Source organism: Mytilus edulis, chromosome 11 (genome assembly GCF_963676685.1).
Source record: "Mytilus edulis chromosome 11, xbMytEdul2.2, whole genome shotgun sequence".
Classification (NCBI taxonomy): domain Eukaryota; kingdom Metazoa; phylum Mollusca; class Bivalvia; order Mytilida; family Mytilidae; genus Mytilus; species Mytilus edulis.
Window position 1 is genome coordinate 11,520,385 of NC_092354.1, and position 60,948 is coordinate 11,581,332.

At 32.3% G+C, this 60,948-nt stretch overlaps 2 protein-coding genes across 2 annotated transcripts; one reads left to right on the top strand and one right to left on the bottom strand.

Moving 5' to 3' along the window:
* Positions 1-15,416: 15,416 nt before the first annotated feature.
* LOC139493980 (nucleolar protein 58-like) lies at positions 15,417-17,566 on the bottom strand. Its single transcript, XM_071282149.1, has 2 exons — positions 17,495-17,566; positions 15,417-15,809 (listed from the first exon to the last, which is right to left on the bottom strand). Exons 1-2 carry the CDS (start codon positions 17,564-17,566, stop codon positions 15,417-15,419), a joined length of 465 nt encoding a protein of 154 aa, XP_071138250.1.
* A 6,055-nt stretch (positions 17,567-23,621) lies between these two features.
* LOC139494754 (uncharacterized) lies at positions 23,622-60,200 on the top strand. The gene is made up of 4 exons (XM_071282954.1): positions 23,622-23,930; positions 45,119-45,226; positions 54,397-54,448; positions 59,749-60,200. Exons 1-4 carry the CDS (start codon positions 23,873-23,875, stop codon positions 59,867-59,869), a joined length of 339 nt encoding a protein of 112 aa, XP_071139055.1. The 5' UTR covers positions 23,622-23,872; the 3' UTR covers positions 59,870-60,200.
* Positions 60,201-60,948: the final 748 nt, after the last annotated feature.

Sequence of the window (60,948 nt, forward strand, 5' to 3'; positions counted from 1 at the left end):
CTGATTCAAATAAGATATGTTCAAACGCATCTCTGTCCCTCTACAGACCAAGTGTAGCTGTCGTTTTGTGCTATACTGTATATAGCTGTCACGTTGTTATTAAGGACGTTTGTTCTGAAAAATATGTCACTTTTTTTCTCTCCGAAGAAATTTATGCAAAAAAATCCTCCAGCAAGCTCTATAAATTAAATATACTTCTGACAAAATATTTGTAAATTGTCATTTCTAGCACTAAATTATTAAACTCCAGTCGTGAAGGTGTCACCAGCTAAGGTGTCGGTGCTTCGATACTCACATGATATGTATATACAAATCGGTTTGATGAAGTTTTAAATCATTATGAGACTACGGTGCAAACTCTCTCAGGCACAGTTGACCTGAGAGGAATTTAATCTATTATTTTCAGTCTGTTTTGATCACAAGCTTACCACTTGTTTTCGGGTTATACATACTGTGGATTCATTTTTATTTGTTCGATACCAGTTTTTGCGGGTTTCGTGGGTACAGGTAAACCACGAAATCATATGTTCAACGAATTACAAATATCATATAGGCTATGTATACAGAGATTGCTAATCCAATAAATCAAATATCTACGAAAATGCAAGTTTTCCTCAATCCGCGACAATTGATACCCACGAAAAAAAATATGAATCCACAGTACTTGTCTTTCATTTTGTTTTATTTGGAATGTTCATGATATAATTACGGGAAAATATTTGAGTAATTTGGTATCAATTTTAAAGTCTAAAGATATGGAATAACTGAAGAAACCTTGCTGAATTTAAAAAAAATAATATATGAAAAAAAAGAAATGATATTATTAGGCGTCTGACGTATCAAATTATAAGCCTTTTACCTTGGATAACTATTAGCATGTCGAAATGTACTATTGTATTGTTTATTTGTGTACTTCTCTGTCCTGAATGTTCTTGCATTTATTTGTACTGTAATCATGTCATGTCATGTAATGTTGTCGTTTTAGTGTTATATTTAACAGCGCGAGGTTTGACTAGCCACACAACCAGGTTCATTCCACCAATTTTTTCTTTTTCTTAATATGTCAAGTACCAAGTCAGGAAAATGGCAGTTGTTATCGTTAAGTTCGTTTCTGTGTGTATTGCATTGTCTTTTGTTTTTTGTTGCACTTCAGTGTTTCTGTTGTTTCGTTGTTTTCCTCTTGTAGTTGATGTGTTTCTCTTGGTTTTAGTTAGTAAATCGGATTTGTTTACTCTCAATCGATTTATGACTTTCGAACATCGATACACTACTGTTGTCTTTATTAAGGATGGCAAATTTGCACTGTTGTTCAGATTAGAAGTTTCTGTTTTTGCATAATCAAACTTCCATGCACCAGTGTGCACTAATATACTTTAAAGGTATGTTGAATTTTTCAGCACAAACTATGATAAGGTATAGTTGTTAAATGAATAGACTACCAGTATATTTCAGCTTAAGACATAATAGCCCTAAATGCTTGAAATTGAAGAATTTAACAAAGCAATGGGACTATGAATAAGTGGTTTCATTCCAGAAAAGCTTCGGACACATACAGGTTAAAGAGTAAAATTAGAACAAAAACACCGAATTCCGAAGAAAATTCAAATCGAAAAGTCCCTAGTCAAATGGCAAAATTAAAAAAATCGCATCAAACGAATGGATAACAACTGTCATATTTCTGACTTTGTTCAAGCGTTTTCTTATGTAGAAAATGGTGGATAAAACCTGTTTTATAGCTAGCTATACCACTTACTTGCATTCAATTTTCATTAACACACAGTGTGACTAAAGGATGTTTGCTCCTCTATTTTTTTGAATTTTTGGCAGATTTTCGGAATCCTCTGGTTTTATCCATGTATTGACGTTAAAAAAAAATGCCCACTAACCCCTACCTTTTTTTTCATATTTTTATTACAAATAATTTTAAAAGCCATATTTCAAATTCTTACAAAATCCTTGTTTTTTTTCATAATTTTTATATTTTTAAAAGAAAAAGGTGCCAATGTTAAATGTAAGAAAAATCTAGAGAGTTTTGTTTCCCGTCAAATTTTAAATGGCTTATATCTTGAAAACAAGCACACGGACCTTTCATTTTTTTTTCTCCTTTTTTAGTTGCTTTATTTATATACTATCAATTTATAAACAGCTTTTAAAAAACTTGTTATTTTCAAACAGAGTAGCAAACCTCCTAAGTATGTGTTTTCATAACTCTCCACTAACTTGGGATAGTGTTGTAACATCACATCATTAGAACAAACTGTAAATATCAGTTGCAATTGGCTTAAGGTGATACCAAACACCTTCACTAAAATTAATTTGGCTCGTTTAATTTTCATAAATTTTTTACAAAGTATTTACTTTGACCCTTTGACAAAATTGTAAAAAAATTCAAAAAATTTGAACCACCCGTTTTATCCGAAAAATTACACTGGATATATAGCAGTTTGACAAACACTTATTTTGATCATTGAGAAGCTTAATATTCCCTCAAAACACAACGTAATTAAAACGTTTAGCTGATTTTACAGAGTTATCTCCCTGTAGTGTTAGGTACCACCTTAACTCAAAATATTGGTACGAGGGACGAAACCACTAACCTTATTGTAACATATAAGAAATTAACAATTATAAGTCAAAGTATACAACATGACTTGCGTTTTCTGAAACTGTGCTGGTTAGACACAGAGTATAGTGTTGCAATATCAAACACTAATACAGAGATAGAAGAAACCATGATGGTAAAGAGACGACTATTTTAGATAATATGATATAACACGTATTTTACTAATGATATATTCGGTAATGCTCTTTTATAGCAAAATGATTATTATGTATCATGCGATGTATAATCAAAATATTAAAAAGAAGATGTGATGGGATTCCCAATGAAACAACTCTTTACAAGAGACCAAAAGACATAGAAGTTCACAACTATATGTCATCGTATGGTCTTCAACAATAAGCACTGACTATACCTTGTAGCACATAAATATCAGCTATAAAAGGCTCCGAAATGACAAATATTAAACAATTCAAACGGCCTGATTTATATAAAAGAACGAACTATAAAAAATCTGTTGAAAAATGCTAAACTCATCAAATGGATACAAATAGAAATACATCTAAGAAAAACACAGAGTAGACGTGGCCTGGTAGTTGTACATCCCATAAACAAAAAGACACTAAGTACAGATCTGAGAGTACTCATAATTACTGACAACTTGTTCAAGGCAACTAACAACTATTCTAATATGACGTGCTTCTTTCGCTTTGTGAATAAACCCATGCTCTAAATCCAATAACATGTTTTTGGACATGCGTATATTGACTTCTGCAGAATAATGAATTTTATCAAATTGGCATGCATTTAATATATTTCATTTACTTTAAAAACATACCCAAACTCAAAATGATGCACATGTTGTTACTAATTTATTTATCATTACTGTAATGTGTTGCAATTTGAAATTGACATATTTGACCTAGATACGACATCCGTTCATGCTGGCTGTTCAAAACTCCTCCCTCTAAAAAATCACGTTGCCAGTCGTTTGCTTGTCAACAAACAAAAAAGGGAGGTTCCTAGAAGAGCGTTCTCTGCACTTATACACGTCGGACATACAAATTACCCTAATTGTCCTTATCAGAATCGAAATAATTTATGCAAGCTATACTTTATGTAGTTTTAACATGGGTAGGCATTATTTTCGTGTTTAATTAGCCCTCACTATCGCTCGGGCAAAGTAATCACGAATATAATGCCTACCCATGTTAAAACTACAATTAAGTATAGCTTGCATCAATTATTTCTAGAATAGAAAAAATAATGTATTTCGAAAAGACTTAATTTTCAGTACACATCCAGCAAAGTAATTTACATATTGGTTCAAATGGAGTTACAAACTGTACAGAATTTATATATTTGGTGTGGTTTATTTCGATACAAGATAATGGCAATTAGGCGGGAAACTGAATTTAATTTTACTAGAAATCTTCACATCCCCTTTCATGCATGAATATTTGTGGTAGGGGGTGTTATAGCCTCGTTATTCTTAAGTTTAATCTCCAATAGTACACTAACAAAAGATAATTGAAATTAGTACAGAATAAGACTTAGTACTTAAAAATGTTGGTTCCAATGAAAAACAAAATTTTAATGCCAGAAAAAAGACAAATCGACAGACTACGATCCATAATGTCGGCTACTCTTTGAGAAGTACATGCATTATAATATCGCATTCCAACATATCTTTATCAAAGCTCAATTTTTCTACAGCATATGTGATGCTGATTCAAATAAGATATGTTCAAACGCATCTCTGTCCCTCTACAGACCAAGTGTAGCTGTCGTTTTGTGCTATACTGTATATAGCTGTCACGTTGTTATTAAGGACGTTTGTTCTGAAAAATATGTCACTTTTTTTCTCTCCGAAGAAATTTATGCAAAAAAATCCTCCAGCAAGCTCTATAAATTAAATATACTTCTGACAAAATATTTGTAAATTGTCATTTCTAGCACTAAATTATTAAACTCCAGTCGTGAAGGTGTCACCAGCTAAGGTGTCGGTGCTTCGATACTCACATGATATGTATATACAAATCGGTTTGATGAAGTTTTAAATCATTATGAGACTACGGTGCAAACTCTCTCAGGCACAGTTGACCTGAGAGGAATTTAATCTATTATTTTCAGTCTGTTTTGATCACAAGCTTACCACTTGTTTTCGGGTTATACATACTGTGGATTCATTTTTATTTGTTCGATACCAGTTTTTGCGGGTTTCGTGGGTACAGGTAAACCACGAAATCATATGTTCAACGAATTACAAATATCATATAGGCTATGTATACAGAGATTGCTAATCCAATAAATCAAATATCTACGAAAATGCAAGTTTTCCTCAATCCGCGACAATTGATACCCACGAAAAAAAATATGAATCCACAGTACTTGTCTTTCATTTTGTTTTATTTGGAATGTTCATGATATAATTACGGGAAAATATTTGAGTAATTTGGTATCAATTTTAAAGTCTAAAGATATGGAATAACTGAAGAAACCTTGCTGAATTTAAAAAAAATAATATATGAAAAAAAAGAAATGATATTATTAGGCGTCTGACGTATCAAATTATAAGCCTTTTACCTTGGATAACTATTAGCATGTCGAAATGTACTATTGTATTGTTTATTTGTGTACTTCTCTGTCCTGAATGTTCTTGCATTTATTTGTACTGTAATCATGTCATGTCATGTAATGTTGTCGTTTTAGTGTTATATTTAACAGCGCGAGGTTTGACTAGCCACACAACCAGGTTCATTCCACCAATTTTTTCTTTTTCTTAATATGTCAAGTACCAAGTCAGGAAAATGGCAGTTGTTATCGTTAAGTTCGTTTCTGTGTGTATTGCATTGTCTTTTGTTTTTTGTTGCACTTCAGTGTTTCTGTTGTTTCGTTGTTTTCCTCTTGTAGTTGATGTGTTTCTCTTGGTTTTAGTTAGTAAATCGGATTTGTTTACTCTCAATCGATTTATGACTTTCGAACATCGATACACTACTGTTGTCTTTATTAAGGATGAATTTGCACTGTTGTTCAGATTAGAAGTTTCTGTTTTTGCATAATCAAACTTCCATGCACCAGTGTGCACTAATATACTTTAAAGGTATGTTGAATTTTTCAGCACAAACTATGATAAGGTATAGTTGTTAAATGAATAGACTACCAGTATATTTCAGCTTAAGACATAATAGCCCTAAATGCTTGAAATTGAAGAATTTAACAAAGCAATGGGACTATGAATAAGTGGTTTCATTCCAGAAAAGCTTCGGACACATACAGGTTAAAGAGTAAAATTAGAACAAAAACACCGAATTCCGAAGAAAATTCAAATCGAAAAGTCCCTAGTCAAATGGCAAAATTAAAAAAATCGCATCAAACGAATGGATAACAACTGTCATATTTCTGACTTTGTTCAAGCGTTTTCTTATGTAGAAAATGGTGGATAAAACCTGTTTTATAGCTAGCTATACCACTTACTTGCATTCAATTTTCATTAACACACAGTGTGACTAAACAGTCTAACATTGATTCTTATGACTTACCGAGTACATTGTAACTGATCGTTAAACTATAAATATACAAACATAAGTATATAATGTATAGGGTAAACATTTTTCATTGGTCGATTAAGAACTGACCATTATATATGAATAAGAAAAATTCAAACATCTGGTGCTATACTTTTGGAGGTTGTGCGATTTTAAGATATTGTCCCACAAACATCATATACACGAAAAGTTTCTTAGATAATTGACAATTTCATGACCACTTTGATACCACGATTTGATTGAAGAAGAAAGTGCTCGAGTCACACACAAAATCATTTAAAGCTATCTGGTACCAACAATTATAAAGATAATGTTATAGTTATGAAGATAAAATAAAGATGATGTGATATGAATGCATGCAATGAGTAACCCTAACATGAAACCAAATGACTTACAGGTTACCAACTTTTAAAGTAGGTCACCATACGGCCTTCAAGCAAACCCATACCGCATAGTAAGTCATAAAATGTAACAAAAAGACAAATGTTAAATGATTCCAGCGATATAACTCACGACTCGATTACTGTACATTTAAAAGAATAAATGAGAAAAAGATGTCATATACAGCAACCACTGACCAAGGTTAGTTTTAACTAAGTTTATTTAAAGTGTAAAACTCGACCTACTTACTCACAAATTAAACAAAATCCTAATGGACTTCATGTTAAGTTTGTGAGTAAACGGTATTGTTTCTACATCAAGAAACTCCAGAAAACTAACTTTTGATAGTTAAAAATCCTAAAAATACATTGAACATTATATCCAGATCATATATGAAATGAAGTATATTTATCCATGAACAGTTTCAATGTACAGGTAACAGCCATGACGTGTACTAATAAAATTAGATACTTAACATATCAATTTAAAAAAAAAGTAAAAACACAAAAAAAAACTGAATCCCAAGGAAACAAAAACGGAAAGTCCCCAATCAAATGACAAAATAAAAAAAAATCACATCAAACAAATGGATAACAACTGTCATAGTCCTGACTTGGTTCAGGCGTTTTCGTATGCAGAAAATGGTGGATTAAATTTTCATCGACACACATTGCGATTAAACATTCTAATATTGATTCTAATGAATTACCGAGTACATTGTAATTGAACGTTAGCTTGCAACATACAAATATATTTAAAAACAAGAGGCTCTCAAGAGCCTGAATCGCTCACCTTAATTCTTTTGGTTAAATCTCTCATCAATGATTATTTTGGCTTTTCAATTTATCTAAATGTTTTTTGGATCGTCCTATTTTCTTCAAAAGCCAAGAAAAATAATCATTTTCTCCTATGTTCTATTTTAGCCATAGGAGCTATATTTCTTGACATACAAGGAAATAAAATATAAAATTTATACTAGATACTCTGAAACTCATTTAGCGTAAGTTTGGCTGAAATTGATACAGCAGTTTCAAAGGAGAAGATTTTTTAAAGTAAGTCAATATGATGAACAAATTGTGAAAAAAGTCTTTAAAGGGCAATAACTCCTTAAGGGGTCAATTGACAATTTTGGTTAAATTGACTTAATTGAAGATATTACTTTGCTGAACATTATTGCTGTTTACAGTTTATTTCTATCTATAATTATATTCAAGATAATAAACAAAAACAGCAAAATTTCCTTAAAATTATCAATTCAGGGGCAGCAACCCAACAACAGGTTGTCTGATTCATCTGAAAATTTCAGGGCAGATAGATCTTGACCTCATAAACAATATTACCCAATGTCAGATTTGCTCTAAATGCTTTGGTTTTTGAGTTATAAGCCAAAAACTGCATTTGACCCCTATGTTCTATTTTTAGCAATGGCGATCATGTTTGTTGATAGATCATAACTTCGGATACAATTTACAAACAAGATACCCTAAGGAACATTCAGTTAAAGTTTGGAAGTATTTGGCTCAGTAGTTTCAGAGGAGAAGATTTTTGTAAAAGATTACTAAGATTTACGAAAAATGGTTAAAAATTGACTATAAAGGGCAATAACTCCTAAAGGGGTCAACTGACCATTTCCGTCATGTTGACTTATTTGTAAATCTTACTTTGCTGAACATTATTCCTGTTTACAGTTTATCTCTATCTATAATAATATTTAAGATAATAACCAAAAACAGCAAAATTTCCTTAAAATTACCAATTCAGGGGCAGCAACCCAACAACGGGTTGTCTGATTCATCTGAAAATTTCAGGGCAGATAGATCTTGACCTGATAAACAATATTACCCCCATGTCAGATTTGCTCTAAATGCTCTGGTTTTTGAGTTATAAGCCAAAAACTGCATTTGACCCCTATGTTCTATTTTTAGCAATGGCGACCATGTTTGTTGATAGATCAAAACTTCGGATACAATTTATAAATTAGATACCCTAAGGAACATTCAGTTAAAGTTTGAAAGTATTTGGCCCAATAGTTTCAGAGGAGAAGATTCTTGAAATAGTTTACGACGACGACAGACGACGACAGACGACGGACGACGACGGACGCCAAGTGATGGCATAAGCTCACTTGTCCCTTCGGGACAGGTGAGCTAAAAATACATACACGTGTTGAAAGTATATAAAAGGTTAAATGTTTTTCATTGGTCGAGTTAGAACATATAACCAAACAATGGTATTTGAAGAAGGTCAATTCAAACATTTTGTGCTATATTTTTTGCGGTTGCTTGTATTTAAGATATAATTGTCATTCGAGGTTCGCTTTTGGTGCAGTAAAGCTTCACACCCTCTCACCCGACTTAATGTATTTATCTTGTGTTATTACTTTATTACTGTGAATAATAACGTGTGTAAGAACAGAATCTTTCATTTGATACATAATATGTATTTCAATGTACATAATGAAATTTTTTTTTATATTGGTTTTTGTGTTTGTTACCGGTAGTGGCCTAGGTAGACAGTAACATATGAACTTTAAATTGCATTTGTCTTTAATAAAATTAAAGCTTTGCTGCACTGACAGTAACAGTAAATATCATACGTAGGTGTTGATAGATACAGGAAGCTGTGGTATGAGTGCCAATGAGACAACTCTTCAAGTCACAAAAAAATAAACCATTATAGGTCAAGGTACGGTCTTTATCACGGAGCCTTGGATCGCACCGAAAAGCAAGCTATACCCCCCCCCCCCCCCCCAAAAAAAAATAAATAAAAATTAGCATTTAAACGGGAAAACCAACGGTCTAATATATATATATATATAAACGAAAACGAGAAACACTCATTAACCACATCAACAAACGAAAAGTACTCAACATCAGATTCCTGACTTAGGACAGGCGCAAACAATTGAAGCGGGATTAAACGTTTTAATGGTACCAGACCTTCTCTCTTTTCAAAAACAATAGTGTAACATCACAACATAGAAAGACAAAATATAAATGGAATGGCTTAACTCAATCAAAAAACGTTGTAACAGAAATGAATTTGAGTTTATTTTCCACTTGTTCGCTTGAAGTCATGAATTAGAACATAATGACAAATTAATTCAACTTGTCTTCAGAGATGAAGGAAAGCCAGACTTACTGAAATATTTTTTAAACTTGTATCTGAAAATATTCAATGTGAAAAATTCAAATTAAAATACTATTCAATATATAATTATTGAATTTAATTTCCAATCAACAAGTTTTCAACAGGTTCAAAATCTATTATTAGAGGACAAAGGTACTTATTTTAAAATGCAATGTCATGAATATTGGTTAGTGTTTTCCTATAATATTATGCTGTATACATTGTTTTCTTATTTATGTTAGCTCTCATTTCCAGATATTTCTGGATTGGATTACAGAAAAGAAAAATGGACAAAAAATACGCAACAGAGACTAATTGGGCATTTAACTACACATATAATGGGTAAATAATTTAACAAATAGAGAACAGTTGCATTAGAAATTAAAGAATACTGAAATGAAGATCGCCTCATCCAAACTGAAATCGTTATCAAAGGTACCAGGGTTATAATTTAATACGTCAGACGCGCGTTTCGTCTACATAAGACGCATCAGTAACGCTTAGATAAAAACAATTCAGATTAAAAGACACTTTCTGAATGTATAGCGTCAAATTTTTAATATCAAAATATTTTGAAACTAACAATGATTTATTAGATTTTTAAAGCCAGACGTTGGCTTTTTATACCACAAGCTAATCTTTGCATGCTTATTATCTATTGTAACAAAATACATATTTGACAACATAATGTTGTATGTTGCATTATGTGCAACTCCCCTAGGACAGGAACCTGTTATTCAGTGGTTGTCGGCCCTAGGACAGGAACCTGTTATTCAGTGGTTGTCGGCCCTAGGACAGTAACCTGTAATTCAGTGGTTGTCGGCCCTAGGACAGGAACCTGTTATTAAGTGGTTGTCGGCCCTAGGACAGGAACCTGTTATTCAGTGGTTGTCAGCCCTAGGACAAGAACCTGTTATTCAGTGGTTGTCGGCCCTAGGACAGTAACCTGTTATTCAGTGGTTGTCATGGTTCATTATTGTTTCTCGATTCTCATTTTTATATAAATTAGACCGTTGGTTTTCCTGTTAGAATTGTTATACCCTTGTAATTTTTGGGATCTTTTATTTTTTACAAATTGCGACTTGGATTGAGTGTTGTCTTATTGGCAGTCATTTCACATCTTCTTGTAGGAACATATACTAGAAAATACGGGAAAATTTATTAAAGTTACACACATTTTCCTCGGGTTCAGTATAAACGGGCTATTTACTCTGAGAGGACCTGCTTTATTAATTAGTTGTAATTGGCCGTGCACTAGCTTTAAGTAACATCCTTTATTTAGTTCCCTTGTGTATATTGCTTTTGTTTTTAGCTCTGAGTGTGCCTTGCATCGATCTTTTGAGTTGAGTCAATCGCAACTGATTTTACCGGTTAATTCAATGTTGCAATAAACCACTACTGTCCCAGTTGGTAAAGGGCCCAAGACATCTGACTTGGACTTCTTTTAAACTGAGTTTTATTTTACGTATTGCTGTGTGTTTTTTTTTTTGATATTGGCTAGAAGTATATAGTGCCGGGAGGAGATTCGCAAAACAGTTTTGCGCCTGTCCCAATTCAGAAGCCTGTGGCCTTTTTTAGTCTTGTATGACTTTTGATTTTAGCTCATTTATATGTTTTGGAGTTTAGTATTGCCCCCATCATCACTGAACTAGTACACCTTTTGTTTAGGCGCTAGCTGAAGTACGCCTTCGGGTATCGGATTTTATTCGCTGTGTTAAAGCCCAATTGGTTGTCTTCGTTTTTTTTTTTAATCTTTGGTTGGCTAGTTGGCTCTTTCACACATTCCCCATTTCCATTTTCAATTTAATTATTAATCTATGCAATCTTATCATAAACGCAAAGTCAACTACTGCAATGAAAAACAACCGTACATGTAAGTATCATCATGGTTAGGGGCTGGCATATAGAATGAAATTCAAAACAGTGTGGCTGTGGCCATTGATTGACACATTAAATTCATCCATTGACTGGGACAATTTACGTGAACGTTTGTCTGTAACGACCACTGTTCACGACGTACCTACGATAGACATTTAAACTGTGGGGTTACCAAAGGTTTCTTAACGCCTTTAATTATAAAATAATTCGAAAAAATAATCAGGAATAACCTTTATGTTTTGATTTATATAATTGATATAAATCAAAACATCGTGTTATTTCTGATTAATTTTTCGAATTACTTTATTAAGGTGTTGAGAACCTTTGGTGACCCCATAGTTTAAGTGTCTTTAAAAAGTACATAGTGAGCAGTGGTCGTTACATACAAACGTTCACGTAAATTGTCCCAGTCAATGGATGAATTTAATGTGTCAATCAATGGCCACAGCCACACTGTTTTGAATTTCCTTCTATATGCTCTAATATTTTAATGAGAGAAATAAAACGCAGCAAATTTAAATGCAAATTAATTCCGACCCTTAACAAAAAAAAGGTCTTGCTCTTATTATAGAAGTATCATTTCATATTATAAAAGACCTGGTAATGACTACTTTTTTCGAAACAAATCTGCATAAATAAATTATCTATTAAAACTTCGAATCGTTTCCATGAATCAGAAAATGATACAATACAATTCGAGGTTATCTTGTTATTGTAAGACTAGCACACAATCATCATTCATGGAAATTTGCTTGAAAATTCATAGAAAAATATGTCTACTTTGAAATGGCACAACTTATAAAAAGTGCAAATTTTTATTTACATCTTAAGTTTCAAATTGCATTGTACTACAAATGTACAAAACACTCTTTACATTTGATATTTTAAAATATTGAAATGGAATCTTGGCATCATCTGGCATTTCACTATACTATTACAAAGATGTGTTTCTGGCAGTACAAATAAACTATTTAAAGTTAATCATCGGATCTAGATAAAATTATTATCTTTCATACTTTATGTTCTAAAACTTTAATTCCAAAGACTTGGAGTGGGAGGAAAACATAATCTACTTTTTTTTATCTACGAAATTGTATTCTAAAAGTACGTAGTAGGAGGAAAAAATAATGTCATACTTCCTCAACCGGTTATAAGATTTAAACCTGTTAGCTTCCACCCCTCCCCTAACCATAAATTCCTAAATGTTTTGCCAAATACAGCTAAGGCAATCGATTCTTGAGGTAGACAAGCCTTAGTATTACAAAAATTCAAGGTTTTGTAAACATAATTATGACCATATCTATCAATTACAACAAAGAAGTGCTGACTACTGGGACTACTTTTAAATATGTTTGCCAAGTTTAGGCACAGGACATAAACGATCCCAGATTGTCCAATAAACATCATACACACGAAAGTTTCTGAGATAAGTGATAATTTCATGACCACTCCGAAACCACTATTTGGTCACAAACAAAACCATCTAAAGCTTTAGGTTACCAATAATTGTAAACGCTTACCTTCCGGAGCACCTGATTTCAGTCCCGGTTTGTATTGGAGTTCGTGTTGTTTCTTCTTTATTATTTGTAACTGTTGATGTAAATATCTTTTGGTTTGATGAGTCTTTGTTTACTCCTTGGTTTTGATTGTTATTATCTTGTAAAGATAATGATATAGTTATCAAGACAAATACGATTATGCCCAGATCATATACTGTGGATTCATTATTATTCGTTGGATACCAATTTTCGTGGGTGTCATGAGTACAGGTGAACCACGAATCTAAAAGTTCAACGAAATGCAAATTTCTATAAAGTTGTATCCAGACTATTGCAATGAATCCACATTATGCCATGAAATACGCGTGTATTTATTACACTTAGTCTAATAGTTATTACTTTATGATATGGTACAAAAATCAACCAAAAATATCGATGATGTTTGGCCCCAGATAACTTTTAAAATATTTTTATCATTGAAAACGCTCCAAATTATCTCCCTTTGATGCAAATTGCCATTTTTTTTGCCATTAAAATTGAAATATCTTTTTTAACTCATCGGTGACCTATATGTTTTATTATTGTTTTCAAATAAGCTGTACATAAAATAAATATTTGTAAAATTTAAGCGATTTCTGTAATTTAGTTCTTTTGTTATTTCGATATTACCTCTATTTCTCCTATCATTTCAACAGAAAAAAGGAAATTAGCAATGTATGCTTCTTTCGGAGGCAGATTGTGAGCTTAAATGAACGGTGACTTCATTATTTTATTTCATTTTTCTATTAAGTATATGATAAAATTCATTTATAAAAAAAATTATAGCGAAATCTTATATTAGAAAAAAATGATTTATACCCGCAAGCCCCCTTAACATATCAAGTTAGAAAAAAGTAAAAATACAAAACTATACTGAAATCGAAACAAAAAGTCCCTTATTAAATGGCAAAATCAAAAAATCAAACATACCAAACGAATGGACAACAACTGTCATATTTCTGACTTGTTACAGCCATTATGAAGAAAATGGTGGATCAAACCTGGTTTTAAATAAAGCTTGACATGTCACTTGTAAATTCGACTATATTGACAACGATGAGTGAAGCGAGTATACTACATGTACAAATGTACCGTAAACGCACAAAATGAACTCCAATCAATCAGTGAAAACAAAACTTTCTTATATTTGAAAAGCATGCCAAACCGCATAGTAGGCTATAAAGGCCCCTCAAATGACAAATGTCTAACACTTCAAACGAGAAAACTAACGACTTGTTTGACGCTTGACGTTTGAAGCTATAAACGAAAAACAAATATGTTATACAGCAACAAAGAACAACCAAGGCTAGTTTTACTGAGTTTATTTAAGGTGTAAAACTCGATCGACTTACTCATAAATTAACAAAATCGTAATTGACTTTTTGTTTAGTTTGTGAGTAAAAGATCTAGCTTCCACATCAGTATACTACGCAAAACTTTTAAATATTTAAAAAACCACTGCACATAACGTTCAGATCACCAATGCAATGAAATGGATATATCGATGAACACTGTAGTAACAGTTTACAGCCACGACGCTTACCAATACAATAGGAAACTTAACATATCAAATAAGAAGTGAGTATACCATATGCACTAAGTTCCAAGAACGCACAAAATGATCTTCAATCAATCAGTGAAAACAATTTTTTCTTATATTTGCAAACCACTGATCGAATGTTATGATCATAATCATTAATGATCAAAGCCTTTTAATTATCAATGAAGGCCTTTCAAATAAAAACACATCAAAAGTGTCTCTCATGAACGTTTTTTTATTCATTAAACGTTTAATTACTCATTAAGTCAAAAATAAACTACTTCATTTTTAATCGGAAACTGTTGTTTGAATGATTTCTGATGTTTTGCGCGCTAATAGCCATTTTGCATTGTCATATTATGCTCTGAAATTTAATTACCAGGTTTATATAACTTGAAAATTTCTATGCATTATTTTCCCGCCAGTTACCTTTTTTCTCAGCTGATTTTTTCTTTTCCCGTCAGTTCAGTTTTGCTCGTCATTATACTCGTTCTCTCGTATTTACATCTTTCCTCGTAATTTTGCTTTCTTCTCTCGTCAGTTTCATTTTTGTTGTCATATTTCCGTTTTTGTCTCTCATTCTCTACAAATTCAATCTTTTTTCTTAGTCTACCTCTTTTCCTGTTTGTTTGTATTTTTTCTTTACCAGTCAGTTTCCAAATTTCTCTCGGTAGTTTCTTTCTTTTCTCGCTCGCCAGTATTCTTTGTTCTCTCTGTAGTAACGTTTCTTTCCCCTTCACTTTCTTTCTTTTCTCGCTCACCAGTTTCCTTTGTTCTTTCCGTAAACGTTTCTTTTCCCTTCACTTTCTTTCTTTTCTCGCTCGCCAGTTTTCTTTGTTCTCTCAGAAAACGTTTCTTTCCCCTTCACTTTCATTCTTATCACTCTCGCCAGTATTCTTTGTTCTCTCTGTAGTAATGTTTCGTTTCCCTTCACTTTCCTTCTTTTCTCGCTCTCCAGTTTCCTTTGTTCTCTCTGTAGAAACGTTTCTTTTCATTTCATTTTCCTTCTTATCACGCTCGCCATTTTCTTTTGTTCTCTCTGTAGTAACGTTTCTTTTCATTTTACGTTCCTCCTTATCACTTTCGCCAGTTTCCTTTGTTCTTTCCGAAGTAACGTTTCTTTCCCCTTCACTTTCCTTCTTATCACACTCGCCATTTTCCTTTGTTCCTTCCGAGGTAACGATTTGTTTCTCTTCACTTTCCTTCTTATCTGGCTCGCCAGGTTTCTTTGTTCTCTTTGAAGTAACGTTACTATTCCCTTCAATTTTCTTCTTATCTCAAGAGCAATCTTTCTTTTCTTGTTAATGTCCTTCTTTCACTTTTCTCACTCGTCAGTTGTCTTTTTCTCTCTTAAGAAATCTTTCTTTTCCGATAAATTTAATTTCGTTTCTCTCGCTCACCAATTTCTTTTCTTCTTTCAATTTTGAACTGTTTCTCCGTCATTTTCTTTCTTTTCACGCAGGTCGGTCATCTTCATTCAGCAGTAATTATTATTTCCACGTCAATCTCCTTCTATCATCGCTCGTTAATTCTCTTTCTTCTATGAGCATTTTCTTTTTTTGCGTCAGTTACAAATTTTCTCTCGTCAGTTGTCTTTGTTTTCTTGGCAGGTACTTTTTTCTCCGCCAAGTTTTCTCCTTTTCTCGCACGACAGTTTTCAGTTAGCTTTCGGCAGCTATCTTTGAATTTTTTTTTATCAGTTTTCTCTGTACCTTCTTTCTTGTCAGTTATCTCTACATAGCCAAAGTAACCTACCTTTATTACGTCGACTGTTTACCAATTTATTCAAGACGAATTACCTGCCTGACCCAGGTTGATATTATATGTAGTGTACGACACTGTTAGTTATAAAGGAAATTGTAATTTTATACCTTCTAAGTTATTATGACGTATAATGGCTAGTTAATTCTAAGTCGCTAAACAATGACCTCAAATAAAGGCAACAGTAGTATATCGCTGTTCGAAAGTCATAAACCAATTGAGAGACAAAACAAATCCGGGTTACAAACGAAAACTGTGGGAAACACATCAACTATATGAGAAAAACAACGAAACAACAGAAACACTAGTACTGAATTGCAACAAAAAACCAAACGACAATGCAACACATACAGAAATAGTAATGCAAATCAATAGTTGATATAGTGATATATCTCAAGTATTTCCTATCAACCTAGCTTAAGCAGAAAACGAGACAACTGTTGACGCTGTCGTAATCTTCGCCATCACCGGAAATACAATTATCACGTCTCGCTTTCTGTGACATTCGTCGCAGGCAAGATAAAAACCAGGAACTTCATTGTGTATTTGCATAAATCTTATATTAAGTCTAGCAATTTCAGAAGATCTTTTCGAAGCAGATATTTCTTAAATAATTGGTTAATGTTTTAAGGTCCACATCCGGATTAACAAACTGAGAAATGGGAAAGTTCAGAACAATATCAATGTCACACATTTCTTGATATTTAGGTTGAGATGGAGTTTCCCTCAAAATGCCCTGCATTATTTTGTTATATTCAGAGTGTCTGTCCCACTGGTTGACCATCAATATGAGGAAGAATAGAGGATAATATAGTCATATGGACAATAACTGTTCTGTATTGAAAAGCCTTTCGGAACATCAATGCCAAAAAATCTAGAACAGCACTTAGAAGTACTGAAAGGATTTAACTTCCCTTTCCACACACCAGCTAACCCACTTATGTCTGGCCGAATCGTAAAATTTCTGAGTCTCTTTCCCCCGGGAGATGAGCAAAAGAATTTTTTTAACTCCTCTGATATTGACATTGTTCAATATTATCTCCTGAGACAAAGCCACCCGACTAGTTGAAATGACTTGTTTTGATGCGACTGTAGCAGAGGTGGAAATGTTGGTAACATAATTGGGTGTTGAAATAACATTTCCAGCAATATTGCTTACTATTGCTATGCCCTCCAAGCAGGAGTTACCAACAATACAGTTGTTTTCTCTGCGTTGATCTTCTTCAGGCATTTGGCTACCAAGCAGAAAGGAGGGCATAAGCCTTGAAACTTGCCCAAGGTTGCAACAGAGCATTTCACGCTGATGCTCCTGGATCGGGAAGCCAGCTTACGTTTGTATGTTTTGAGTTGAGTGTTGGAACGATCTGCAGAAAGATCTAAGTTGCAGACCATTGTCTTTCTTATAAAAGAATTGAAATCATTTTAATGAAGTTTCCAATTGCTAGAGTCTAAATGATGTCTGGACTTTCAACCTGCAATCAGATTTTCTCGACCTGGGATGAAATATGCTTTTAGCACTTTGTCTTTTTTGGAGACAGCATGTTCAAAGCTCTAGGGCTAGTTTGTTTCAAACTTTGGACACAGTCCCCCTTTTTGTTGATATAAGTCATTGTTGTTATGATGTCTGTCTAAAACAACACCTGTAAATGATGTCTGTCTTTTAAAAAAGATTTGACTGCATGAGTCATGCTATTACCTCAAGGGTGTTTACATGGTATTTTTTTTTTATTGTAACCAAGGACCCCTACGAACACTTCGTTCTTTACTGCTCCCCATCCAACATTGCTAGCATCTGTTTGGATGATTACGACGGTTGGATGAAAACAATTATAGACTTTCCATATCTACCGAGTTCACTAAAAATCATAGAAAAGGCATTTTTTTAGATGGGACAAAAATTATTTCTGTCCGTTTATTTGAACTTATCTTAACTTGGGAAAAGCATTACAGTTAGTTGTGCTTCTAGTTGACATTTCTCTTTTGATTTGGTTCATTATTAAAGTATCGCCACTGTAAACACATGGACGAATACCGAGTCGTCTTAGAAAACTTGCTGGGACTTTAATTAATTTTGTAAATACTTGTGGGGCAACTAAAATTACAAAGGAAAGTACCTGGAATTGATAAGTCTTTCCCTGCCATTGGAACTGGAAATACTTTTTATGTTGTTTTAACACTGCCAATGGGACTATTTTGAATGGATGTGTACAATACAATACAAATACAAATATGTTTATTATAGTGACATTGTGTATAACAAATTATGTACAATATTGAAATATATCAATTAAATTACACCCGGCCCAATGGACCTATAAGTCACTTCAAATAGATACTATAGTATTAATTCAGATTGTCATCAGGAATTTTATATACATGTTAATTATTTAAATATAAGTTTTGTCTGCGTTTTGTTAATGAATGTTATAAGTATCGAGCTGTTTTTCGATGATATTCTGACAATAATAAATTTAACTTTTCACTGTTATTCAAATATGATACGGTTTCACTAAGTCTAGAGAATAATTGATTACGTAGTCCATTGTAAAATTGGCATTCAATCAGAAAGTGTAGTTCATTTTCAACATGTCCGGAGTCGCACATTCTACATATCCGTTGGTATTCTGGCTCATCAACAAAACGTCCTGTTTCTAATCTTAGCGGAAGAATGCCACATCTAAACTGGGCCAGTACCGATCTTTCTTTACGTTTTAAATTTTGTCTAACATATGTTTCTGTTCAATGTGTAGATTTAAAAGTTCTATATGTACGAAGTTTCGGAAAGTTAGATAAGTTTGTATGCCATTTTGTTGCACATATATCCATAAGATTGTTTCTGACGCTATTAACATCAAATTTTAGCATTTGTTGAAAGTTATCATCCATACCAACTAAAGACATTATTGTTCTTACACTAGATGACAAATTGTGTAACAAACAACAATCAGCCAATAAACTGAAAGTTCATTATCTAAGTATGAATATATTTTTATCCGACTTGCCGGCTGATTTTACTTTTTTATTTATACTTTTGAACTAGTCTCGATCATCCAGCCGCTTTATTTTTCAAAGTATAGTATTCATCAATAGAACAAATGCTATACCCAATTGAATTTAGTGGTCTCTTATGAATTGATGTTGCAAACTTCATTGAATCATTTATAAAATTTAAAGAAAGATGAGTGGAATTACATCAGTTTAAAGATGTCTGATTGGGGATGAAACATCTTTGTATTGTGCTATCGTAACTCGCAACTCGACTTTCGTAACTCGCAACTCGATACTCGACAACAAGTGAATCTCCTATGATGATAATACCAGGATTAAAATTTTATATTTACCCTAGACGCGCGTTTCGTCTACATAAGACTCATCAGTGACGCTCGAATCAAAAAATGTTTAAAAGGCCAAATAAAGTACGAAGTTGAAGAGCATTGAGGACCAAAAACTCTAAAAAGTTTTACCAAATACAGCTTAGGTAATCTATTCCTGAGGTAAAAAAGCCTTAGTTTTTCAAAAATTCAAAGTTTTGTTAATAGTTAATTTATAATTATGAACAAATCGATGATAAGGTGAATCCACAAAAACGCTTGGTGTTGTTTTAATTTTTTTTAATAATGAATGGTATACAAAACGCAGTGTAATATTTGTAGACTAGTTCGATACCGTACCAATATGTAGACTAGTTCGATATAAGTACCAATACGTAGACTAGTTCGATATAGTACCAATATGTATACTAGTTCGATATAGTACCAATATGTAGACTAGTTCGATATAGTACCAATATGTAGACTAGTTCGATATAGTACCAATATGTAGACGCAATGTACAAGAAAGCTTTGAAATGGACACAGTACTAAGAAACTGCTATATTAAAGAAAACAAAATGAAATCCGAATTCCTAAGATATTTGAATAGAAGGAAGTTGTTGATGTGTTTTGTCATTTGATTTTGCCATGTCATTATGGACTTTCCGATTAGATTTTCCTCTGAGTTCAGCATTGTTGTGATTTTACTTTTTAAGTTAATAATTACATCAGATGTTTGTTTCATAATAATACGTTATTCTGATTGGCTAACTGGACATCACGTATTATTCCTTAAGCAATTGCATTACACAATAAAACTTAGCATTCATGATAACACGAGGTCCGACAATAAAGTGCACAGGTGTTTAAATAAAAAATTGATAAAATTCGTTTTTTCATGATCCTAGATAAAAAAAATATGTAATTATAAGTATTGAATGCTTCTTTTTGTTACTTCATAGGGTTGTAAAAGCGTTGACGGTGCCGGCACATTTTTAGAATGAAGCGCGCTTCATACAAAATGTACTTCGGTCAACGCTTTTACACCCCAATAAACTTACAAAAAGAAGTATTCAATTCTTTAATGAAAGATGTAATTTTGCAACGTCATAACATATGACCGCAGTTAATCATGCACGACCGTTCTACTTGAAATTTTCATTGTCAAAATTAAGTGTTAAAGTTAAATAATCAAAAGAACAACTTAATTCATAATTTTTATTATAACTTTGAAATCGTTCGATAATTCTTTCATACGGTATGATAGAACACATTCAGTGATTTGGTTAAATGATAGATTGTTCAATACATTTATTATTTGGTTAGAAGAAATATTGTTTGTTAACATTTAAAAGGTAATTTCTTTTAATAGGAAAAAAGTTCTTTCAAATAGAAGAATAGGAATGCATTCCGTGATTTGATTAAAAGACAGATCATACATTTCTAATGTTTTATTGGGTTATTTTGTTACAAACTTAACAAGTTAAGCCAGATGATATTTTTTTTAATGAATATGACGTCATTCAGATGACAAAATATGACGGGATCAAAGGCGTCTGATACCTTTCCCTTTAAATGTGTTCTCATACTGGTTAACACTCGTTAAGATAATGAAGCTAAGTGAAATATGAATATCAAAGATACTTATTTATAGCGTTTAAAGCTAAAAAAAATAGCAATGAAACTCAATGTTTTTCAGTGCTAAATAATAAGAAGATGTGGAATAATTGCTTACAAGACATCATTGAGATTGGAGCCATCTCTGTAGGCCTCGCTGTGAATTACTAGGTCAAAGGTCAAGATCAAAAACTGTGGCTTCAGTTGACAACTCCGTGTACTACGGTAAAGATACAAATTGTTTACCATAGTCATTCACAGCGAGGCCTAAGGGAGCTACCATTTGATTTTTATGGGGGGCTAGGATGAAAAAGTTTGTCCTGCATTTTTTTTTAGTTGTAATCTCTGTCCTGCTTTTTATTTTTCACTCTATTCGGTCCTGCCTTTTTTTTATTAGTTCATCCTGACTTTTTTTACCTAAATTGTCTACCTGTCTTCTTTTTTTGCAAAGTGTCTCATCCTGCCTTTTTTTTTACTCAAACCTACTGTCCTGCCTATTTTTTTCAAATTTCATCCTAGCCCCCCCCCCCCCCCCCCCATAAAAATCAAATGGTAGTTCCCTAATATACATGTCAAGTATAAACGTTAAATTCATAACGATTCTCAAGATATAGAGTTCACGCAGAATTTTGTCGATCACCGACGAAAGATTCGCGAATGCGTGTTGCCCATGTATGAATAGGGCTCTTCACGGTTAGTTCGGCCATATTGGATAGGAGGCAGATTTTTTAGAAAGAGGTGGAAATAGTATGAAAGTATGGGAAATCCTATGTGTGTTTCCAAGCAACTGCTCTGTTTTAATGATGTTCTCCCGTATTTTTCAGACCATTTTTACCTTCATTATGAAAATCTGCCCCCTATCCAATATAGCCGAACTAACCGTGAAGAGCCCTTTTAATAAATGAACTATGTATCCTTCTATTTGGTCAGGAATTTTCTTTTTACAACATCAACTTACAGAGTAAATAAGTAGACGATTAAGTAACTATTATATATATTTTTCTTTGCGTCTCGTTTCGGTTTAATGCATTGTCATTTACAACCCTGACACCAATTGCTGTATGACGTCAGAGAAATGAAATTAAAGGATTTATTTCACTTGTGAAATTATCAGTTTTTGTTTCAGTTTGAAATCACGATATTAGACTGCAAACAATATAGAACTATTTTTTTATATAAAAGGCCATTGAACTTCGTTTTGGATAACTGAAAGATTCAGAAATACCATATTGACATGCGCAGATCACCGTTGAAATAGTAACGATATGTCGCGTCAAAATAGAAACATGTACTTGTATTTTCGAATACTTTAGTGGATAATGAACTTTTGAAAGTACTTTGTTTAATTGTTTCTCATATTGTTTCACGATATGCTTAACCTCGCATATATAACTATCCTTTAATTATATATTTTACATACAGAACCGCGGGAGGCCCTCGTGGGTAGGATGAAAGACATATCCTGTGTCCAGTAACAATAATCGTAAAACACATAGTTAATTTACTGATCTAAGAGACGTTTCGGGAATCTTGGTTTTACTGTAATGATACAAATATTCAAAAAAATTGAAGGCTGAGATTTCTTTGGATGAATTTACTAGTCTTTATAACGAGTTGTCTAAGTCGTAATAACGAATTTTCTAAGTTGTAACAACGAATTGTCAAAGTCGTTATAACGAATTGTCTAAGTCGTAATATCGTTACTTAGTCGTAATAGTGACGTAATAATAAAACTGCACCGACACTTGCCGGTTTCCGATCTTTAACGCACAGAGATGTTAATTCTAAATAAGAATTTGAACTTGGATAAATTTCAAACGCTTCGTGTGCCAGAAAGAATTCGAAGTATGTCACTTGTTTTATTGCACCTACTTTGACGGCCCACGAAAAATAAGAATAATTAGTAAAAAAATGTATATAACTGAAATTTACAAAGTCTCAAGTGTGTTCATTTAATAATGCGCCGCTTCCTAGTAAATACTAAGTGTATTTCTAACAATTAAGTTTCTCTCAAAAGTCATGTGGTTTCAAATTATCTGGAATATTTCTACAGTACGTCAAATCCAATAAAAATGCTCATACATTAATATTGTAATGAACGACATATTTTCCGCGCTATGTAATAAAGAATTGATTTATCCTAGTCATAGATTTCATCACAGTTACCAAATTAAAGTTAAAAAAGGGAAGATTTGCAACTCGATAACATCCTACATAAAATTCAAGTAGCGATTTACCTATGCTGTAAAAATCACGTCAAACTACGTTTCCTCCGAGATTAAACAAAGACGACCAATCAAAATTGGTTTTACATCAGCAGCAATGCCAATCAGATTGGGAGTCACTCCTTTTATTACGCTTAAATGTAACCAATTAAATAAAGTACAATAATTTTATTAAATCATTAGTGAAAGATAAAGGTGTATTACAGTACTAGCACCAGCGGGGGCGACATTTTACTGAATAAATTTGCTTAAAATTATAGTTTTTCGAACACAGTACATTATGCATTTGAAAATATACAACTGAAGTCAACGAAATTTAAGAAAACTTTATTTTAACTGGACATTTACATTCTGCAGAACTGTGACGTTTTTTTTACTGTAACAATGGGAAGATATATTTTACAAGTTGTCATCTTAATAAGTTGTACATTAGGATTTACAGGTAAGCTTTTAACAAATTTAATTAGATTTGAAGGTATGTTTTTAAATATTTTGTATTTTTTTAATTTTAGGGGGGGGGGGGGGGGGGGGTTAACTTCGGGATGAAAAATAGCAATACAAGTGTTTTTCATTTGCGTTTGAGTGTTTTCATGTGCGCAAAGTGATGTTTGACATAAATTCTATTTTCCATTTATATTCTATTAGATGTAACGGAATAAACAATTTCTGATAAAAAAAATAAATTCATATAATACCAATATGAAACGGTTTTTCTTCTTTCTTTCTTTTTTTGAGTTAAGGTATACAATTTAACTATAGTTATAATAATTATGTGCGAATATGTATACGTTCATTTTCTGAATTCATAAAAATTAAAACGGAGAATAATGATTATAGCTTTTTGTCTTTAGGAGAAACGAAAATATTTTTGTGTACAAAAAAGTCACGATATCAGAACAAAAATTAATTGACTTTCACCATCATTAAATAAATTTCAAAGTTGCTTCCAAAAGTTATGCTGAGTGTAACCTTGCATGATTTTCACAATCAAATTTTAAATGTACGACTTATATCAACTAACACTAAATATCAATGAACTGTGTAACAGTCACTATTTACCGTGTGATTTTTTTTTGTCAGATTTGTGGTATAATTGCATACATCAAATTTCTTATTATGTCTGGATAAACAAAATATGACAATAATATAGATAACATCTCAATTGATTAAGGTCAGAAACTTACGTTTTATATATGATGAAGCGTCACTTCACCAGGCGGCACAAACAAGGAATGTATCTCTTGGTAGTTTTTAATTTTCTCAAAATAGTAATTTGTAGGGCTTTGAACGACGAATGCGTTTATCAAACTCATGATGACAATACATATAAAAGCACAATTCGCCGTTTCCGACACTGACTGGTGTATTCTGGGAGATATGTCAAAAAGCATACACCAAACATGTTGTAGTGTCCAGCAACGTATTTTTGAAAGGAAATTCGCCAAAAAGATATGAATTGGAGTGAGAAAATTATCCATAATCTTTGAAATTCCCGGAAAAGGCGAATAAAAAACGCCGCATAACTGTAAGTTCGGAAAAAGCGAATCAAAAACGCCGTACTATAAGGTCAGAAATAGCTAGAAAATCGGAGGGTCTTGACGGGGTAAACAGTACATTGAATGCTAGGCAAAAAGTGAAAAATATATCGCAACGAAAAAGGGACAGAGAAAATTTTGGGGTGTTTAAATATAAAGAATAGAGAATTATGGCTTCCAAATTTTAAAGAATACAGAAAATTTACCAAAATGAATTTAAGGATACAGATATGAAAGACCCCCCCCATCAAGACAATTTCGACTCGTATTTGTTATTGCAGTACGTACAATAATAATACGCTTAAATTGTTAAAATTTGGTAACAAAATCACTCATAAACAAATTTATTATTAGAGAGAAAAAAACAAGAGGAAATCCATTATTAAATCAATTTGAATACAAACCTCTGTGTGGGTTGTAGCTTCGAGTTGTCCTGTCTATAAAATGGTTATTCAGTACTGAGTACTTTTTGAATCGTGTTAGGTTAACGGTTGGTAATGGGGTGTTATACGCGGAGTTGAATGTCCAAATAATTAAAACGTACAACTATTATTATATTTTTTCCATGTAGAGTAAAAAAATTTTGTAAAAAAAAAGAGTAAAAATTTATGAGAAAGAAATTTAATAATTCACTTCATTTCAAATTCCATCGTATTTGCACTTCAATAAAATGTATACTGAAAAGAGGCTTACCAAATAAGAAAAATGGACTTATAGAATGAAATGAGAGAAAAACTGACAGACTTTGTTGTACTGTTATACCACTGTCCCAGGTTAGGGGGAGGGTTGGGATCCCGCTAACATGTTTAACCCCGCCACTTTATTTAAGTATGTGCCTGTCCAAATCAGGAATCTGTAATTCAGTGGTTGTCGTTTGTTTTATGTGTTACATATGGGTTACATATTTGTTTTTTCATTTTTTTATATAAATAAGGCCGTTAGTTTTCTCGTTTGAATTGTTTTACATTGTCTTATCGGGGCATTTTATAGCTGACTATGCGGTATGGGCTTTGCTCATTGTTGAAGGCCGTATGGTGACCTATAGTTGTTAATGTCTGTGTCATGTTGGTCTCTTGTGGACAGTTGTCTCATTGGCAATCATACCACATCTTCTTTTTTATAAGCACTAAATTAAAAGAAAAGAGATAAAAAAGGGAGGGGTGAAAATGTAAAGAATAGAGTATAATCGGCAAACAAATAATGACTGTAGAAAAGATGGCCATAATAAAATAAACAATACAGAATGAGAACCTTAATTAGTAGGAATGTGTTTTGTCAAGTATTATTTTACGTAGAACACAACAAAGCAATTACCGGAAATTTTCAATCGTATATTTATACTGTTTGTATCTGGTTTTCAGATATTGCTAAATCATTCGGATCATGTAGTATTTACAAAAATGTAACTATAATACATATTATTATCTCGAAAGTCATTTTTCTGTCCATTATCTCTTTGATATATTCTTTTTATTCAGGTTGTTTTCTTTAATTATAAACAATACGAAATTCGAATCTTGTAATTAAATTATTAGAAATTAGATATAACAATGAGCAATTACGCTTCCTATTTCAAATCTGAACCTTTTGAAAGTTTTAATTTGACGTTTCTGATTAAGAAGCATCGAAGCTTTAATAGAATCGGGTTAGCATTGAAACAAGTGGTAACATATCTCTAAGGAGCAAGAATTCAAAATCTTCTGACAGAACAATCGTGAATATCAATAAAAACAAAAGAAAAAAATTATATTTCCTTACGATTCAATCCATAACTGCCTTTAATTCTACTGAATAAATTCCCTTGTTTTAAAATAAGAATGTATTTAGAGATATGGGAAGTCGATCACTTAACTTAATGTTCTAATTTGTTTTAAACGCCTCAGTGATCTCGCGCTCTCTATTACATCGAGTATCGACTTGAAAATTGGCCAATGCTGTAAGCTGCTATATACCGAATTGTTGGCCAATATTTACCCCTAAATTAATGTACTCACTTGTTTATTAAAAAAATAATACTATCGACAAAACAGGAAAACAACTCGGCCTTGTTTTCTTCCTGCTTTTTTCTAAATTTGTAATAACATGTATCTATTATTATAATTTCCAACAATGTACGTAAAATTTCTGTACAAACATATCTGCTGTCGACACGGGGAAGAATGTAATTATTATCCGCATCGAAAAAGCTAAAAATTCAGGGAATAATCGATTGTGGTACATGTAGTCCTGCATTGAAATTGAAGATGGAACTATTTTCTTTTGCATTGCAGGAAAAATCAACATTTAAGCCAGATTTAATACAACAATCGTGCAACATTCTAGAGAAGACTTTTATTTCTTTTTTGATTGTTTTTTGGGGATTTTTTTTATGTTTGATCTATAAAAAGTACTTGTTTTTGTGGTTTTATTTCAACTTTAGAGATAATGTAATATATCTGGTATGAGGAACTCCGAAATGCCTAAACATAATTATAACGATTTGTGCACGTGCACGTCCTTACATTTACAACAAGAAAGGAACGTTGGATTTGCAGAATAGAAAAAAATGGGTCACCAAAGTAAAGACTAAAGATAAAATGGGCAACCAAATAAAGAAAAGAAAATTTGTAGGAAAATCAAACACTGTCGACCCGTTTTCTTCCAATTGAAACCTTTAGAACCTCGTTATGATTATGGTACATATTCTATAGACAAATAACTCTTCGGCGAAGTTTACGATGAGGAAAAACACTATTGCTGAAAAGAAGCACGTTTGTTCATTAAAGTGCATTACACACTGTTGTTATTTCTCATAATTCAGTTATTAAAGCTTTAAAAGGAAACAGATTTTACAATAAATAACTGATATCTTTATTTTCTTTGTATGCACATCAGTTTTATTATCAAAAACACCAAGCTGACTGAGATCATTTATGAAATAAATTTCCTGGAGGTTGATTTGAAGTGGAACTGTTCGTATTGTGCTAAAATGGTTGTAAAATGTTAAAAAAACGAATCTATAAAAAGGGACCGTCTTAATCACAATTCGTTAATCACGTGACGCTTCTAGCTAGAAATTATTTATTTCCGTTCGATATGTCTTTGTTATAGCCGTCTTTATGCTAGAATATATGACAATTTTCAATTAAATGTTGTCTTGAAATACCGACAATAAAATATCTAACTACTTCATTATTACTCTAACACGAGTTTGTCATTAGGCCACGACAAACAATATTTCGTTGTTTTTTTTTAACATTTTAATCATATCAACTATGTATCATCGAATCTGATAGTCATGCAATGCAGTCATGCTTTGATAGACGTTGGTTTAAACTAAAACTGTTATAACAAACATTCTGAACTTCGCTCTCACTCCATATGGAATTTACTAATCCCATATATATCGTATTAGGTCACTAGCACACTACTATGTAACTAATAAATTAAATGCTCTCTCCTATCGAAGTCATACAATATGCATGGCTGTATGAATTTGAGCTGTCCAAAGAATATTACTTTGATAACATTTTAAGCGTGAGACTATTAGAATGAGTGTTGCTCATCTTTCATACGTATATTTAAAAAAAAATGCTACTTAAAATCCATATTTAATTTTCATAGGTAAAGATATTCTTTACTTTGTAAAAACATAAACACCACCTCAATTGAAAACACTATGGTATCCTTAACCTAAAGCTGTACTTGCGCACTTATATAATAATGGACTTTTGACATCAGCAAATACAATTTGCCATATTGTGTCTGCTAACAATAACAATTTGTCATGAAAATTAATGTAAAAGTTGACACGGCTAGACAAACGAATGGCGATTATTTTGAGAAGTGCACGAACGGAATGTTTTATTCAACACTTACAGTTCAAGGGTTAATCTGCATGCACAACTGTTGCATAAGTATTTGCTTCGAAATACTTGCTAATTTATCAAGTGACAAATGTGCTTTGAATGTCGCTGTTTCTAACCTATCCCAGGGCATAGAAATTCGTGCAAGCTCAACCCAATTTTATTTTTTTTCATTAATTGATACAAACATTTGGTTCGGAAGTTTGGTTGTACGTAAAACGTATTTCAAACGCACATCCATTTAAAAATAGATACTCTGCCACATCCAGTTTTTGATTTTGTTATTATGCCCCACCTACGATAGTAGAGGGGTATTATGTTTTCTGGTCTGTGCCTCCGTTCGTTCGTCCGTTCGTTCGTTCGTCCGACTTCAGGTTAAAGTTTTTGGTCAAGGTAGTTTTTGATGAAGTTGAAGTCCAATCCACTTGAAACTTAGTACACATGTTCCCCATGATATGATCTTTCTAATTTTAATGCCAAATTATAGTTTTGACCCCAATTTCATGGTCAACTGAACATAGAAAATGAAAGTGCGAAGTTCAGGTTAAAGTTTTTGGTCAAGGTAGTTTTTGATGAAGTTAAAGTCACAACTACTTGAAACTTAGTACACATGTTCCCTATGATATGATCTTTCTAATTTTAATTCCAAATTAAAGTTTTGACCCCAATTTCACGGTCCACTGAACATGGAAAATTATAGTGCGAGTGGGGCATCCGTGTACTATGGACACATTCTTGTTTTTCTCTCTGTTTTGTATCTATCCTAATCGGTGACCCTTTTCACCTTTTATATAGTTTGTTATGCTGTTGTTCTTTCCCTGGTTAGGGGAGGGTTTTTGTACCAGTAAATTGGTTAAACCAAGTCACATTCTGTATATGCCTGTCCCGAGTCAAAATCAGGCAATTTAGTGGTTGTCGTTTGTTTTGCTGTATATCATATTATTTTGTTTTTCGTTCATAGTTTTTGACATAAATCAGGCCGTAGGTTTTCTCGTTTGAACTTTATCCATTTGTCATTTCGGGGTCATTTATAAAAGTACATGTAATGACTATGCGAAATGGAATTCAATTTGAATTTCCTATTTGTCATTTTGTCTCTGAGGTCTCATGATCAATAAAACATATCTTCATAATAAATGTTTATAAAAACTAATTGTCTTTTTAACTTTCGTAATATCGGGAATCGCTATATTTAGATAATTTTTCAAACAAAAACATTGTAAGCCATTGAATTTCCTGGTTTTCGATTTTCAAATTGAATATTTATCAGCTTATGTACTTGTTTTCTTGAAACATTTGATTACTTTTTTCAAAGATGGTTGGTTAAAATTTTTATCAATTTTACATGCAAAATGTCATTGATCTTTATCAGCAGCCCCCCCCCCCCCCCCCCCCCCCCCCCTCGGTCATTGATTCTAGGTTTTCGTCCGTTCATCCGTCCATGTTCGTTATGATGGAATTTAAGGTGGTACCTAAGACTACAGGGAGAGTAAAAATCAGCTAAACGTTTTAATAACGTTGTATAAAATCTTTGTATTGAAATATTAAGCTTCTCAATGATCAAAACTAGTGTTTTATAACTGCTACAATGTATATATAACCGATGAATTTTTCTGATAAAGTGGTTGGTTCAAATTTTTAGAAATTTTTATATTTTTGTCAAATGTCCAAGGTTAAAATTTTGAAAAATAAACCAGCCAAATAAATATTAGTCAAGGTGTTTGGTACCACCTTAAATATATATATATATACATATCATTATTAAAAATTATGTTGTTAACACACATTTGACGATTTTATTGAACATGGGAATCTGATAATGTAAGTGGGCAAGATATTCATGTTTTATCTTAATCATGAGCCTAATAAAAATGTGCGAAACAATAATAAATGCAGTAGTCTACGATTATACCCACACATAAATAAAGCAGTATTACAAAAGAGTAGGACGTTACTGAAGGGGATCAAAACTCATAATCCAAGAGATGTCAACGAAATCAGAGCAAAATCGTCAAACCATGAGAAGACAAACAAAACTCTACACAACACTACATAAAAGCCCAAAGACTTTCAATTTTTTTCTCGCAGTTGTTCCTACGGAACGAACAGTATTCGAATATTTTTTTCGCATTCGAAAGACTGCTCTTTGTTTGAAGTTTTTTTTGTCTTTCTGACTTCTTAAAATGAGTTCAAGGGAACTATTAGTTACAATGCAATGATGCAATTCATCTGTCTCTTTTGATTGAATGATGTCCAAAGTAAGAGCAAATAAAATAGAGAAAAGAGATGGGGAATATGCCAAATAGACAACAACCCCACAAAAAAGCAGAAAACAGCCGAAGGCCACCAGTGGGCCTTCAACACAGCGAGAAAACACAGCACCCGGAGGCGTGCTTTAGATGGCCCCTTAACAAACATTTCAGTGAAAATTGACTTCATACTAAACTCCAAAACATATAAATGAACTACGTGCAGATTGGTGACTTATTTTTGTTTCTGAGCAGAAAAACCTTTAATAATAAGATCCTTTTTGTAATTCAGCTTCAAAATTATCATTTTCTTTCCTGGTTTAATAACAATGAAAATTTTACCATTCAAGAAAAACAAGTATCATCCAAAGGTGCAATAACAATGGTAGTGTAGCTATGATGACGGTTACTGTATCTTTAGAGTTGACAACGAACGCTGCTATTTACAAAAATTTCATCACTCAAAAGAAACAAGTATCAACCAGAAATAGAATAAGTTTGTCGCTTTTATGACGGTAGTTCTACTCTTTTCAATCATTGTTTGTAGGAAGTCCCGCGAAGACAGTGGAAGCAACATGGTAATTTCTAACAAAGAAACTGTTGGAAATTTTTTATTTCATTTATTTTTATTCAAAGCGTTCTACTGATATGGATCGTGTATTCAAAACATTGTAGTGATTTGGATCATTAGTGGTGCAATAAAGTGATGATTTAATGCCCTATACGTCTTTGTGTAAATTTTCATGTGATCATATCTTTAAATGTATTGTCCACAATAACGGAATCATTTACTATGTTTACCTTGACATTTGATGGCAAATGGTTATTAACAGAAAAAAACCTCATCTTACTGTTTGCAAACAAACCGACCGAGTTCAGTAATATACGATACACAGCAGGATTTATACTTTGTGTGTCTAATGCTACAGATGTCTTGGGACACATTACTAAACTAAAGTACATCTAGTCAATCCAGTTAAATGTCACGATAAGTTTTATTTAATGAACAAATTAGGAAAATGTCAAAGAGGAAATAAAAAAATCAAAAAAAATCGAGGGCACAGTACCATGGTACATGTTATACAATTAACAACTAATATACTTTAGTAATGGGGTACACAAAAAAAAACAAAAAACAACCAACAAACACTACATAAACAACACAGCTCGAGATAGGTAAATAGTTATTTTTCCACTAGTTAAGGAAAGCCATTCTTTTAAAAGTTGAAACGACCTTATTGAGCCTCCTACAGTCTAGGACAACGTTTATTTCTGTAATTGAATTGTTTACAATAACGACATAAGTTAGCTATATAATTGTATGGAAAGTTCTTCCATTGAAATCGTGTCGCTTTGGGACAATAGAACACATCTTGCAATCTGCTTTAATAGTTTAATAAGACACAATTCTTGGAGCGCCCGTTACGGTATCAGTTCAAGACATGTATACGCCAAATAAATCAGCTCATAAAACAGGGATTTGTCCTAATGTAGAATCATTTGTTTTGTGTCAACACGAAATTGTTCTCGCATGCAAATATTGCAGGTAAAACTATAAAATTACTGGAAAGTCATTTATTGTGTACCTACATACTTTTAATGCATTTTTAAGAATTTTATAAATCAGTAGCATCATTAGTCATACCTTGTTAAGGAAATTTGAAGATCGTGGCGGATTTATTTATACAATTTTGAACTCCGGTACGATTCAGTGCTTTGCATTAATATCGAAACACATATATAGGTTAACAACGTTAAATAGCGTCTAACATTGTACCATGCTTGTATAGTGTAGGAAATTTCTTTTGGTTGGTGTATTTTAATACAATACAGGATCTGCTTACACTTCCAGAGAACACAATAACACCCTAGGTTTCAAGTGGGATAACTTTTTGTCGTTTTGTGTATATTTGTCATATCGATGTCGTTTTTGTCGACTGGTGAGTTTGAGGGTCCCGTTTTTATCATATGGTATTGTGTGATTGCTATTGAGTCAAATTTGTGTTTGTTTAGGTTTTGTTTTTTGTTCATTGTGAATTTAATTAGAAAACATGTAAACAAGTCAGTAATAAAATTCCTTTGAAATAATGACAGACATGAAGGGTTTGTCTATAACATTTACGAACTGGTTTTCTTAAAGAAAAAAAAACCCTGACAAATCGTGATTATTTTTTAGTCGTTTGAAATTTTATTACCAATTCCAGTAAAAATGAAGCGGAATTTGAAACATCTTCATCAAAACATGGTCTTACAAGTTAACAGTTGTATTCCTTAAAATAAAAAAATATCAGTCAATTTATTTAATGGTTATATTTGTTTTAAACCGCATTTGTTTATTAGCAATAGTTAACAATTTAGCGCGTGTCATCATCAATGTAATTAATGGAAAATGACGGAATAGACATGAATAAAAATGTCAGAAATCGATCTCAAGGTAATTACCGTGTAACAAGACTTAATTAACGGTAACAGTTTACCTGGCGTTGAGATTAACGTAGTCAATTTACAAAACGATGCCATCTTCATCCGGTCTATCGATTCTTATCGATATTTAAAATTGACATTTCTCAAAAAGATCAACTCGGTTATTTAAAATGATAAAAATCAACATTTATGGTTGACTGGGTCGATTTTTATCAAAATAAAAATGCAATTACAAATATTTCCTTTTAGCAGTCTTTTAATCATCGACATCTTGAAGTCCTTAAATTGTTTCTGTTTTTAGTTTTCAGTTCTTTGAGCATATTTAAAGACTTTGGTGGGTAGTCGATACGAAGCATTTGACGTACTTACTTTTTATTACTTTCATGTTAAAAGGAGCCTAAAACTAATAAAATGATTGTGAAATATATGAATTTATAAAAGTTAAACGACAGAAAGGATTCCAAACACGTGTTCGCCATGTGTCCTTGACTTCTTGCAGTATATCCGATTCTGTTCAGACACACAAGATTAACGTCCATTTTATCACAAAACGCATCATATATGTAAGATAAAGTACAACAGAGGTTAAAATAGCTCTAAATGTTCCCTTACAATTATGTTAATTTGATATTTTTTTTATTTAAGATTTACAATGTATTAAGATTTTCTACTTCCTGCTGACTGTTTTTTTGGGGCCTAAATTTCAAAAATAAAATAAAATTATGTCATCAGAATTTATGGTTCAGTAACCACCAATGAAATTAGAGTCTCTTAAATCCCACTAATGACCAAATTAATTTGAAACTTAATATTACAGAGCACCGTAATATCTGAATTTAAGTACATACTGTAACTTGAATTCTGTACAATTGAATTTAATAACCCGTTACACTTTGATCAAGTTTAAGTAAATTATTAGTAACAAATTCATAGAATAACTCTAGTTCATATTTTACTACTAAAGATAAATTTACAATTTAAGCCATGATGATTATTATTGAATAATGGAATTTTTATTTTCAACACCATATTAAGTGTTTGGCATTTACAGAAATGGAATAGAAATGGTCTCATTTTCCTTGTTTTATATTATCTGTGTGTTGGTTGGCTCATTAATAGCTATGAGGACCAGTCACGAGGGTGCAAAAGTAAAAGTTCACCTTTTACATATCAATTTCCCGTAAACTTATAATTATTTTTCAATTAAACCATAAAATCGGATTATGTGGTGTGATGTGGTTGAATTTGTTTTCTAATGGTAATTAAAACCCGATTTGTATATAACAAACACGTATACGTATTACAATAACATCAACAGTACCAAGTTTTACTGCAAGTTATTACAACTTTATTAATCCCTTTCCACTTTGCTGGTGCCAGTGCTGCCTTGTAGTGCCATTAGCCTGCACTTTTCAAAATCTACAAAGGTGTCCTTTACGTGCAAGAGATATGTCTCTCTCTTAACACGGTTCAGCTATTTATCGTCCCCTTCCGACGGACTATCATTGTTTCTCAATTCCATATTGGCAAATGGTGTCAAGGGAGATTTTCACCCCGGATCGAACGTGAATCGAACTAGGAACCTTTGTGATTCACTTCCACCTCATACGAAAATAAAGGTGAACAAGTTTTAGCTCTCTAAAACGCTATCATGGACTGCTTCGCTCTACCCTAATTTAAGGTAATATGTGTGTGTTCCGGACCATATGAGTATTTGGACCATACTCGTATGGTCATGACCATATGCGTATACTCCGACCGTACGCATATGGTTGGACCAGATGAGTATAATACTCGTTTGGTTGTTAACAATCAATATCTTTATTCTCATAACCATTGCAGATACATAGGTACAGAGAGAGTGCAAAATATGTACATGAATGTGCATCTATTTACAAAACATATATAAAATACAGTGGTTTCAAAATAATATACATTTTAGCCAGAAGGACCCACATGTTTATTTCGAATGAAATTCAGAACAGTGTGGCTGTGGCCATCGATTGACACATTAAATTCATCCATTGACTGGGACATATAAACGTTCACCTAAATTGTCCCAGTCAATGGATGAATTTAATGTGTCAATCAATGGCCACAGCAACACTGTTTTGAATTTCATTCTATGTTTGAAATTCTATTGGGAGTCTGTGGTTTGTGGTTCTATATCTACATAAAATAATACTTTCGTGCATATCCTAGATATCGAAATATTTTTCAAAATTTAATTCTGACTTAAAAATTCTATAATTTACTGCTTTTGTAGACTCTTGTAATTGTGTATTCCACAACTGTTTATATTTTTTACTTTACTCACAAAAATGTACATACATTATTATACGGAAATAGTGTTTTTAATAGTCTATATGCTATAGAAGATAGCTTAGTCTCTTTTTCAGATAACAATTTACACCAATAAGACACTATTTTTAATTTAATATCAATGTCAAAAGGATATCTACCAAGTTTAACGGGCCGGACCATATGAGTATTTGGACCATATAGGTATTTTTTTTTAAATTACATTATAAAATTTTCAATAATACAAAAACTTTATCTAAAAAAACAATGATGGTTACATGACAACTTGTATTTTTTTATAAATCAAATACTACGTAAAAATTAAATATTGATGCCATAGTTAGTTTTCATCGCTAATTACATTGTTACATGTAGGCTTGGGGTGAGATCTACTTCCACATGGTATCATAGATTTTTTGCAATTGCAAGTTTTGGTTGTGCACGATCCTTTTCATTTACACCTTTTTTTGCGAGTGAAAAGCTAGACTTTTTGTAGCTGCGTACAGTGTTACCGAGGTCGTGGGCCATTCCGATATTTCTACGGTGTTTTTAAGAAGCTCTAGTTCTAAAATATCGTAACATGATTGCAATACACAATATTCACAAGACAACTTAAATAAACTATGTTACTTTCTAGTGACTTCTTGTGTAACAGTTCATTAAGATTTTTTTTTAAGTCGACATGATGCCATTCACTCGTTATTACAAATCGGTAATGGCCATTGGTAATGACCATCGGTATAAAATGTGTTTATTATAGTTTTGACAAGTTAGTAAAATTAACTTTGTGAAACTTCTAATTTTTATTTAGCTAATCTTTTTATTATAATTTAATAATAAAATTACCTACATGTATGTGATAGCGTTTTTTTAATGAACGGTCATACTATATGAAGAGTTTAGAAGTATTAAAAGTAAACTTTAACAGAGTGTTAATTACCCCGACCATACGCGTACGGTCGGACTATACGCGTGTGGTCGGACCATATGAGTATATACCCATATGGTCCGAATACTGATATGGTCCAGAACATGTGCATGTGATTGTTAATAACTTAATTAGTATTGGAAATATGGCATTTTTAGATATTGATTGATGAAAAATTGATGTTCTTTAAGAGTGTCTGTATGCGTTATATACCCATGCCTTAAAAAGATCTAAATTTCTTGTTAAAAATTAAAACAATTATAAAGACACGACTCTGGAGGTGTTCCTAGATTGTCAAAAGTTATAAACTACAGATAATGCATTTTTGTAAACATTGTATATAAACATTGTTTAGCAAAGCAAATCGTGCAAATTGCAGAGTAACAAAGCAAATAAACACGTATTTAAAAAAAAAATGAAATCAGTATGCATAATTAAACGAACATGAATAATGACAGTTAATCGGAACTGAAATACACATAGTCAATTTTCGGGCAATTAATGTCTTCTCCTGGCCGAGAAAAGTCTGTAATTCTTTATCTCATTTAAGCCAATACATGTAACTGTTGCTGTATCTCAACCGCATCCAATCAGAATCTACACGTGAAAAGTAATTTATTCAAGATGGAGTGTATTTCAATTGAAACTCCGCAGCGTAGCAAACCAAAACTCACGTTAATTAAGTTCTCGTGAAATTCACACGAATCAATTATGTCTATTCACATAAAATTCACATTATTGAAATGTCCCTTTGTACATAAAACGTAGGTTTACTGTCGCGAATTAAGTTGACAATTATTGTAATTAAGGCTACAAATTGCTATATATATAAAAATAATCGAAACAAGTACAGTTGGAGTCGGTTCAAAATGGATGTTTTATACTTTGCGTACGGTACAAAATTATTTTACATAAAGTAGGTTTCAAGACAAAAATGGCTAATTTGTGTGTTACTAGTACAAAAGAAATATCATAACAAAAAAATCCAAAAATTCGAACGACGGCTTACATTGAAGTTTCCAGATCTTTTAAATATACAAATTAATGTTTAAAGTTGCGGTTACTTGTACTAGCATTGCTATTTTGGGTGCCCCTGCTTTGATCTTAATCTTTTAGAAGTATGAAACTTTTTCGAATCATAAAGATTCCAGACGACTATATCGTAAAATAAAACGTGTAATTGGTCTTGATCTCTTCTATCAAAGTGTCCTATATTTTAGCTCAGAGGACAAGTAAAGTAGGAGTAAACAATGTTTCTCTTGGGTTTCTTCCAGGAAAGAGATTGTTGTAGGACAGATATTTGTTTTTAAAACACCCCCATGTAAGTTTATTTTTGTATGATATACCGTGAAAAAAGCCATTGAAATATTATATTATGATTGAAGATCTATATAAATGAAACTCGAGAAAAGTATACTCCACCACGTCCGTTTAAAAAATTGAAACTATTTCTATTTTAATATCTGACTGATTGGTGTGTTTGATGGAATGTCTGGTTCACGTATAGAATAGAACATGCGAATGACCTACATTTAGACGTATACTTTGCCCTAGGTTCTGAGGCATGCAATTAAGGAGGAAGTAATGTTTCTCTTGATTTATTCCAAGAAAGGGTGGCTAACGAACAGAAAATTGCCCTTTCACCAATATGTGTATGCTACATCATTGCAAATTTACCTTCCACTTATTAATCAGATAAGATGGGGCTAATCCAAATTATTATTAACTAAGTTCCTAAGTCATCTATATGTGAGGGTCTGGAATGGGGGTTACAGAATATAGAATATTATACATTTTGATGGTCCAATTGGTCATGCATAAGTACGGAGCAATAGTGTTTAATAATTATGGACAGACAATTCGTAAAATCTTACCGTAGAAACGGGTGATTTAGATCAATATCGAGAAATGATAAGTCAAATTTGACTTTTAATTGCCTAATCATACTTTTAAATTGCGAATGCCGAAACTGAAAAAATGATAAATCGGGCTTCTTTTATTTCCTTAAATTCAATATGAAATAAAATGAAATTCAAAACAGTGTGGCTGTGGCCATTGATTGACACATTAAATTCATCCATAACGACCACTGTTCACGACGTACCTACGATAGACATTTGAACTGTGGGGTCACCAAAGGTTTCTTAACGCCTTTAATTATAAAATAATTCGAAAAATTAATCAGGAATAACCTTTATGTTTTGATTTATATAATTGATATAAATCAAAACATCGTGTTATTTCTGATTAATTTTTCGAATTACTTTATTAAGGTGTTGAGAACCTTCGGTGACCCCATAGTTTAAGTGTCTTTAAAAAGTACATAGTGAGCAGTGGTCGTTACATACAAACGTTCACCTAAATTGTCCCAGTCAATGGGTGAATTTAATGTGTCAATCAATGGCCACAGCCACACTGTTTTGAATTTCATTCTATGCAGTTTGGATATATATTCAAGAGTAGCGGAATTAGTTGGCATTTTTTTTTTATCAAATACACACAATTGAAAGCTGTTTCATGTGGATGTAAAACCGTTGACGTAAGCACTTTCTGTTGTGGAACGATGTGACGTTGCTCATTAAATATTTAAACATGATCAACATTTTAACAGCCAAATTATAAAACTATAAAGATCATTCTATAACTGAAATCTTTATATAGATGATCATGAAATATAAGAATTTCCCCTTGTGATTAATTCTGATAATTCACATTTGACTCGAAATCACTACTTGCGACCGAACTAAAAAAGACCACTCAGTGTCCGAACGACGAATTGGTTAACTCGTATAATCAATTAGGACATGCGTGATCCCTTTTCATATCCAAATACGGCCATTAATTAATTATACATGCTGTCATGGATTTTTTGTTGGAGACAAAACACATCGCTTTCAACACGTTTTGTCTGCCAGTACCAAACACCGTGAATACATTGGTTTGGCTCGTTTAATTTTCATAAAATTTTGACAAACATTTATTTTGGCCTCTTTGACAAAAATATAAACATCACAAAAAAATTCAACTGCACATTTTATCGGTAAAACCCCACTTATTTAAATCATTGAGAAGATTAATATTTCAATTCAAAAGAATGTGATTCAAACGTTTAGGTGATTTTTAGAGTTATCTCTCTGTAGTGTTATGTATCACCTTAACTGTTCCCGAGAGCATGTTTTAAGTACTAAACCTACAAGTAGTTGTGCCATGCGGTTCAACATATGCATATGACCACATCTCGTGATTCACCCTTTATATGTTACGATTTACCATGCCATATATAATTAGGTGACTTGACGACTTGAATTTCCCCTCGATTTTTTTAGAGCTAATCCCCAAACATACAGATCAAACGCTATAATATATAATTTATACGAATTAAAATAAAGTTCGAGATTTGCATGAATGAACGCGCTAGGTTTTAAAGGAATTCAATGAAGCAAATGGGTATTAAGTGATAGAGATAGTTCATTCATACAAAACAAACCTTCAACCGTTCGGTGACCTATTATAGTTGATTCCACGTCATATGGTCTCTGGAGGCCAGTTGTCTTATTGGCACCCATACCACGTCTTTTAATTTTTATCTTGTTTCAATTTGTTGATGTGAATTATTGGGTTTTAATAATTTATAAATTTCAGTAATATTACGAATCCCCTTTGCAAAATCCACCAAAAATATTACCTAGCAAGTTGTCCAATCGTAATGTTTATATCATATCGTCATTAATTACATTTTAACCATGAATCAAAAAACAAAACAAATTAAAAACTATTGAAAATTAAGGAATATGATAGTTTTTATCCATTTGTTTGCTGTGTTTGAGCTTAAATTTAATTTTGCCATTTTATTGGGGACTTTCCTTTTTGAATTTTTCAGTATGTTTGTGATTTTACTTTTTTTACATAATGTTGAAAAGCACTCCATACTTTTCTGAAACTTGTGTATTTTCAATTTGAATGCAGTTGTTGTTTTCGATTCTTGGAGGGTATTCAGAGGATATTCATATAAATGTCTAGGTTTCCATTCAAAATAGGTGTATTTATAATCATTTTTCATTTTATCTGTCTTTTACAGACAAACCATTTTAATTCCTCCTAGTATTTAATTCTTAGTTTTTATAAATCACTTCATTTTGTACATACAAGCAATGCAATACACTCTTGACTAAAACCAATATTGGAATTGTTTCAACAGAAATCTTATTTAAACGTTATTCTAATGTTTCTCAAGTTTATAAACAAAAGACCATGATTGATTAATATCATGAATGAAAGAGGTTTTGTTACGGCTTTATTGATTGGTTAAGAAATGGCAAACCTCAGTTTATTTACAGTCCTTCATACACTAAACAAACATGGCCAGATTTGTTACAAATATTTATATCCAATAAAAGGGCAGTAATGTTTACATTTCTCTTGAAGAGGGAACCGAAGATTTGATGTAAATTCTAATTGGAAAGTTGATCACTACTTTCATGTTAGTTAAACACTTTAAAAATCAAATATAGTTTCATAATATTTTATCAATAATTTATCCAGTAATTAGAAAGTGTTAGAATGCAATTATATTATTTGAATTATATTTCAAACAAGTATTTATGGTCCAGTTTGTGACCGAGAAAAATGTTGACTTATGTACAATGTATCTGCATGGACATGTACTTTTGCTGTGCGTATTTATATTGACCACCTGATGGGATATGTGTTAGGTTCGGGGCTGTTACATGTAGCATGATTTTGTTGTTGTGTCATTGACATATAACTCTAATACAATTTTAACCGTAGCGTCAACTTGTTAAACCTCTTGAATGTATCTGTTCGTGAGAAAAATGTTTGTTGAGACTTGCCGTAGAAATTATTTCCTTTGGTTTTAACTGCGTTTTCCGACGGAAATCCTGCTATTGATTAGGAATGTAATACGGGTACGGCACCCGTTGTATCCGTGCAACAATTTATGATTCTTGATTATCTGGAAATGGCATGTTAACTCATTTCCGTGTAATAAATTGAAAACTATTCTACCATCCTTTTCAAATCTTGACATGTACATCCCGTTTTATACGAAAAAATGTCGCAAAAACTATTCCTTTGAATTTGCAACTTGTTGGAAATTAATCTTGCATTTCATTGCAGAAACAAATTCTGAGACAGAAATATGTATTGGGTGTTTCAAAGCACTATTTCTTTTTATTTGGTGTTTTTTTTATGAAATATTTTGGAAACATCAATTATGGTTACTTAAGACTGTCAAAAGGGGGAAAAGGAGTTAAAATTTGATGGTTTACTTTCGGTGATGGTTACTATCTTATATGCAATGAAATGTCATGTGAAATGTTCATTGTCGTACTGGACAGGATAACAATTTATTCAAGCCAAATATTTTGTTATTTGAAACAAAGATAAAGGAGTAGGTCCGGTAAGGACCGATTTTGGCCTCAAATTTCAGGTTCATTTGACGAAAGATTTTGACCACTTTTTAAACACTTAACTGTCTATTTTATTTGAAACTATTAGTTTATGTGAAAATTTTTAACTGATTTTGTCATTAAAAACGATCCAATTCAAGCGCAAATATGAAAAATCTACCAAATATGCCGGAAAATGTCACTTTTCAGATGGTTTTTGTCGAAAATGAAAGTGGCCGCATCCGTGTTCATCCTCAACCTTTATATATGTTATGTATTATCATCAAATACAACTTACATTTTAATATTAAGGATGAACACGAATGCGGCCACTTTCGTTTTACACGAAAACCGTCTAAAATTTAACTAAAATGCTAGAATTGTGAAGATTTCAGTGATTAAGCATGACTTAATGGTGCTAGTACCCGATATATGTGCATTGTATTGTCAAAAACAGCCAATATTTATGTAGCAGAAGCATTCTACTGTCCAATAGATAAGTAAAAGTTTACATTTTAACAATTTTGTAAAACTGGTATATTTTGGGGCCAAAAAGGGGTCTTACCGGACCTACTCCTTTTTGTGTGAAAAAATGTTAATTTGATAATGATTAATTAGGGTGGAAGTATTACTTCTCAAGTTCAATGCTGAAGGGGTTACCTTATGCCGTAAACGTTATCTATGACCTTCAATTTTGCTAACATTGATAATGATAAATGAAATGCATACCAGTTTACTATCATTTTGACAATCATTTGTTGTACTAATACTATTTTGTAGTAAAAAGCTTTTTTGGTATTGCTCGAAACACTGATTTAGATAAAATTACTCTGAAAATAAAGAGATGAGGTATGATTGCCAAAGAGACAACTACTCACCAGAGTTCAGATGAAGTAGATGTCAGAAATTTAAGGCAACCGTTCGGCCTTCAACTAAGAAAAAAACATACTAAGTCGGCTCTTCAAGACATGAAAAATACGGAACAATTCAAACGAGAAAACTAAGGCCTAGTTTACAACAAAATGATATAGAAAAAAACAAATATGAGACACGATTCAAAGACTACCACTGAACTACAAGCTCCTGACTTGGGACAGGCACATAAAAGAGGTGTTGGTGTCAAGTTAATAAAAAATTGAAAATGGAATAGATACGATGTATTTGTTCCATACACACAACCACTACTGTATATGCTACGTGTACTTTGTGACAAAACCAAACGAAAAGTGGCAGTATTTTTTTGTTGTTGTTATTCGTTTGAAAGAGAAAATCACTAAAGAGTGCATGGTTAATACATGGAACACTTTATTTCCTCACTATATAAACCTGCTTATTGGACGTTTTTTCAGATTTTTATGAAATGCTTCATGCTATTAGAACTCGTTGAACTGCATATAATTGTAACTTTGGATTTAAAAATGTCACACATATCACTTTTACGACAATCCGAAGCAATTCAACCAGTTCTGACTGTATAAAAAGTTCGTAAAAATCTTAAGACCCGCCCGCTTCCGCATTATTTGCCTTAAACAGTTAATTTTGCCAGCACATTCTACAAGTCATTAAAGTATACAATGGTTATCAAAAGAATTGAAAAAGAGAAAAGCTTTTAAAAGTTTAATTTCTTTCTTTCAAAAATTATCAAATGTGCATGTAATTACCATTTTCGTATTTTTATTCAAAATGTATTGAACAATGTAAGAGATAGTGGCTGGCATTTAGTATTTAATTACTTCCTTTAGATTTACTGGTTATCAATTCTAACACAATTATTTGCATGACATTTATGAACGACAGTCTAAGCGTAAACGTTGATATTTCCTGTTAGAGGGAGTAAATTGTAAAGGATTTTTAACACACTTGAATTTCAAATGAGTAAATTATCAGATTTTCAATTTTACTACAGGAGTCTTCCAACACCAGTTTGATTCTTCAAAAACCAGTCGTCTTTTTACTCCCTTGAAAATCAAATAAGTAAAGTCCCTGGTTTTCATTTGTAATGTAAGAGACTATCAACAACAGTTTGATACCTTGAACACCAGTCTTCTTTACACGCACTTGAATACCAAATAAGTAAATTATCAGGTTTTTATCTAAAAGACAAACAACAACATTTTGTTTCCTAGAAAAGCAGTCTCTTATTTTTATGCATTTGAATACCAAATATTATAAGTAAATTACTTGGTTATGATATAGACGATTAACAACAAAATTGTGTTACCTAAAAAACCAGTCTCTTCTTTTTATACACTTGTATATCAAGTAAGTAAGTAAAGTATCAGTTTTATAAATATTGGAAACAAACAACAATGTTTGCTTAAATGAGCAATACTTATCAATGATTGGCTAATGGCTGTGGGAATAACCTAACCGGTCACCAATCCACAGTCTGTTATGTTCTTTGTTCCAGTAAGTTGTCAAGTCACCAATCCATAGTCTGTTATGTTCTTTGTTCGAGTAAGTTGTCAAGTCACCAATCCATAGTCTGTTATGTTCTTTGTTCGAGTAAGTTGTCATGTCACCAATTCACAGTCTGTTATGTTCTTTGTTCGTGTAAGTTGTCAACTTATATGGGGTTCGTGTTGCACAGTCTGTAGTTGTGTCTTGTGTACTATTATTTGTCTGTTTGACCTTTTCTTTTTTAGCCATGGCTATGAGTTTGATTGTTCCTCTTGTATCTTTTGCCCCTCTTTTATAAGTATATGGTGCAATGACTCCTATCACAAAATCCCTACACACTCTTGATAAAACATAAAGCGTTGGCAGTTTTATACGCGCTGTAAATGTTTTGCATAGAATCGGAGATAATGTCTTTAAATAGTTGATTTGCTTTACGATGCTGGTATAAATATTGCCACACATTGATGTAATGTATGGTATTGCGACCTAAGCACTTCGTATCTTTTTAGAAATGTTCATCTTGCTTTCTCTTATTTACAGTATCAAAATCCTTACACAGACGATCCATACCAGACTCGGTTTATATAAATCTGGTTTCCGCCTTGTGTATAGAAGATGACGGATCAGTTCGGGATGCATGTTTACAAAGTAAGTACAATTTACTACCGATATATATCTTAAAATTCTTAAAGTTATTATGACTTGTATGAACCTGGGGTTTTCATTGTGCTTGTAATGGATCCGATGAGTCAGGCCTTTTTTTATTGTTCTTATATTGTTCTGTTACACAACTCTCCAGATCCCCGCACACATGTTAAACGACACAATCTGAAACTGCCAATCCCAAGTCATAAGCCTTTAATTCAGCGGTTGTCGTATGTTGTTGTGTATCATATTTGGTTTTGGTTTATTGTTTTCTGCATAAATTATCCCGTTGTTTTATTTCCGTTTGAATTGTTTGAATTTTGTCATGTCGGCTACAACTTGCTTTGTGATATGTGGATTTTGTTCTTTAATGATGCCATGTGCTAAGATCTGCATCATTCGGTCTCAGGTGGATAGTTGTCGTACCTGCAATCATTCATGGATATGAACCACCATTTTTTCTACATAATTACCATTAATGTTGGTGCATGACGTACATGTGCCTTTGCTTGTCACAAACCAAGACTGCGTCGGTACAAATACATTTTTTTTTGTAATTGCTTTATTTCATCACGTCGTTTTACATTTGTATTTAAGACTTACTACGATTTCGAAACAAGTGTCTATAGATGCTTTAAGTTGCCTTTTCGTATACAAATTTAACATATAACCTTTCGGGCTTCATATAGTTGTAACGGGTAGATCAAGTGCCCAAACACATTAAAAACTCCTGAAAAATAACGTTTAACGCATATCAATCATTCAAGGATATTTTTATTATCAATTAGACCAATTACCAGAAAACACAAAAAAGCGAAAGAAGTATGAACTTTCAAGGACTATTTGACCTTTTTCTGAAGTCTTAAATGTGGTTAAATGTACCTGTGTTTAAAGCTATTTTACATCATAGGTTTCTTGCATGTATGAACAAGAAATTCAAAGATCAGAGAGAAATTGGTTTTATAATTAAATCATTAATTGCTAATTAATTGATATTGCATATAAAGTAGCCCTTACTTTCATTCGACACGAATAGTGCAAATACGTAACCTTTTGTTTTCTTGTTTTTAGTTGTTGCTCTTTTTTTTTAATTTTTATGGTCAAAGGTCGTATTAGATTATGTCCGAATTCTTTTGTAGTTTTTAAATAGAAATACTCCTCGGGTGCCCATTGGTACAAAATAGTCCATGAAAATATGTTTGATTTTTTTAGTAATAGTTACTATCAAATCGATAAATGGGCCTTCTAAAATTAATCATTAATTAGTGCACGTGTATGCGTTTTGATTCTAATAAGGAGTAATACTATGTTCGATAAGGCCCTAAAATGGCCCTCATTTTTACCTTAAATTTCAAACTTTTATTTATTGACTAATATCACAATGAATCATAGCTAATACATTCACTAAATAGGAAATAAGGCTTTTTGTTGAAAATTTACCTTCCTGCGTTCTACTGATGACGTCACAAACAGTGCTCATTTTTATTTTCCAAGAAAAATCAATGAAAATTGGTGAATATTGCATTGGTTATTGGACAGGAAACATAGAGCGCATACGTTGACAAAGAAGATCTTTGAACACAATGTTTGTAGTGCCATTTTACATGTTTAACTTGCATATTTAGTTTGTCGACGCCATTGCTCTATGTTCCTTGTCCAAAATGTTGTTGAAATCCGACCAATTTTGTCAAATTTCGCAAATATCGCTTATTTAGACCAATTTTGGATGTAGAAATCAACGCTTTAAAATAAAACTTTGACACAAATATTCAATTTTACTTTCTCACATGTCTTTAAGACAACGTAAAACATATTTCATATTGTATCATTCAATTTTATAATAGGGGCCAAATATATTCCTTATCGAACTTACTCCTTGACGAGCAATCTGCAACGTACAACAGATATTAAACTCATTTTTGATCATAGGAAAAACGTTTAAAAAGTTATTTTGCACCATCCAGTTTTCTTAGGGACAGAGGGTTTGCATTGGTGTTTGTAATGAATTATTGTTCAGAAAAACTGTTTCTGAATGCAATGAGACAACCATCCACCAAAGTTTAATTGGAGAAGATGAAAGCAATTATAGGCAACAGTACAATCTTCAACAATGAGAAAAAAAACTATACCGTAAATATAAAACAGTTCAATTGAGAAAACGGCTTTTTAATATTTTTTTAACGAAAAAACAAACGACAAATATGAACCAATGACATCCACTGTCCAACACGCTGCTGACGTGTGACAGCCAAAACAATTATGTGGCGGGGTTAACAATGCTCGATGGGTCCTAACTTCCCCTAACCTGGAACAGCAGTACATTTTCCATAGACAAATCCCCTGTTTAACTGATCGTAAAAAACATTGGTGGATTATGAATGGTATATCTATACTGTCAAATCATGTACGCTATATATAATATATAGCAGCTATTTTCCTTGCAACAGACCACAATTTCGTATTTATAGAGTACTCAACGCTTTCTTTAAATAATTTTCGCATTAAATAAAACTTTACTTAATTAGTTATTCAAAGTTTCGTATGACTTGAAACTCCAAGACTTCTTCCAATACAATAGCTATAACGCCTGTAGAATTAATAGTTGTTGGCGGAAGCGTGGGTGGTTAGTCAAAATTTACTATGAATATTATAAAAGTTATTATACTAATATTGAAAACATGAGGCTACAAAAATGATGTATTGGACTATTTACCGGAACGGTTATGACGTTAATTTCATAACAGCACAATATTTATTATTTTTTTTACAAGAATTGATCGCGCCTTTGTTCCGCATAACTGATGTCATTCCAGCAAATTTGTATTTTATTTTGTCCTAATAAATCTATTAAAAAGCAGGAAACGTTTTCATTATCTATTACAAAAAATAAATATTGATTATTTTAACAACATCGATTTTAAGTTTTAAAAAGACAAAGTCGAAACGTCCAAACAAAATATTGCTCTTATTTAAGTGTCAATTAAAATCACTGTAGACATTCTATTTTACCTTTTAGTTGAAGGGCTTAATTTGTTTAATTTTCAGCTTCCGTTAAATAACAAAATTATTCCAATAATCGATATCTAATTCACTTATAATTAATCTAAAATCAAAAATCGCTCAGGGCTTATGTTGAAAGTATTTGATAAGGGAGAGAGAGAGAGAGAGAGAGAGAGAGAGAGAGAGAGAGAGAGAGAGAGAGAGAGAGAGAGAGAGAGAGAAAAAACTAAAAAACATGACAGAATTAGATAAGAGAGAGAGAGAGAGAGAAACGAAAAACAACATATAAGTATTTGATTAGAGAGACACAAAATAACATTATATGATTTTATCAACAGTGATATCCAAGACGTTTATTACAGTCAGATAATCGTGATGATTTAAGCATGTTAAGTAGAAAGTTAGATTAAACCATTGTGATGACGTCAGCCTATTCATTTACTGTGGATTCTTTTTCTAGAATCAACACTTCCTAAATCCGTCGCTGAAATGGACTCACCAAATTATATTCAATTGTTTTCTTTGTATGTCTAATTTCATTAAAGGGAAAATTCGCGATTTTTTACTTATGGTTTAAATATGTTCATTATGGCAAAACATATATATTCACAAAGTTTTATCGCTATATGTCCAGTAATAAAGGAGAAATTCAACAATTAATGAAAAATTATTAACTACTTCCTGTAGGTCGTGACGTTTTCTCCTGGTTTTTGCATGCCGGGATTTAAAATACAATCAGTAAAAGTCTTGGTTTTTAATGATATTTAAACGTAATCGTAAGCGCGCCGATGACTTATCATGGTTTATCTAATAAACATCCGATAATAAGAAGATAAGACGCACAGACGTGCAATTGTACACATTCATGAGATAAATTTCTATGTTAAACGTATATATTCGAATTATTTTTGTAGACACCCAAAAAAGTTATAAATTTATTAATTAATGCATTTTCGGACTGATATATGAGGTGAACAAATTAAAGTACAATAATCTGTAAAGACAATATGTTGGTGTACTCTTATTGAACTTTTACTATTTCTGCTATGACTAGATTTATACGATGTGTGTATTCACGGTTCTGTGGCAAATTGAATACTCGTAGATGGCTTGTTGAAAGGTAAATTGTTATTTGCACTTCGGTATTTAACCACGCCTCTAGGGCACACCTTGCCAGGTGTGACTGTCTATTCGGATCAGTGGATTATAAAACAAGGGAGCATTCAATATACACATCTATAATACTAATTCAAGTTTGTGACAAATAAAAATAGATCGCCGTGGAATTATTTAATTATATTTGCTGTATCATTTATTTCAATTCAAATAAATTAATTTACTAAGTAATAAACAATTTTCGGTTAAAGACGGGAAACTTAATTCATGTGTCAGAATGAAATGATATACACCTCTTGTCCTTGATTTAAGTCTCATTAAAAAGGGGAAATTAGAAATAGCTTTACCAAAGCATTTTGATTTTCTTTATTAGGCAAAAAATGTACGAGAACACTTACATTTAGACTTTTGAAAGCCATGTATTAATTGATATCTGAAACTATCTGAAGATAAGTAGATAACTCTACCGAAGCGGAGTATAATTTGTACGAACAAAGAAAAAATACTTTTGTTTTTAAATCTTTGCACATTTATGATTAATTATTGTTATCTATTACTCATTCAATTACTTAATTGGTACCTAAAATATGTCTACCGCTTGGCATTAAAACTCGGTGTAGTAGGAAGGGGTTATGTCATATACTAGATTATATTATTTGGATGAGGATTTGAGCTATCCTATAAAACACATTAATTAGTTAACTACATTCGAGACCAAAGGATATTAACTTAAATGATTCAATTAACTTTACTCACATATTACTTATATGTCTATCTTATGATTTTTGCGTGCTTGTTTTTATAGAACAGTTTATATATGGTCCAAAAATTTATCATAAAATCATAACTAAAAATGTCTTGTTCGGAGAATGATAGTACTATATAAACAGTGGTTCCAGTCAGTCAAAAGAGTCAGATTTTGACGAGTATGGTCATTTTGGGTACGCACTAGAGCCAGAGTATAACGAAGAAGAGCTCCATGAAATGGAAGCTGCAGAAAGTTCCCGAAATCAAGATATCCTTAGCAACCATCGCTAGTTTTTAAAACACAGATTGGTGTTCGTGTACTAAATGCATACTTATGCCGTTATTAACGGAATGTCTATGTTGCCACTAATTTACTCTCTTTGATGGTAATATTGAATTGGGTGAATGCATTAGTAACAGCATCGATTTCAGAACAGTTTGTCTGAACCCGGTTGTTCTTGAAACTAACTATATAAGTTTTTTTTTAAGTACAATCGTATTCATATTATACATGTTAAATGAATGAACAAAAATTAAACCTATCTGTTTATTGTTTTCCGCCCATGTCTGCTCATCGCCCGGCAGAAATAAAGTTTGTCGCACGAAAAAATGGTGTTAATTCCAGAGTCAAAATTTAAAGAACTTATTTTCCATGTTTTCTGGTATTGTTCGAAAGAGAATTGACCTAACAGAAGAATTACTATCTTAGGCTGTCAGTAACACATGTAGAGCAGTGGGTCGTTGTTGGACATGTAAATCTTATGAAGTGTATCATCTGTTAAATGTGCAGGTCACTGAAAGGGGAAGTTCCATACGGAAGTAGGTTTTGAGATTGATTTTTTTTTATATCCAGTGACACATTTTACATGCGTATTCTTGAACGTTTGATACATCATTTACTCTCAAATTGCAAAAAACGAAAACTTCCACTTGTATTTATAGTATTTGTTGAAATAGTCCTCGTCTCACAACGTATAATACTCTATCTATTTGACCAACGATGTTCAAAAACAAAAGACAACGAATTTTATGTCATCTTTCCCTATTTTTGAATGTAACTTATAAGGCTGTTCAACTGGCAAGAATACCGCTAAAGCGGATAAGCAGTTTATTCTTTAAATTGCTATCATATCACGGCAAGAAAGAAAATAAATCCCGAAATTGATTTGAAACTTTAATACTCAATAGTTTTCCTAGAAAATACTCACACCCCTTTGGGATTATTAGTGTACGTCCAGTTGCATATATTTTACATGAATGTCGGAACAATTGTGATGATGACGAATTTCTTCCTTTATTCGAGAACAATCTAATTGATATATAAAACTGGGATTTTACTATGTTCATAACTTCGATGAACCAAAGCAAGATATATATCGACCTGTATTTAAATCAAACTGGTTCTCTTCTTCTTCTTCTTCTTTTGGTATACAATATAGTCTGATACATGTATATATTTTGAATTGCACTATAGTTCCGTAACTTTCTATCCAGGCGTATAAGCCAACATCGACAAGTGCGTACATTTTTTAAATCAATATTTTTGGTATGTTCCAGTCTGTCCTTTACTATTGACAAATTACATTTTCCCAAATTAGCCCTCGGAAAAAATATGTATATAGATTTTTATTTCTTCAAATCTTTTTTTTTTTTTGTGGTATTTTTTATATTTTCATAAATAATATTCTTAACACCAGAAATGTTATTTATAAACAAGCGTACGAGTTAAGTTATTGGCATCATATCACTTTCGGACACACAAGACAGAGATGTGTATTATACACCTGATAGTTCAAAATGGAAAGTTATTAGTCTGCCGTGTACACTGATCAATACCTACAGAAGTGAAACGATGCATGAACTTGCAAGCCCGACAGGAAATCGCTTGAATACCTGGACGTGTCACCTGAGTCCTCACACCCCTCACAATACCTTTGGGAGTAATACCTTTAGCCATGCTAGTGATCAGATGAGGAAAGATCCGAATTTATTTGAATAAAGTTTATTACTTTAAAGAATTATGAAAACAATTTTCACGGAACACTTATTTATTATTTGAACTTTGACTTTTTTAACTCATTCCAATATTAACAGTTTAAAAATAACAGATATATAATAATGGTCATTTTCCCTCAGCATTTTCCGTATCAAGTTTATAGTTAGTCAGATAAAACAATCGTACGATTGACAAGATATCGACACGCAATTACGACTACATCGGTTACTGTAGTTTTGGTTCTTTGTGTTTTATAGACATATCGTGATTATAATCGTAGAAGATGACAAAATGGCGGAGCGTAGAAAATTGATACTCAAAATTTAAAATCGATGTTGATCTCTTATCTAGCGGAATAAAACTTTAATATCTATAAAATTTAGCCTTTTTATACAGAATGGACATAATATCAATTTTTGATTTTTTTGCGAAGTTTCCCTTTAAGTTTGAATTGGACAATTTACTGATTTCTGTTCACTAATGGAATTATTTTAAAAACTTACCTTTAATTTTTGTAATTTCTATATGCTCTCACTGGGAATCGAACCTGTCCATGAAATCTGTAGCGTGCTACCAACATCTACATATCGACAATACCTCTCGGCTACCTATAGCTTACGAATTTATTGTCTTATTTATCTATATAAATGTATATATGATATACATCGGTACAACGGACATACAGGGATTGTACCTTTATATATACAATAATAGGTAATTGTTTACTATGAGTTGGTAGCCGCGAGGTTTCATGGTTAAGCTGAATGAGTTAGAACATGTCGGTTTAGGTTCAAATCTTTGTATTATTTTTGTTGCCCCTATTCTTTAGTCCTGTTTTTGTTTCTTGTTTTGTAAGTTATTGTGGTTATTTTGTTTAATAAAAGAGAGTTTGATTGATTATTATCGGATCATTGTTGGCTATTCTACATGTTCGAAACGAAAATGTTCAAATTCTAGGTGTCCATTTTTGTTTTAAAAATTAATATAGTATGATTTCATCTGTTTATTCGCAATTTCGTATGCTACAAAATCGTGATATGCCTAGAATTAGACTTCTTGTTCGAAATTTCGGACACATGCTTTATATATATATACTATGTATATGTTCATTGCCAAGTTGTTGTCCCCGGCTTTGACACATTCTCCATTTTGATTCTCAATTTTATTAGAAATAAGATCGAATATGTCTCATTTTGTCGACACAGATAAAATTCAGATGCCTGATAAATGGAGATATTTAAGGGCAGACGTGTTGTGTTATATTTGTATTGTTTAAACCATATAAATGTGATATATAAAATATAATTTATTGTAATGCATCGTTTGTCACGATAGCATGGTTAATTAAACTCACTTGCAATACCTTCTAATTAAGAATAGGCTTTAATTTTGAAAAGACATTAACACAATAGTTTAAGTTATAGATACAATGGATAAGCGTTGATTCATGAAAAACAAACCATTCGCCCTCCGGGCTCATGGTTTCTTTTTCAAGAATCAACGCTTATCCATTGTATCTATATCACATAAGAAATAAAATTTAAATTTCAGTTTTGTTGCCAAAAAATCTAAATTTGACATAATTTGATTCAGTCTTACTGAGTTACTCTGGAATGCATAAGCATTGCCTGTACTCAAGTTTACCAGTCTAGGTAACATATGAGATCTGGTTGATTCAAACCCCATTATTGGCAGTATTCCACACACATTTTGGGCTACCTTACCTAGCTTCCTGTAATGACAAGCAACTGTTGTCTCTGTTTCCAAATTATGTCCATGCAGTCTTTTTTTTTTCTTTTTCATCATCTGTGTAGCTGAAATTTTCAGGTTTTTTTATTGTGTGTTTTTTTCTTTGACGAAATGTGGCTTAGATAGATACATTGCGAGGTTTGTACACGCGAAACTGGTTTAACCCTACTTTATGTGTATAACTGTATCAATTAGAATTTGAAAGTCTGAATTCTCGCTCTCCCTTGACACCATTTGCCAGTATGGTCTTTAAGAAACGATAATAGTCCGTCAGAAGGGGACGATACATGACTGACCCAATGTCGCTACAAAACAGCACTCGCACCCTCAAATGGAAAGGGATTAATATAACTTGCAATAACTTGTTTCTGAATCCACTATACATAAATATGTTTAAACTAAACTAAGACGAATTTGTTTGCCTTTGTTTTAACATCAATGTTTGAGGAGTTGTTTCTTTTTGCATTGAGATCTGTAAACTGTCTTTCTCATTTTGATATGTAATTTCCTTTAAATATTCTTTTTATGTAAAATTTTGTAAAACTCTTCTGATTTCTATTTTCAGATTTATCATCGAGTTTATTAGACGCAATTTATAGTAATGTGAATGAAGACAAGTAAGTCATGATAGTTCGTTATTTCTAATGCATTATGGGTAATATTTGTAAAGCGGTCACAAAAGAATGTGATAAATGTTTAAAAAAGTTCAAAACACCAGAAAGAAGGAGAATATCAAAAATACCGAATTCCTATAAAAATTCAATACAGAGTTCCCCCAATCAAACGGCAAAACCCAAAGCCCAACACACCAAATAATTGACAAAACAATGAACGAAAAACGAACCAAGCATACAAACAGCAATAAACACTGTAGTTGAGGTTCATAACTTATGACAGGCAATACATAATTTGTTGGATTAAAGAGGTTTAAAATCGCTAAGACTTCCAATCAAACCTCAGTTTTGGACTACAGGACCTCTTTTATTAAGAACATACGAGAAAATTATTCCGCTCTCTAAAATCCCGGGTATCTGTTTCGGCTGTTTCCATTGTATATTTCGAAATATTATATACTTTCTTAGGGAGCTACCATTTGATTTTTAGGGGGGGGGGGGGGGGGGGGGGGGGCTAGGATGAAATTTGAAAAAAAATAGGCAGGACAGGAGTTTTGAGTAAAAAAAAGGCAGGATGAGACACTTGCAAAAAAAAAAGTTAGGACGACAATTTAGGTAAAAAAAAGTCAGTGATAAATTAGGAAAAAAAAGGCAGGACCGAACAGATTGAAAAATAAAAAGACAGGACAGAGATTACAGCTAAAAAAAATGCAGGACAAAAGTTTTCATCCTAGCCCCCCATAAAAATCAAATGGTAGCTCCCTTATATCTACAGTACATATTCAGATTGGGGACAAACACACATGCCGCATGCATAACAAGCAGCATGCAATCTTAAAACATGTTTTTTTTTAAATTTCAAATTGCATCATTTTGTAATTGTCTGCATTTAATAGACCACACACGTATAATATAGAGACAATAACAAGCATTGTTGTTAGCGACTATTAATGCATGATAGCCCCTCACGTTCTATCAAACTATGACAATACTAAAATAAGTAATAGAGACCGAACCCGTTAATGTTTTAATAGCGATTTTTTATCTGTTTCCTTTAAGATTAAATGATATATAAATTACATGACTTTTTCACAAGGGAAATTGTCTCGTAGTCTTTGATTAATCGCTCGCTTATAAATCTGATTGCTTTATCAATGCATCAGTAAACATGGTGGATAAACATGCAATAAAAACGTAAGGAAATTGTTGGTTAATTTTACGTGCTGCTGACTAGGGACTTAACAATGACTGGGAATCTATTAACCTGGGTCCAATTAAAACATATCTACGGGAGTTTATAAAATCAAGTGATGTATATATGATGTACACGCTATATGTACGTACAAACGAGGAAAAAAAATAAATAAAGACATAAGTATGCCAAATAGAAAACTATAGTCCAAATAACGTATATGTAACTTAATAATTTCTGTTTCCAACCATATTGGCAACAACGAGCAAACACCCGTACTGTATAGTCTGCTAATAAAGGTTCCGACAAAACAAAATGTTTAACAATTCTAATAAAACTAGGGACCTAATTTTTGGCAAACAGTGCACGAAAAACAAACATGACAGACAACAACAACCACTGTAGTTCAGGCTCAGGATTTAATTAAAACTATATAAAATACTCATTTTGCTCTTCAAATTTCTGTGTTATGTTTTGACGAGATTCGTATAAATTTGTAATCGCAGGATTGAGATCTTCATAAAATAGCATAACCCTACAACATATTAATAAAATTGAGAATGGAAATGGGGAATGTGTCAAAGAGACAACAACCCGACCAAATGTCGATGTATGTCCCAATTCAGAAACATTGAAACTGTTTGTTTTATGTCATTTCTTAATTTGTTTTCTTATGTGTGTTTTTTATTAAGATAATATGACAGCTCTTAGACAGTTTCGGATCTTATTCAAACTAAATACAGTTAAGGGCTTGACTAGACAAAGGTGTTTAAAAAAATCATGTTCACCTCCGAATGTTCAAGAGTTACATTGTATTTGTGTCATTAGGTATTCTAATGCAACAACGTTTGTAACGTTCATTTTGATTGGATAACGTCACTTTCTTACATGGCATCAATTGACAATTGATGTTATGGGACGTACGCGCAAGCGCAGACGGCATATGACAGATTTTAAATACATGTTTTAACGTTGTTTTCTGTCAGTTTGATTAGAATGGAGATAACAATATTGTATTTTAAGCTCCGACGGCATCAATTTGGGACCATCAAATCCCCAATTGATGCCGTCGGAGCTTAAAATACAATACAGTTATCTCCTAAGTAGTAGCCTTATTGGTGGCATACATCACACAATTCATTAACGTACTCCACCTAGTTTGCTAACGTTCTCCGCACAGTTTTTCGACGCCCCCTTACCAGTGTATTGGCGTAAATGGACAGTTTTTATCATCTTCTGTGATATAACTGTACTGCTTGTATCACTGGACAAATTGTAAAGTTGATTAAAAGTTTTGTTTTTGAACAAATTACTTCTAATGAAACATTTATCAATGTTTGTGGATGTCTCGACATAATTTATCGTAGCTATGTTTGAATTTGTATAGCCGTAATTATATATGTGTCTGGGCATGAGCCATAGGAATTATAAGATACCAAATAATGAAATTGCTACTTGATTAACGCTTTTTATTTTTATTTTACAAGACTAATCACTCCATGAGGAGGGAAGACGTCTTTCATGTTAACAATTATTCCATATGTTTTTATATAGATTATACCGTTGTTTTTCCCGTTTGAATGGTTTTACATTAGTAATTTTTGGGGCCCTTTATAGCTTACTGTTCGGTGTGAGCCAAGGCTCCGTGTGGAAGGCCATAGCTTGGCCTATAATAATTTACTTTGAATTTATAGATTGTTATTTCGATGGAGAGTTGTCTCAAAATATTGGTCTTGTATTATTTTTAATTTTAGTTTCTTGTTTACAATTTGGAGGTAAGTATGGCGTTCATTATCACTGAACTAGTATATAATATTTGTTTAGGGGCCAGTTGAAGGACGTATCCGGGTGCGGGAAATTCCTGCTGCATTGAATACCTTTTGTAGATCTCCTGCTGTTGTCTGTTCTATGGTCGGGTTGCTGTCTCTGTGACAAATTCCCCATTTCCATTCTCAATTTTATTTATAAGTTTGTCCAGAGGGTATCACCAGCCCAGTTGTCAGCACATCGGTGTTGGTATTAATATCAATTATGTGGTTATTTATTTTTGATATAAATTACCTGTTTACAAAACTTTGAATTTTTCGAAAAACTAAGGATTTTCATATCCCAGGCAAAGATTACCTTAGGCAGCAACCATTTGATTTTCTGGGGGGGGGGCTATGGTTTTTTTTTCTGGACAAATTTTTTTTCCGCCTGCGGCGAAAAACAATTAATTTTTTTCGCGAGAAGTCGAAAACAATTTTTTTCTTTCAATTTTAGCATTACATATAATGGCAGCTGAGGGTGAAACAAACAATTTTTTTTTCTCAGAATCAAAAACAAATTATTGTTTTCTCCAAAAACTGGAAACAAACTTTTTTTTCCAAAAAAAACCATAGCCCCCCCCCCCCCTCCCCCAGAAAATCAAATGGTTGCTGCCTTAGCCTTATTAGGCACATTTTTTTTTGGAAATGTGGATCCTCAATGCTATTCAAGTTTATACTTGTTTGGCTTTATAACTATTTTGATATGAGCGTCACTAATGAGTCTCATGAAGACAAAACGCCAGTCTGGCGTACTAAATTATAATCCTGGTACATTTTATGTACCTTTGATAACTATTAGCCAAGGTGCATGAGATTTTAACATGGTTAAATACTTTAATGTTTATTTTCATTTTGAAACGAGCTTCTCACATTGTGGCGTTGTTGAATGGAATCTTATTTTAAAATTATAATATTCGATGGCATATTCACAATTGATGTAGAACGCACTTGGTGGTATAAATTTAAAATATTTATACAAATCATTTTTTTCATGATTAAAAATATGAAAAATCAATTTTACAAGGAAAAACGGGGAAAAATATCATACCAAAAAACGCGAAAACTCGATTATTGCTTAAATGCTGCGAACAACTTCAGGAACTTAAAAAAATAAAATCAATTTATCTTTGTTAATTATCATGTTAAATAACTTGGGTCGATTAAGTTGCCTTTTATTCTGATTTTCTATGGACAACTAACTTTTTAAGCCTAGTGCTACCCTCAAAACAAAACAGGCAAATATTCAATTAAATTTAATGTCTACGCCTTGTTGATTCCGAATCAAAAATATCACCTCGCGTTCAATTCATTATCTTAAATAAACTCACGGAGGCATAAAGTTATAATCACGCGAAATTTTATACGATAGATATTTTCTATAAAACACTAAAATCTGTAAATTGTCAAGTATCACCGACTGTGCAAGTGCTGTGTAGCCAGACAAGGTCGTTAAAAACTTCCCTATATTGTCAAGTATTTAGTTTGACATTAATTGGACATGATTTTTTAGATCTCTTTTCCCTTTTTTGTCATTTGCAAAAAGACGGACTTCATACACAAGGGGGGGCAGTAGAAATTCAAGGTACTCAAAGAAAATCAGAGAACACCACAACAAAAGAAAACAGAAAAAAAGAAAGAAAAAAATCATTAAATAAACAAGACCATTCGTATATCAATGAGACCCCAAACTCAAAATACACGTCTATGAAAAACGCCTGTAAGTGAACAATTACAAATATAACACTATGTTTAAAAAATATCGTTGAAATTGTTATGTATTGGCAGTTGTTGAACTTTAAATAATAAATTCTTTATTGAAAGAGGGTAACTCAATTAGAATTAGTCTAATTTCCATTGAGGCCCTCAAAGTAAAGACATTCAATTTGAAGTGAGGGGACGTTTAATTTAATTACGGTTAGTAGCAGACTCATACATTTAAGCGAAAAACAATAATGTAGGAACAAGCAGACTCTAATTTACAATAATTTAATTTTGGATGTAACGCGTCGTCTGATTGGCTGACGTTGTTTTGTTTACCAGCTCATAGACATAATATTACCATGTGACCGTGACGTCATCAGCGTTTTTTCATGATTTACTCCGGTTTAAAAAATAAATTATAAGGAATGACTGTAGAAGTTTTTTCTGACTATTCGAAATAACATCAAAAATGTGGTTCACACTTTAAAATATTCGGTGTGCTCCACATTTTTGATGTTATTTCTTCATAGACAGAACAAATATTACAGTTATTCCTTAAAGGGATAAAGTATTTCATATATGTATCAAATTTAATTTTGCAGATTTGGTAAAATTAGTGATTCGGGAAACAGTGAATTGAGATCCTTTTTGCTGAAACAGACACAACTTCCGGTTAAAAGAGGTCGTGGTGACAAAGCATCCGGATTTTACAGTAACTGGTAGAAGAGTTCCGAATGGACAATTTGTATATTAATGACTGAATACGAAAAGAAAATACACAACTATGAATTGTTGATATCCGAGACATTCAGATATATGGACTGATTGAACTTTTTAGTTCTTTATTTGAAACACACGAATGATATCTGAGATGTAAATATATTTTAAAGGTGGGTGTCAATTCATACACCGATTATATGGTTCTAAATCGGAGCCATATTTTTGACATAATATGTGCAGTTTGTGTATTCTGTACTGACTCTTGTATATAAGGAAGTAACACCATTTTTAAGTCAGAACACATTTTCTAAATCATTAAATACTACTTGTTCTATTTCATCTTCTCTATTACTTTTTGTTTAACATTTCAGGTAGGCTTTCAAGTGTCTACTTGCAAATTGCCTACTATATTAGTACGAGGTTGAAGAAATTTGTATTTCCCATCGTTAAGAAGTTGGTATTTCTTATCATCACAAGATGGGAGAATAAATTCTTAAACGGAAATTGGTATTTCCTATGTTGTTTCGTTTCGATCATACACGGTTATTTTGCTTGTATGAACAACTGATTCAGAAGGTGTCGTAAAAAGAAATAACTTCTTAAAAACGAATCAATTGTTGTACAAATGCTCCACGGTAAGTTATTAAAAATCGTTTCATAAATTGTCATTCTTGCATTTTGATCTGTCAGCATTTTGTGTTGTTTTACCCCAACCAGAACCGCCGGAGAGCCATTCGCTCACGTGGATTTATGTGGACTTCAATCATTGAAGACTAGAAAACAATTTAGAACTAAGATCTCTTTATGTAGATCGTGTACATGTATTGCTATATCATTTTTACTTTTCTTTCTATCTACTAGAAAAAAACCAATCATAGTGGGACAATAACTCCTAAAATGAATGATTAAAACTTTGTACATGGTGATATTTGCAGATCTTGCCATATGTTTACTGCTTTAGAAACTCTCTCATGGAAATCATCCTTCTGTGGGAAAATAGCTTTTATTTTATGGCGAACCTGAAATGATTAACACTTTCAAAATTGTAGGTCCTTTGATAAGCATTGTATAATAAACTTAAA

What these genes read in the sequence shown, in the direction of transcription:
- LOC139493980 (XM_071282149.1), bottom strand. Translation starts at nt 17,566, where the DNA reads ATGCCTGAAGAAGATCAACGCAGAGAAAACAACTGTATTGTTGGTAAC. An exon ending in GCTTGGAGGGCATAGCAATA is followed by an intron (nt 15,810 to 17,494) that starts GTAAGCAATATT and finishes GTTACTTCAAAG; the next exon opens with AGAACAAAGAAACCTGGCGA.
- LOC139494754 (XM_071282954.1), top strand. Translation starts at nt 23,873, where the DNA reads ATGGGAAGATATATTTTACAAGTTGTCATCTTAATAAGTTGTACATTA. An exon ending in TTGTACATTAGGATTTACAG is followed by an intron (nt 23,931 to 45,118) that starts GTAAGCTTTTAA and finishes TCTTATTTACAG; the next exon opens with TATCAAAATCCTTACACAGA. An exon ending in AGTAATGTGAATGAAGACAA is followed by an intron (nt 54,449 to 59,748) that starts GTAAGTCATGAT and finishes TTAATTTTGCAG; the next exon opens with ATTTGGTAAAATTAGTGATT.